The sequence below is a fragment of the Carcharodon carcharias genome, chromosome 15, assembly GCF_017639515.1.
Source record: "Carcharodon carcharias isolate sCarCar2 chromosome 15, sCarCar2.pri, whole genome shotgun sequence".
NCBI classification, from domain to species: domain Eukaryota; kingdom Metazoa; phylum Chordata; class Chondrichthyes; order Lamniformes; family Lamnidae; genus Carcharodon; species Carcharodon carcharias.
The window spans coordinates 11,367,913-11,423,899 of record NC_054481.1 but is presented as its reverse complement, the minus strand read 5'-3'; the positions used below and the strand labels follow the sequence as shown (position 1 = coordinate 11,423,899).

Genomic DNA, 55,987 nt, shown 5'->3' with positions numbered 1-55,987 from the left:
GGTCTGGGGCTGCAGATAGTGATGTTAGAGGCTCCAACATTCTTCTCATCACATGACTGAGCAGGAACGTCTCCCGCTCTTACCATCTACCACTGGCCTATGTTAGAAGGATTTGCAGATTGACATGCGGCCTGTTTGACCGCATTATGAATACATCTCCCTCGGCCATCAAGTCCTGGCGTGGGACCCAAACCCAGAGCTTCTGGCTTAGAGGTAGGGACTCTACCAACTGCACCACAAGACCTCCTAGTGAAAGGTGTAGCAAGGCAGTAGAGTTGGGACGGTGAAGATTTAATACGCACGGGTAAGAGATAAAGGCTCTACCTCCAATGACAGCACACAGTGAACCAATGTTTGAGAAATGGAGGATACAGACATGGATATAATATAGAGAAGATTACAATGGTTGGCAGCGCATTGTGTTGTTGAGGAAACTGAAGAACTAGTGGTCCAAATTCGAAGCAAGGGAATTGCAGGATATGATCCCAAAGCATCAGTAATAATCCTTCATCACATTTAGTGAAAATGGGATTTAACTTTTCCTGTCATAAAAACAATGATCCTGCTTATATCTCCCAGTGAGACAGCCACAGGCACTATTAAAATAATTGCTTTTAGTACTCGGAAAAGAATTAATTTGCTCATTCTCATTTGAAAAAGAAATAAGATGCAATGGATCGAGGGCAACTTTAAGGGCCATTGCCACCTGTGTGGTGTTGTTAATCAAGCATAAGACTCTGTTTGTAAGAATGCAGCACACTGATATCATGCTAAATGCATTATCATATCCATCAGCCCTTTCCTACCAAGTAATTCAATTTCTATAACCCTCTTGATGGCAATGATTTATCTTTAAAATCCTCATAGCTATCAGCTAGCATTGCCAACTGTAATTAACTATAGTTCTGGAGATTTCATCACATGACTTGCCCAAGGATCCAGCCATTAGTCGGCCAACACATCCATCCTTGTTAAGCAATGCCTTCCTACGCCAATTGGAAAACAAAAACACTCATTGCCCAATTAGATGATGCTTGATTGTCAGTCAAACAGCCTTTCTCCCATCTTCAATATTTTTATATCTGGTAAAGGGAAAAGTTCAAAGAAAATGACAAAGACAATCTTTTTACAATGTCCTGAGGATTTTTCTCCAGGGTCACGCACAGCAGTGTCCTGGAGACTGATCTTCAATTCCAGGAGACTCAGGGCCAATCCTGGAGGGTTGGCAACCCTACTACCAGCGTTTTTAAAAATTAATTTATGGGAATGGGCATCTCTGGGGGGGCCAGCATTTATTGCCCATCCCTAATTGCCCTTGAGAAGGTGGTGGTGAGCTGCCTTCTTGAACTGCTGCAGCCCATGTGGTGTAGGTACACCCACAGCGCTGTTAGGAAAGGAGTTCCAGGATTTTGACCCAGCGACAGTGAAGGAACAGTGATATATTTCCAAGTCAGGATGGTGAGTATCTCGGAGGGAACTTCCAGGTGATGGTGTTCCCATGTGTCTGCTGCCCTTGTCCTTCTAAGATGGTAGTGGTCATGGGTTTGGAAGGTGCTGTCTAAGGACCCTTGGTGAGGTGCTGCAGTGCATCTTGTAGACAGTACACACTGCTGCCACTCTGCATTGGTGGTGGAGGGAGTGAATGTTTGTGAATGTGGTGCCAATCAAGTGGGCTGCTTTGTCCTGGATGGTGTGTAGCTTCTTGAGTGTTGTGGGAGCTGCACTCATCCAGGCAAGTGGAGGGTATTCCATCACACTCCTGACTTGTGCCTTGTAGATGGTGGACAGGCTTTGGGGAGTCAGGAGGTGAGTTACGCGCTGCAGGATTCCCAGCCTCTGACCTGGCTCTTGTGGCCACAGTATTTATATGGCTAGTCCAGTTCAGTTTCTGGTCAATGGTAACCCCCAGGATGTTGATAGTGGGGGATTGAGTGATGGTAATGCCTTTGAACGTCAAGGGGCGATAGTTAGATTCTCTCTTGGTGGTGATGGTCATCGCCTGGCGCTTGTGTGACGCAAATGTTACTCGCCACTTGTCAGCTGTTATAACACAGCAGTTGGTAAAGCCTGAGTTATTTAAAATCCCAGAGGGAAACTTTAAACAACTGTCATAACCTATATTTTCAGTTGGTATGTTTCAGCTGCAGCTCTGAATTCAGGAATAAAACCACCAGCCAGGCCTCGGGAGGTTTTTTATATAAATTAATTTAAACATTTATTAATTTAACAACAAATTTAAATACATACACATGTCTACAAATTACTACTAAATAACTTTTAAACTAATCCCCTAATTAATCACTCCCAGGTAATCTTCTCCAAGGCAAGAATAACCCATAGACTTTAGACAGACACCAGGCAAAACACATTTTATCTTATGAATTCAAAATGAGGTTCCTTTCAATTTGGTTCCTTTGCACAGTTGTAGGCTTACAGACTGCTTAGATATTACATGCCTCTGACTACATACACACGACTCTTTTCTGTATATACCTAGCCTTCTCATTGAATGTAAATTCTCATTGTATCACCAGGCCCTTTGAACTCCACCGCTTCTAACAATAAAAGCCCTTTCATTGCTTCAATGTTATTAGTAATATAAACATATTGCTTGGAGTCTCCTAGCTAGGTGCAAGATTTCACCCCCAGTCTTTGAATGGTTTATTCAACAAAATGCCAATGTACCCTCTACCTTAATGTTTAACATCTCAAAGTAATATACATCAAAGCACCCAGACTAGCAGGCTTTAACCCAAATAACACACACACACTCACACAGACCCTACTATAAGTCCAATTTAAAATAATTTCCAATAACTATATACATTAATATCTTCATGACACAGCCAAACCTGGATAGTGCTGCATTTGGCTGCTTCAGTATCTGAGGAGTCACGAATGGTGCTGAACATTGTGCAATCATCAGTGAACATCCCCACTTCTGGCCTTATGATGAAAGAAAGGTCATTGATGAAGCAGCTGAAGATACTTGGGCCCAGGATACTACCCTGAGCAACTCCAGTGTTGGTTCAATTTCAATTTTAAAAGATGCAAAGGACAATGGTAGCACTGAGAGAACCAGTTTGTAGGCCTTGCTGAGCCTGGCACCATGAAGGAGCTGCAATAACATCCCACTGTACGGAGATACTAACCCAATGGGACATACACGTTGTGGCCATGAAACTCTGTCCCATGTCCATTGCAAATCAATTAGGGGTCAGTAGGTTCTTTCATTTCTTAGTTTTCAAGATTTTCTTTGAAGGGTCACAAATATAGATGGTACAGTCCCTTCATGATGAAACCAGGGAGCGTACTGCAGTGTAGACACTCCCTTTTTAAAAAAAGAACCTGGACACATTCAGTGTGCTACACTTTCAATTAAGCAATATAAAGCATATCCAAAGCAAGGAATGAGGTAAGAATACCTGCTTTGTTATCACTAGCGCTTGAGAGAGCTGATTGGAGATTAGGGTCTAGGAAAGGTGATCAGAGACTGGGGCCTTTGGGTGATCAGAGACTAGGGGCCCACAGGAGGGACCAGTTAAAGCGCAAAATAAATTAAATGATGTCTCTTTTGATTGGGCAACTGATCCAAGCTTCCGTTTGTGCTGAGGTGGATGGAGACTTCAATGTCTCGCCAGCCCTGCTGTGGAGGAACCTGCTACAGGGGGGGGGGCTGGAAAATCCTGGCTGTAAAGACTGGACCTCTCCAAGGCCTCAGTCTCTGATCACAAGACATGTTTCCCTTCAAGTGACGGCATGCTGCCCCCACCCCTCTTAACGGCAAGTTACAACAGAAATCACTGAGCTGATGTTGCCCTTTTACACTGTTATTCTCACTGTAAAAACCCTTTGAAAAGTTACACATTGTTGAATGAGGTGAAACTGGATTATTAATGGCATACTAAGTACAAAATTACAGCTGAAAAATCTCGCTGGCCTGGAAAACTATTTTTATATTTGTGGAATGTCAAATTTCTCTATTAAGATAAATCACATATTTTTCAAATTTTAATTCAAAAAACTGTTTTTGCTATTTCAGTTTCCACGTCAGTCACACCGGCATGTCCCAAACATTTATTTCACTCTCTGTAAAGTTTAAAGTGAAGGATAATCTGTGTTTTTTTATTCCTAGTTTTCTATCGGTGAGAATACTTCACTGTGATTGGCTGCTTAACCTAATGGATGACATCACTGTTGCTGGCTGCCTGGGAGGTCCCCCTGACATGGCATCTGATTCAAACTGAGGTCAGGAACATGGAAATCCACACCCCAGGGATTGCTACATCGTCATGGACTGCTTCCTTCAAGGTAAACAGTGAGCATCATCACTTTGCCAGTGATGATTAAATCCAAGCCATTATTCCGGGATAAGAACCAAAAATGCTGGAAATGCTCAATAGGCCAGAACTCTCTGTGGAGAAAAAAGAGAGTTAACCTTTCTCTCCACAGACACTGCCAGACCTGCTGAGCATTCCCAGCATTTTCTGTTTTTATTTCAGATTTCCCGCACCTGCAGTATTTTTCGTTTCCATTATTCCTGCACCTTTCTGCAATTTTTGAGTATGTGCTCTGGCTCAAGTTGCAAGCAACTAGCTCCCTACTCCCAAATTGAAAACTGATCAATCTAGTTCAAAAGCAATGTAGTTCTTACAGCCATTGGCTGTCCTCTGCGTTTCCTTTTTCTCTTGTTAATGCAGAACCTAAACAAAGTTGCAGCAGTGTTGTGGCCTCTCTTTCCCAGCTTTTCTGTCCAAATTTCCTCACCCTTTGCTTATCCAAAAACAGAGCCAATACAACCACTAGGTAAACTTATCCACCAATCACAGCTTCCCCCTCTCCTCTGTGCTCGCTGATCCACCAATCACAACCTCCCCCTCCCCACCATGCCAACTGATCCACCCAATCACAACCTCCCTTTCCCCTCCATACTCACTGATCCACCAGTTGCAGGCTCCCCTTCCCCTCTTGTACTCACTGATCCACCAATCGCAGCCTCCCCTTCCACTCCGCGCTTGCTGATCCACCAATCAAAATGCCCTCTCCCTCTCCATGCTCACTGATCCACCAATGATAGCTTCTGCCACCCCACCCCCCAACTCTGCACCAACCCCAGGTGCTCACTGATCTTCCAATCACAGCCACCTGTTTCCCTCTGCGCGCTCGCTGACCAACCATCCAATCACAGCTTTCCCTTTCCTTGCTCCCTCCTGCATGTGCTCACTGGTCCTCCAATCACAGTTTCTCCCCACACCCCACTCCTTTCCCGCGCTCTCCCACCAATCCTGCTGGTTAACTAAGAGTTCCGTGTTTTCGACCATATCAGAAAGCTGGTGGGTGACCACACGGTGATGTGGGTGTTGCAGTCTCGGGAGGAGCAGGAGCGTGTGAATCTGGTGGGCGATGCCATGGTAACATGGTGCAGGGGAACAATGGGAGGCTGAGATCAGACTGAGGGCAGGTCATAGGTAACAACTACTCGTGAGTTCCACAACCTTTAGTGGCTGCGTGAGAGTGGGACTGGCGGGGAACAAGTGCAGGTTCCATTTTACTGAATTCACTTTCAAAAGTTAATTGTTGCGGTGGCCGGGGGAGAAAAGCTGAAGGTTTGCCTCACGTACCTAATACTCTTGCACTGGCCCCGTCCATAAACAAATCTCTGTTTCCTGCGACCTTTCATTGTCTCCAAACGTAGGGAAAAGTTTGATGACATCTTCATTAGGCACAGGGCCAGCCTCCTCATCTCCACCATTTCTTTGCCCCTCAAACACTTCCAACCTGCTAGACTGCCTGTCAAACATCAACACGTAACTGAGTTCAAATTCCAACCAACTGAGCTCAGGGAAGACTGAACTCCATCGATTGTTTCTGACATGGTAAAGAGTACTTACTTGACATTAGCTTTACCCTCTTCAGCGATTTGTTCATGCAGACGGTGGAAAATCTTTAAACCAGCTTCAAATCTGACATCCTATTTATCACCATAACATTTATCCAGCTCTATATCATTACTTGTTTCCTTCAGCTTGTATCCTTCACCTAAACACTTATCCATGCTTTGGTCACTTCTACTTGTTCCTGGCCAGAATTTTACAGTCCCCTGTCGATGGTCTTCCCACCTGACCCAGGCCTGTCTTAAAATTTATGGGGAGGGGGCCAAGCAGGGCCTAGGGTGGCCCACTCATCCTTGCTCTAATTGAGGCCCTTAAGTGAGGCTGACTGGAGGAGTTCAGGGCCGGGGGGTAGAAGCCTTGGAGGGGAGTAGTGAGCGTCTCCTGCGATCATACCCTTTCCATATCGGGTGTGCCCCACACCCCCCACAAGGTCTGCCCAAAGCAGGTGCTCATTCCCACCCTGGCCTCTCCATCAAGACCCCCACACCCCTGGGCCTCACGACCCCTTCCTGCTTTGAGACCTCCCCCCCACCCCACCCCCAGACCGCCTCTTTGCCCTCCCCTTGCACTTACCTGGTCCTGCACTCCGGGACATTGAATCTGGGGGCTGCTTGTAGTCCCAGTCCTGGCCTCTGCTGTCACTGGTGCTGCTGGGACTACAGAGCTACCGGCTGATCAGATTGGCCAGCAGCTCTCTGAGACAGGACGTCCTGCCTCGAGGCAATGGCTGTGGGGCAAGTGTGATCGGTGGGGATGCATTCCCCGTCTGCTCTTCGGGTGCCGCCATCTGAAAAATTTGTCCCCGTTGTCCTCCTTGCTGACCTCGCACCCTACCCCTCCAAACCTCTGGAACCCACCTGTTGTCTTTCACTGAGTTCTGGCCACCAATCACTCCTGTCCTCACTGACCTACACTTGCTCCCTATCACGCTAGACGTTCAACCTAAAATCTTCATCCTCATATCCCTCCATGGTCTCGTCTCACCCTTTTTCCGTAATCTCCTTCACCTTTTGTTCCTCCAATTCTACCACATTCCCTTTGCTCTTCCATTGGTATCAAAGCCTACAGTCTTCAGAGGGATGGTGGTGTAGTGGTAACATTACTGAACTAGTGGTTCAGCGCTCACTGACTAAAGCTGTGGGGGTATGTGTTCAATTCCTGCCACAGCATCTAGTGGAATTTAAGATGAATTAATTAATCTGGAATTAAGAACTAGTTGTGACTATGATGACCATGAAACTACTAGATTGTTGTATAAAAACATCTGATTCATTAATGTCCTTCAGAGAAGGAAACCTGTCATCCTCACCTGGTCTGGCCTACATGTGACTCCAGACCCACAGCAATGTGGCTGACTCTTAACAGCCCCCTGAAACAGCCACTACAGGAAGGTTTAATGGCTGTGGTTCAAGGCAGAGGCTCACCACTACCTTCTTGAAGGCAATTAGGAATGGGCAACAAGTGCTGGCCTGAGCAGTGGCTCTCACATCCCATGAGGAAAAAAAAAAAATAGCCACATGGACCCTATTCTTTAGAACTCCCTCCCTTTCATTTGTCCACTTTGCACTGCACAATTAGAAAATGTTCTTAAAAACCCACATTTTTAACCAAGTTCAGTCATCCTTCCTGATTTCTTCTCGTGGCTTGATGTCCATTTTTTCCCATTGTCAATCCTTTCCCCACAGTCTGTAAAGCACATTAGCACCTTTCTATATTAAAGATGCTATAATGACTATGGATTCACCTGGATTTTGCCCTTACAATGGATATCCACTGGATTACAATGCACTATCCTCAAACCAGTCCCATTAAAAACAACCAGAATTTGTTCCAGGGATGGTGTTGGTAAAACTAATGCATGAGTAATCTTTCTGCTGAATCCAACATTTAAGAGTAGTAAAGATGACAGTAGACAGATCAAGTCCATACCAATAGGTTTATGAAGTTACAAGGTTTATTGTAAATTCTGCTCATTTCACACTGTTTTCCGTGTTGTTATGTAGTCACTAGCTTCCAGTAGATTGATGGCTTAGTCATGCAACATCTGTACTGTCTCTGGTCGTCTGGATATGAGGCTGATAGATGGCCTTTGGAAATGCAGCATCTGAATTATTCCTGCTAACTATTTGGTGGTTTGCTGGGTAATAGTATATTTATATGCTCCAGGCAATAATAATGAATAAGAACACAAGAGCAGAAGAAAACAGGGAACAAAATATACCAGTGGAATAATTGTACTTATTCAAAAACATGTAATGTGCTCGATGGTACACAGCTGTCTTCTAATAATATATGCGGTGATTTTTAAAAGCCAGGTTTTGGACTGATATCAGTTTGTCCTTCTTCGCACAAAGGGTAGATTTTGACTTCAATGGAAATAAAATTTGTGAGAGATGGAAATTCACTATCCCCTGTCAGACTTACAAAGTGTCTTACATTGAGAGACACACAAAGCTCATGCTTATGTCTGTTTTCTTAGCCTATTTTCCCAGAATAGATTACTAGCCTAAATGTATAGTTTGAGGGGGAACCACTTCACATCAAGTGCGCCTGACCAGGAGTCTCTCCTGCTCTTACCACCTGCCATAGGGAGGATTTGCTAGTTAATGATCAACTTGCTTGGCCATGCTCTGAATATATACCTTCTGTAGCCATCAAGTCCTGGAGTGGGACTTGAACCCAGAACATCTGGCTCAGAGATAGTAACACTACCAACTGCGCCACAAGACCTGCCCCCTACCATGCACTATTTCACAAAGTAAAAAACCTACTCCAAAGAGTGCTTGGTGGACTTTCAGACAGTGCAGAGCAAGTGAAAACCCTAGAATTATTTCAGAAACTGATGCTGCAATGGAGAAGATAGTAAGTTCTCACTAGCTGTTGGGTTGAAAAGAGTCAAATGCCTTTCATCTTCTACCTTCAATTCGTGAGACTTCTTTATACAAGTTAAAGATATCAATTTGGGATTCAAATTCATAAATACCAATATTTGGATTTTTGTAGCCAAACTCAAACCCAAAGATAAAATCAACACCACTGCTGTAAAAGGGGTTGAGAAAGATTGCGATCGTTCAGACAAAACACAAGCTATTTTCATAGCAATTAACAGCCTACTTATAAACAGTTCTGACTGGCAGCTTTCATTGAGCAAATTTGTTTGCTGTTATCTGGTTAATAAATAAGTGTTACATTTTCACTCACACTTCATGTTATCTTCCTCCTCTAGGTTTCCCTGCACTGTGATCAAAACATCGGCAGGCAGGTCTCTGACGACATTCTACAGCGTGTGCCAATTGTGGCTTGAGTGCACTTTCCAATTTTCCCTCTTGCTCTCTAGCATAATGCTTTGTCTCTTATTTCAAGCAACCCATGAGATTAAGAAATTAATACATGAAGGACATACAACTGCCTTAGTATATCAATATACTTCAAAATTGACCCGTGTATTCAAATCATTTTCTTTCAATTAATTTTAAGTGCTTTTATATACCTAGTTATCTAAACAATTCATACAAATGATGTACGATAGCACTGGAGTACTTTAATGTACTCGACTACTAGAGGGGAAAAAGAGAAAAACGTTCATTTATGTAGAACCTTTCATGTCCCCAGAACATCCCAAAGTACTCTAGAGCCAATTAACCATTTCTGAAGTATAGTCATTGTTGTTATATAGGAAATATAGCAACCAATTTGCACACAGCAAGCTCCGACAAACAGCAATGAGATAATCTGACAATATAACCTACTTTTTAGTAATGCTGGTTGAAACAAGGGGCAACTTAAGCTCGTTAGCATTTATTTAAGCAAATCATCAATGGAAGTCATTCTAACTGCAAGGTTGGAAGACGCCTATATAAGAACACCCTAACAGCAGTTAATGCACATGGGTTTAGAAAGGAAAGATCAGAGCTAATTTTCAGAAAGTTACCTCCTGGTGTGAAGCATTGCCTGCCCGCAGTGCATAACGGGAAACTGCAGAAACATACCCAACAATCTGCTATCAAAATACCCAACCAAGCTCCATGACTTCTCTGAGAATGTTACATATTTAAATAGTCAATAGAGCTTTCCATGATACAATAAACTCCAGTTTTCAGATGGTTTTGATAAGGTTCTACATGAACGATTTTGTTTAATCCAAAAGCTGAGGGAACCTGGGGTACAATGTTTTTTTTATTCATTCATGGGATGTGGGGGTCGCTGATTGGGCCAGCATTTATTGCCCATCCCTAAATGCCCTTGGGAAGGTGGCAGTGAGCTGCCATCTTGAACCGCTGCAGTCCTTGTGGCATTAGGTGCACCCACAGTGCTGTTAGGGAGGGAGTTCCAGGATTTTGACCCAGCGACAGTGAAGGAACTGGATACAAACAGTAACAGGGTCATTTGAGGTTTCTGGTGGTATTGTCCTGCTCTTTTGCAAGTTCTCTAGGCCCAGGTAAGGGTCACTTGCTCAAGATTCTGAGTCACAGCCAACGGAGGACCCAGCTAAATGTTGGACGATACAAAGAGTCTGCAAAGGGATATAGTTAGGTTAAGTAGATGGGCAAAAATTTGGCAATGGAGTATAATGCGGGAAAATGTGAAGTTGTCCACTTTGGTGGGAAGAATATTATTTAAATGGAGAGAGATTGCAGAATGCTGTGGTACAGAGGGATCTAGCTGGGTGTCTTGGTATATGAAGCACAAAAAGTTAGCATGCAGGTACAGCAAATAATTAGGAAGGCAAATGAAATGTTGGCCTTTACTGCAAGGGAGGTGGAGTATAAAAGTAGTGAAGTTTTACCACAACTTTACAGGGCGTCAGTGAGACCGCACTGTGTAGAGTACTGTGTACAGTTTTGGACTCCATACATAAGTAGGGACATACTTACATCAGAAGCAGTTCAGAGAAGGTTCAGTAGCTGATTCCTGGGATGAAGGGGTTGTCTCATGAGGAAAGGGTAAACAGGTTGGGCCCATATTCACTGGAGTTTAGAAGAATGAGAGGTTATCTTATTGAAACATAAAAGATTCTGAGGTGACATAACAGGGTAGATGCTGAAAGGATGTTTCCCCTTGTGGGGTAATCTAGAACTGGGGGCACAGTTTAAAAATTAGGTGTCTTCTTTTTGAGGTGGAGATGAGAAGGAATTTGAGTATTGCTGAAAAAGGAGATTTTTTTGTCGAAGCTTTTCATCTTGCACTCATCAGGACATTTTGCAAGAATACCAAATGTAAAGGCAACAACAATTTTGCTGCATGAGAAAAGAGTGCTGACTGGTTGGCAAGTGGAGAATGTACCAGTTGAGAAGGAATTTCTTCTCTCAGAAGGTTGTTATTCATCACAATTCTCCACCCCTGAGGGCAGTGAAGGCTGGGTTAATGAATATGTTCAAGACTGAGTTAAACAGATTTTTGATCTACAAGTGTGCCAAGGGATATGGGGAACAGACAGGAAAGCCGAGTTAAGGCCATAATCAGATCAGTCATGATCTTATTGGATGGAGGGATAGGTTCAAGGGGTCAAATGGCCTACTCCTGATTCTATTTCTTACGGGGCTGAATTTTATTGGGGGGGGGGGCGGGCTCTGTATTGTTTGCCACCCCACCTCACGCCCCATTGCAAGAGTCAGCCGGCAGTCGATGGGCCTAAAAGAAGCCCGCCCTGCAGCAATAGTGCGCAGCTGGTGGGCTAAACAGGCTGAGAATGGGACTTCAGCCCTTCAGCGGAAGGAAGTCCTGTCCTCAAGAGCTGCCGATCAATCTGATTGGCTGACAGCTCTAGCAGTCCCAGCACTGGCAGAACCGAGCAGTGGGCACTGCTGGGGCTGCAAACAGGCCCACGGAAAACTCCGAAGGGCCCAGGAATCAGCTAAGTGCCGGGCTTTTAGGGCAGGGAGGGATGGAGGAACCTAGGGAGGGTGGTGGGGATGGCAGGTTTTGGAGGCCAGGTGTGGAGGTAGCGTTACATCTTGTTGGGGGGGGGGGCAGACGCCCCCGATGTGCAAAGGCCTCCCTCCCCCTCACCGCGCCCCCCACCCCGAATGCCTTTCCCCCCTCTTCCTTCCCACCTTCCCAAAACTTTTCTTCAAAAATGGACTCCCCACTTCCACCTGCCTGCGCATGCCAACCATTTAACACATGAGCAGTGTGATGTGTGAGTGAATTGGCTTGGTAACAAGCTCCATTGCCCATTAAGCATTTTAATAAAATGGCAGGCAGGCTGGCGATTTCGGCACCCACCCACCCACCATGTTATGAGGACCAGGTCGGGGGGTGGGCATGAAGGTAGTGGGCTTGCCCCCCCCACCCCCCCGCAAAAAATATTTTACTCCCCCCCAGCCACATCCCCCTCCCCCCACCCCCCCCAACCCCAAACGAAAACACACCCGTAAAATCCAGCCCACAATCTTATGATGGCGGAAGAATTAGAACCTTGAGGGATAATAAAAACAGAAAGTTCCGGGAAAACTCAGCAGGTCTGGTAGCATCTGTGGAGGGAGGAACAGAGTCAACGTTTCACGTCCGTATAATTCAGAGCTTTGAAGAAGGGTCATACGGATTCGAAACGTTAACCCTGTTTCTCTCTCCACAGACGCTGACAGACCTGCTGAGTTTTTCCGGAACTCTCTGTTTTTATTTCAGACTTCCAGCATCTCCCCCCAGGATTTTGCTTTCGTCTTGGGGGATAATGGCTGCTTAAAGGCAGAGGATCCCCCAGGATGAGGACCCGTGTTTCCTTCCAAGCGCACAGCAGGAAGGCAATGGGAAACCACTTCCGCTTCGTGCATTCTGTCCCCAGTCACATTGCTCGTTATTCACTGAGGCTGACAAAAGGAGGCGCTCCTGAGTGTCTGAAGGAAAAGGCACAAGGCGTGAAGAAGTGAGCAGAAGACCTGTGTCAGCTACATAAGGATAAAGGCAAAATACTGCTGATGCTGGAAATCTGAAACAAGAACAGACAACGCTGGGAAAAAAAGCATCTGCAGGTCTGACAGCACCTGCGGAGAGAGAAACAGAGTTAACGTTGCAGGTCCAAATGACTCTTCTTCATGGCTAAAGAGAAGTAGAAATGTGATGAAATTTATACTGTTTAAGGTGGACGTAGAGCAGATGAAGCCGGGTAGAAGGCCAGCGATAGGTGGGGGCTAAGGGGACATTGACAAAGATGTCATGCAGAAAATGAGAAAGGGAGCATTAATGGCGGCAGTAAGGACTAAAGAAGGTGCTAATGGTGGCGTAAAGGTAAGAAAGCAGAATGTGATAACAAGGGAAAACACTCTGAAAGGAACATGAACAAGTAGCAGATGGCCCTTGTGGGGGTGGGGTGGGGAGAGGGGGCGGTGGTTGGGGAAGAAAGGATAGAAAATGAGATAAAAAGGGGGGATTGAAAAAGGGTTAAAACAATGAAGAAAACAATGAGGATAAAACAAGGCCTGTGTGTTGCTTCATACAACTCGAACTAATAGCCTGCGATAAATTTAATCTGTTTCAAATGCTGTCTTCACCAGCCTTTGTGTGGTTTTCACACGTTCGTTTAGCGAATCTTTCAGCAGCAAGACAGTGAAACTAAAAGATGAGACAGCTCCCAAGACAGAAACTATCAGTGGTGTGAAGTCAAACTTCACCTCGGCTATCGTACAGGCAATAGCAGTGATGCAGAGCAGTATTCGCACTAGTGCTCGGGATATTTTACCTGGTGACTGAATTTCAGTTCGCAGAACTGTCAAGGGCTTACCGGCTGTGGCAGCCAGCGCTTGCAAACACTTCTCCCGTGGATCCAAGTGATGCCAGAGGTACACCAGCCCTGCAACGAGCAGCCCAGTGCCAGTGGCAAAGGACAAGCCAGGAACTGGTACTGCTCCGACCGCCCCAGCAAGTGCCGCCGTCATCCAAATCCTTTTCTCCAACATCTTCTTCTTCTCTTCTATAACCCGGGAGGTTATGTTCGGGAGGGAGAGCAGGAAGGCGACCTTCTTTATATTTCGCAGGCCGTTGCCGAGGGTGACCTTTAGAGCAGGGAAATCAAACTTGTCTTGGTGGAAACCTGAAATGAGGAAAACAGAGGGGCCTGTTATCCCCCTCTCCTCTAAGTTGGTGACACAGTCCGCCCTGAGCTTTTGCAATTCTTCGTTAAAAGCCGCACTCTCCAATCCCCCGGTGGGGAGCTGTCTGTCAGTTTTAGACTGGACCAACAAGAACGGTTTGCCCTCCTGCTGAATGGCTTCAGCAAGCTCCCCGTCATCTCCTTTGAACCAACAGTCTGACACGACGATAAACATGTCGTACCCTTCAGCATCTGCCATTTTTAGGTAATCGCTTAGTTGCAGGTCAGAAGAGTCCATTCCTGGAAGTTCCCAGAATTTAACATTAGGCAGAATAGGGTGCGGATATACAATCGCCTCTCTATTGGCTTCATCATTGCTGACTCTTCCCTCCTCACTTGCCTCCAAGCCTAGCAGAGCGGTGATAAAGGTAGATTTCCCTGAGCCCACTTCACCTGTAATGGCAATATTAACTGGAGCATTATCCAGGTCATCTAATTTATACTTTATCACTGGGATAACTGCTTCCAGCCCCCCAGTGTTATAACTGGTCTTAAGTTGTTCAATTTCTTCCATGCTGAAGAATGTAGAGGACACAATCATTGGATCTCTAAGGAGAAAAGAAACATTTATATAACACACGGAGCATCAAATTCCACAAGCTGTCTTACTGACTCTTCAGTAAATCTTGTTGAAGATGGCATTAACATAAATGAAACATATTTCGCTATGTAACATGCAGGGAATGAACGCTCAGCAAAGGTCTATTAACATGGCCAAGTCTGCACAAATGGATAAGTTCCCTGTCTTACCATTCAACATTGTAGTACATGGAATACTAACTTGGATGGAGGGGACATGCAATACTAACTCGGATGGAGGGGACTAGCGTTATGAGCCGGCATCTAACAGGTTCAGGGAGTAGCTCAGCAGTCCTGGGTGCTGAGTGAAAAGATGTTCAACTGGCACAGAAAATGGGCTGAAGTGGAAGAACATGAGGCGTTCCAGTTTCATAGAATCTAGAATCTTACAGCACAGAAGGAGGCCATTTGGCCCATCACACCTGTGCTGGACCTTTGAAAAAGTTGTCCAATTTAGCCCCACCTCTCTTTTCTCCCCCCACAGCCCTGCAAATTGGTCCTCTTCACACACACATGAGAGAGGATCTCATAGAAACCTATAAAATTCTAACAGGACCAGACAGGGTAGATGCAGGAAGGATGTTCCCGATGGTTGGGGAGTCCAGAACCAGGGGTCACAGTCTGAGGATATGGGGTAGGCCATTTAGGACTGAGATGAGGAGAAGTTTCTTCACCCAGAGAGTGGTGAGCCTGTGGAATTCACTACCACAGAAAGTAGTTGAGGCCAAAACATTGTATGTTTTCAAGAAGGAATTAGATATAGCTCTTGGGGCGAAAGGGATATGGGGAGAAAGTGGCTATTGAGTTGGATGATCAGCCAAGGCCATAATGAATGGCAGAGCAGACTCGAAGGGCCAATGGCCTACTCCTGCTCCTACTTTCTATGTTTCTATGTCCGATTGCCTTTTAAAAGTTCCTATGGAATCTGCTTCCATCACCCTTTCAGACAGTGTGTACCAGATCCTAACAACCCTCTGTGTGAAGACAATTCTCCTCACTTTCCCATTCTTATGCCAATTATTTTAAATCTATCTGGTTATCAACCTATTTACTAGAGAGAATAGTTTCTCCTTGTTTGCTAGCTGTCCCTCTTAATTTTGAATATTTCTGTGAGGTCTCTCCTTAACTTTCTCGGCTCTAATGAGAACAATCTCAACTTCTCCAATCTTTCCACACAGCAACAGAAATCCCTGTTCCTGGGATCATCCTGACAAAGTTCCTCTGTGCTTTCTCCAGGCCCTTGATATCCTTCCTGTAGTGTGTAAACAGTATTCCAGGTGAGGCCTATATGGGATTTATAAAGGTCGAGCATAATTCCTTGTCTTGTGTTCAATATGCCCCAATTTACAAAGTTAAACATCCTATATACTTGCTTAACGGCCTCCTCAACTTGTCTTGCCACCTTCAAAGGTTTGAGAACATGTGCCCCCAGGTCTCTTTGTTCTTGCGCCATTTAGATAATCCCGCCTCTCCATGTTGTTTCTCCCAATGCTTTTCTAACTTTAGTGAGCTAATTTGCCCGCTCCCATTTTATGCATGAAAGATGCCAGGTTTAATGCACAAGGATAAATGAACACTTTCCACAATTCCACTGTATTTCAGTCGAGTTTACCTCCACCCCGCTCTGTGCTAACGTGCAATGGAAGCCAGGAAAGTTCTTTGGGTGCATGAGCCCTTCCTTAACTTTCTTTTGACAAAGTTTACAGTACAGTTTTAGTACAGTACGAACATACAAACACACAAATTAGGAGCAGGAATATGCCACTCGGCCCCTCGAACCTGCCCCACCCTTCAATAAGATCATGGCTGATCCGATTGTAACCTCAACCCCACATTCCTGCCTGCCCCCGATAACGTTTCGCCCCCCTTGCTTACCAAGAATCTATTTAGCCCCACTTTATAAATATTCAAAGTCTCTGCTTCCACCGCCTTTTGAGGAAGAGAGTTCCAAAGACTCGCGGCCCTCTGAGAGAAAAATATTCTCCTCACTTCTGTCTTAAACGGGCGACCCCTTATTTTTAAACATTATTTAACACTGACTCGAGTTTTGGGAAGCCGTTTTAACTCTTTAAACTTGATTTTTAAAGCACCTCCAATATATTCTTACATGAGCTACTGCACAGTGGGACAATGCATGTCAGGGAGATTAGAGTGCTCCAGGTCACTCTGCGGAAGTTGTCACAGCCATCTCACAATAATTTGAGAATAGTCACCCACAAGACAGCAGTGCACCAACCATTCGAATGAGAAGAAATTTCTTCACACAGAGGGTTGTTAGGATCTGGAACGCACTGTCTGAAAGGCTAATGGAAGCAGATATTCCATAGGAGCTTTTAAAAGACAATTGGACATGTACGTGAAGAGGACCAGTTTGCAAGCTTATGTGGGAAAAAAAGAGGCGTGGGACTAAATTGGACAACTCTTTCAAACGTCCAGCAGAGGTGTGATGGGCCAAATGGCCTCCCTCTGTGTTCAGTCTACCGTACGTCAGCAGGATGAAAATTTCCCATCTGCGGCAAGGACACCTGCAGCCCACTTGTAACATAGGGACAGCAGCACCTTTGATCAGCACAGTCACCACTGCCTTGTATTGTTATATCTATAGCTCAACCCCAGCAGCACTTCAATATCTATTCTCATATGGACCAGAAAGCTAACTGCTGCATTGGTGAGAATGGTCAGTGTGTCCTTCATCATTTTCACTAAACAGTGTGACTTGGTTGTCCAATATTAACGTGCTCATATGCTTCCCAAAGTACAGGAGATCACTATTGATTGCAAAACACTTCAAGCACTTAAAAGATGCAAATGTAGTAATGTTTTGCATCTTGACATTGTGATCTGCCAAGGTGTCCCTCACACATGAGATGCAATAAGGGAGGTGTAAAGATACATGATGGCTTGGCATGGGTGAGCAGTAAGTATAGAACAAATCACCAGGCTACACTTTGCAGCATACACCATGGTAACATTGGACAATGTTTCCTTTCCAGATTTGCAATTCCCTCTCACAACTGTTTCCATGTTCTGCAGTGTTCAGGTTGATCCTCACCCTGCCCACCTCCTTCTGCTGCTGCTGTCTTATGGGGAGTGGGCCACTGAATTCCAAATATGGCAGTCCTCCATTTCGCCAGCCAAAGACAGATTCTACTAATGCCACAGTCATGGGTTCGATTCCCATCAGAAGTTTATTCTCCAATGCTCCTATCTAGCACAAGAGGGCATTGTCTAAAAATAGAGTCAGCAGTGAAATTAGGGAAAACTCTACACACAAAGAGTGGTTTAGAAGTTTAGAATTCTCTTCTGCAAATGGCAATTGATGCAACATCAATTGTTAATTTAAAATCTGAGGTTCCTAGTTTTTTGTTAACCAAAGATATAAAAGGATACGGGTCAAAGGTGGTTTTACAGAGTTAGGTCACAGATCTGCCATGATCTCAATGAATAGCTGAATAGGCCTGAAGGTTAACTGACCTCCTTCTGTTCCTGTTTCACTTTCCTTTGGCCTTAATTGGTCATTTCCACACCCCACCCCCACCTCACCATAAAGGATCACTGCAAAGATTGAAAACATGAGTGAACCATCTCTAAACTTCTAAAAAGAGACCAATAGTTTTATTCCCATACATGAGACTACTTACCTGTAAGCAGGTGGAGAGCAGCATTCTCCTGATATTTTGTTAGTAACCATGACAATGCACATGAAATGGAAGTGATGGGGAACCCAGCAGGAGATCTGTGAGGCACTAACAATAATTACAGGTTTATGACACTGGAAGGTACCAGTGCATTGGAACCAGGCTAATGTGGTGCCCATGTTCAAAAAGGGTGATGAAACATATAGAGGCAACAGCATGACCAACAGTCTTACATCCATTCCATGTAAAGTAATTGGAATCAATTATCAGGAGTAAATCTGATGGTCATATGTCTAACAATAACCAAGTTAAAACATTCAGCATGAATTCACAAGAACCTCCCTACCAAATTCCTTAATGTAATTGTGGACTTGGTGTTATAGGACTTCCAAATGATTTTAAAAAGGCTATTAAGCAAACTCAGAAATGTGGGGATTCAGGGCAAACGTTGGGAATGGGTAAGAAGTTGTGTGAGGGGTAGAAAACAATGAATACTCCTTCAAGGAGTCATGTCAGAGTAGAGAAGGGAAGCAAGAACTTACTGGGGTTCCTCAGGGTTGGAACTGTGACAATTTCATCTTTACTCAAATGATCTGGATTGAGATTTGTAGGCGAAAGCAAACTAGAAGTGGCAGGACGATCAGAAGAGGCAGTTGACAGGCCACACTCTATTAAAGCTAGATTAATCAAAATGGGGTGCTTGCTGTATTAATGCAGCAATACATGCCTAATTAATCCAGATATTATGTGTTATACTATAGTTCACTTGAATCAGTGATGAGGGCCAGTGTTACACAGTTGCTCACTGAATCACAGAATTGTTACAGTGCAGGAGGCCATTCAGCCCATTTTGTCTGCACCAGCTCTCCGAACGAGCAATTCGCTTAGTGCCATTCTCTCAGCTTTTCCCTGTAACTCTGCACATTCTTCCTTTTCAGATAACAGTCTAAATCCCTTTTGAATGCTTCAATTGAACCTGCCTCCACCACACCCTCAGGCAGTGCATCCCAGACGTTAACCACTCGCTGCATGGCAAATTGCATGTTGGCTTTTATTGCCATGGGACTGGAGTACAAGAATACATAAGTCTTGCTACAGTTGTACAGGGTTTTGGTGAGACTGCATCTGGTCTCCACATTTAAGGAAGGATATACTTATGTTTGAGGCAGTACAGTGAAGGTTCACTAAATTGGTCCCTGGGATGAGGGGGTTGTCCTATGATGAGAGACTGAGTAAATTGGTTCTATTTTCTCTGGAGTTTAGAAGACTGAGAGGCAATCTCATTGAAACCTACAGTATTCTGAAGGGGCTTGATAGGGTGGATGCTGAGAGATTGTTTCTATTGGTTGGGGAATCTAAAACATGGGAGCACAGTCTCAGGATAAGGGGGTGATCATTTAGGACTGAAATGAAGAGAAGTTACTTCATTCAAAGGGTTGTGAATCTTTGGAATTCTCTACCTCAGAGGGTTGTGGATGCCCCATTGTTGAAGACATTTAAGGCTGGGATAGTCAGGTTTTTGATCTCTCAGGGAATCATGGGATTTGGGGAGCGGGTGGAAAAATAGAGTTAAAGCCCAAGATCAGCCATATTGAATGGCAGAGCAACCTTTATGGGCCCATGTGCTCTACTCCTTCTCCGATTTCTTATGTTTTTATGCATGACAATTTGTTTCCTCATATCACTTTTGCTCCTTTTACCAATTACTTTAAATCTGTGTCGTTCTCTAACCTCGATCCTTTCAGTAGTGGGAACACTTTCTCTCTAACTACTCTGTCCAGATCCCTCATGATTTTGAATACCTTTATCAGATCTCCTCTCAACCTTCTTTTCTCCAAGGAAAACAGTCCTGACTTCTCCAATCTACCTTCGCAGAATCACACAGCGCAGAAGAGGCCCTTCGGCCTATCAAGTCTGCGCCGACACATGAGAAACACCTGGCCTACCTACCTAATCCCATTTACCAGCACTTGGCCCATAGCCTTGAATGTTATGACAGAACCAAACTGAAGTTCCTCATCCTAGGAACCACTGGAATCTTTTCTGCACTCTCTCCATTAGCTTCACATCTTTCCCAAAGTGCGGCACCCAGAACTCTACACAATACTCCAGTTGAGGCCAAACTAAGTGTCTTATACAAGTTGAACATAACCTCCTTGCTCATGTACTCTATGTCCCTATTAATAAAGTCTAGGATGCTGCAGCATTTATTAACTGCGCTCTCAACCTGTCCTGCCGTCTTCAATGGCTTATGCACAGATACACCCAGGTCCCCTCTGCTCCGGCACCTCCGTTAGAATTGTGCCCTGTATTTCATATCGTCTCTCCATGTTCTTCCCACCAAAATGAGCGTATATACAAGCGACATAAGTTGATCAAAATGAATTGACTGCAGAACATGAATTGGCTGCAAACATGCTGTAATCTGCACCAGCGCTTTAACTGAGATCTATTAACCGACTGGTTTCAAAAACATTGTATTTCCCCAATGTTGTTCCTCTGCCTCCCGCAACCCCCCCCCCTCAAACCACATAGTTTATTTTAAAGATTCACGATTAATTCCCATCCTCACCCCGATTGCATAAGACGACATTGCAGCATTCTGACGAGCTTGTGCTAACCCCCAGTGCTCGAGTCTCAGCTCCAGACTGCGGCTGTGGCAACCGCTCCAGAATCAACGTGAAAACTGGTGTGCAAAATACTAACAAGGGGGGGAAAAAAAACCTCTATTTGCAGGTTTGCTGATAACACTGAAAGCTGCAGGTGCTGTTATTTTAATTCTAGTTCCAAGTCCTGAGCGACCCGGACCATTTCCTAAACGCCTGAGCTCACCAGCCCGCAGAGATAGTGGTGGTGGTGGGGTGGGGGTGGAGAACTCGTGTTCAACATTCGGCAAATGCCCAAAATGAACCCGCAAGGGCAGCCTTGGAGGAGAGACAAAGGCAATTACCCCGGGTGTCGTCCTTAGCTGCACAATCCCTCCTTCCTGATTCTAAATGTTTCGGTGCGCACAATTCTCTCTATAAAGAGACAGGGCTCCGGGAAACCAGGCTGACAGAAACCGGGGTTCAGAGCAAAAGGGAAACTTTCAAGCATCAACTGGACAGATCTGCGTTTAAGATGGGAAATTGCCGACTGTACCGTGTTTAGAGGCAGGAGGGGTGGGGGTGGGGGGCGGTCGGGTGCATGTCCAGCACAGACTGAAGATGAAAAAATGTAATTATCGACATTTAGAGCAGGCTAGCGTTGTAAGACAGACTCTGTAATAACGACGGGAATGTTATATGGTGAGTAACACATTTTTGACGAAGGGGAAACCCCCGTTTCTCTCTTCACAGATGCTGCCTGACCTGCTCTCTCTCTCTCTCTCTCCAGCATTTTCCGGCACCCTTCTGCTGCAATGAGCCGTGTTGACTTTAAAGTGGCCAGCCGCTTTAAGGGCAAAAAGTTTGCAGTACGTTTTGAGACCAAGGAGAGAGGCTGGTTGCTGCTGGTGGAAGGGATTTGCAGGTTGGCCTGTGCATCTATATTTCTGTATCCAGATCAGAACAAACACGCTTTCTACTTCACAAAAAACAGGACCTGCTGGAAAAACCTCAGCAGGTCTAACAGCACATGTGGAGAGAAAGACGAGAGTTTTTCCTTTCTGTTATCTCTCTCCACAGATGCTGTCAGACCTGCTGAGTTTTTCCAGCATTTTCCTGTTTTTGTTTCAGATTTCCAGCACCCGCAGTATTTGGCTTTTACGCTTTCTCGTTCTTAAATGCCATTCCTTAATTGTGATGAATGAATGTTAACTGAAAGACCCGGGGGTTAATGCGGACTTTGTTTGACAACGCCCCAGTCTTAAAATCTTCATTCTTGCTTTGCAAATCGCTCCATGGTTTCGTCCATCTATATCTCCACCACCTTGTCTCCAGACCCACAAGCCTTCAGAATATCTGCGCTCCTCCAATTCAGGCATCTTGCCCGGCCCAAATTTTAATCACTCAACCATTTATTTGGTGGCGTGCTTTCAGCTGACTTGGTCCAAAGCTCTGAAATTTCTCACACCTCTACCTCATTATTCTGCTAATACGCTGCTTAAAAAACTCCACTTTGACCAAGCTTCTGACCATCTGTCCTGATATCTCTCCCTGTGGCACAGTGTCAAGTCTTGTTGGATAACGCTCTAGTTAAGCACCTTGGGGTGTTTTGTTATGTTAAAGGTGTTGTATAAATGCAAATTGTTGTTGTTTGTGCAACGATGTAAAATGGGTGATAGGCCATTAAAATCACCCCCATTTACACCAACCAAAGGTCAGATAGGCATTCTATGAGGTCAAGTGTGCTATAAGGCTTATTTTGTAACATTGTTAATTAAAGCTGCATATTATGAAGCCATGCTTTATAAAAGAAAAACGACTCTATGACCATACTGTCCGGAAACAACAAATTGAACTTTCAAAAAGACTTAAACCATATTCTAGTGATTTGGAATCACAGTCAAAGATGGCTGAACATTTGCATCACTGTACCTTCAACATTCCAAAGCCATTGAAATGGAGACACCATGTTAGCAAAGCCTCATCAGGAACAATTGCCTTGAAGGAGTCTGAATGGGGGCCATCTCCTACCCCATTAACAAAGCATGTAGACAATCACTTGGAGAAAGGGTTAAAAGATTTTAGTTAGAAGTGTCTTCTGTAAAAATAAAATATAAGCAGAAAACAGCAGAACTGAAGATTAGCAGATGTACTCTAAACACGTTAAAAAAAAAGGGAGAAAATAAACTTTGAGGGTAAACTAGCAAGAAATATAAAATGGACAGTAAGGGCTTCTTTAAATATATAAAAAGGAAGAGAGAGGCCAAAGTCAATATTTGCCCCGTAGAGAATGAGGCTGGGGGAATAATAATGGGGAACTAGGAAATGGCAGAGTTGAATAAATACTTTGCATCAGTCATCACGGTAGAAAACACTAATAGCATTCCAAAAAATACTAAATAATCATGGGGCACAAGTCGGGGAGGAAATAAATACAATAACTATCACTAGAGAAAAAGTACTAGGGAAACTAATGGGGCTAAATGCTGATAAATCACATGGACCTGATGGATTGCATCCTAGGATATTAAAGGAAATAGCTGCAGAGATAATGGATGCACTGGTAGTAATCTTCAAAAAATCCTTAGGTTCTGGAAAACTCCCTGAGGATTGGAAAATTGCCAATGTAACACTCATTCAAAAAGAGAGGGAGGCAAAAAACAGGTAACCATAGGCCAGTTAGCTTAACAACTGTCATTGGGAAAATGTTGGAGTCTATTATAAAGGATGTAATAGCAGAGCATTTAGAAATGCATAATATAATCAAGCAGAGTCAGCAAGGCTTCATGAAGGGGAAATCATGCCTGATAAATTTATTAGAATTCTTTGCGGAGATAACAAGTAGGATAGATAAAGGGGAACCAATAGATGTAATATATTTGGATTTCCAAAAGGCATTCAATAAGGTACCACATATAAACTACTTAATAAGATAAATGCCCACGATGTTGGGGGTAGTATATTAGCATGGATAGAGGACTGGCTAACTAATATAAGACAGGGAGTTGGGATATGCGGGGAATTTTCAGGATGGCCACCTGTGGAGTGCCACAGGGATCAGTGCTGGGGTCACAATTATTTATAATATAGGTTAATGACTTGGATGAGGAAAATGAGTGTACTATTGCCAAGTTTGTGGATGACACAAAAATAGGTTGGAAGGCAAACGGTGAGGATGACCTAAGGAGTCTACAGAGGGATATAGACAGGTTAAATGAGTGGGCAAAAACATAGCAGATGGAATATAATGTGGGAAACTGTGAGGTTATGCACTTTTGCAGGAAGAATAGAGGACCTGAATGTTACTTAAATGGAGAAAGACTGAAGAAAGCTGCAACACAGAGGGATTTAGGGGTCTTCATGCATGAATCCCAAAAAGCTAGCATACAAGGTCAGCAGGTAATAGGGAAGGCAAATGGAATGTTGGCTTTTATTTCAAAAGGAATGAAGTGTAAAAATAGGGAAGTCTTGCTAAAACTATACAAGGCACTAGTTAGGCCAGATTTAGAATACTGTGAACAGTTTTGGTCCCTTATCTAAGGAAAGATATACTGCCATTGGAGGCAGTCCAGAGAAGATTCACTAGGTTGATCCCGGGTCTGGAGGGGTTTTCTTATGAGGAGAGGTTGAGTAGGTTGGGCCTGTACTCATTGGAGTTTAGAAGAATGAGAGGCGATCTTATTGAAACATATAAGATTCTTTGGGGGTATTCGGGGGTAATTAAAAATGCTAAAAGAGAATACAATAAGAATTTACTGAAAAACCCCTAAAATCTCCAGACAGACATGGCTGCTAAACTTATTAAGAGTTGAAGATTACCAGATGAACATTGCATGTCAGACTGGAGACTAAAGTATGACATAAATTAGATTAAGTACACTACCCTCTCACATAAGGAAGGAGCAGATGGTTTTAGCTTAGATATGGGAAGATGAACAATGGACAAAGAGGGGGCTTTGATGAAACACAAACAGTCTTGAGTTGTAAGAACCAAGGTCTTTGCGTACATGTTTTAATTTTGATTGGATAATATAATTATGTATACATCCTTTAGAATAATTGGTTAGTAAAATCACATGTTTATGTACTCAATAGGATAGAGATAATGGAACCAGTGTGTCGGTTACCGATTGGATGTATTCAAATGTACTCAAATGTTTTATGATAAGAAAAAGTACAAAAGTAGTGAAATGTAATCAATCAGGGAGCTGGGACTTCATTCTTAGGAATGATTGCAGCTCCCTTGCATATGCTTGAATAAAACCAGTTAAAACGAAGCCTGAGTCTCGTGTAGTCGTTGTGGGATCGGAGAGTGTAACATCTCTTCTTCAGGGGGCTTGACAGGGTAGATGCTGAGAGGTTGTTTCCCCTTGTGGGAGAGTCTAGGACCAGAGGGTATAATCTCAGAGTAAGGGGTCACCACTTAAAACAGTGATGGGGAGGAACCTCTTCTCTCAGAGGGTAGTCAATCTGTGGAATTCTCTACTGCAGAGAGCTGTAGAGGCTGGGTCGTTAAGTATATTCAAGACTGAGATAGACAGATTTTTAATCAGTAAGGGAATCAAAGATTTTGGAGAAATGGCAGGAAAGTGGAGTTGAGGATTATCGGATCAGCCATGATCTCGTTGAATGGCGGAGCAGACTCGATGAGCCATATGGCCTACTTCTGCTCCTATGTCTTATGGTCTTATGTCTAAGGAATGAACAAACAAGCTGCTTAGGACAAAGGGCAAGGCCAGAGAGTGGGTGTTGAGTCCAGGATGCGACCCTAGACTGCACATTCAGCAAGATATGGGAGGCCTTGCATGGATGAGAACAATGCCTAGTATATGTATGCATGGAAAAGGGACATCTGTTTAGCATGTGATTGTATGCATACATGATTAACTGTTTGTAAAAAAGGTGATTTCGCTGTAATCTGTAGAGTTCAGCCTTGGACTGCCCAAGACTGACTCTCCCTGTGTATGCTTGAATAAATGATCAAAGCCTGTTCCTGAGTCTCCTTGCATTTATTGAGTAGCATCACAACATCTGGGTACTCAACTGGGTGGTGTAAACCATTAGACACAATCACTTGGACAATGGGACTCTGGCTATGAAAGGAATATGCCTTTCATAGCTACAATCTAATCATGTAAGATGGACAACTGGAATCCACTAGCCGTGACCATATTTGGGTCACTGGGCAATTGGAGAGAGGGTCATGTGAGGAGCCGACTAACCCTTTGTGTGTTTAAGCACTTGTTTTCTCTCTAGACAAGAGCACAAACAAATGAGATGTTGAGGAAGCAAGGCCCTAAGTGGGCTCCCTCTCTTTGTCGCCATCTAACTTGCAAGTTTTGAACCCTGTCTGTTGATTTTGACTATCCATGCACCACAGGTAGAGATCTTATGAAAGAACTCAACCCAACAGCTGCTGTCTCGAGAAAAACAGATAAATTGTCCATCTACATCTTTAAACTGCCTCAATGCTAAACCCAGAAGGACCACTGAGTTCAGCCTGAAACCAGCCAAGTCACCAACCTTCAAGAGCCATATACCCTTTAACTTTACTCGACTTTAAATTGCTTAATTTATTCTACTCTGTAATCTATTTGTGTGTGTGTGTGTGTGTGAAAGTTGGAGCATTGTATTATTTTTCTCAGACTGGGTTAAGTACAATAAAAATGATTCTCTTTCTTTTAAAACATTCTCAAGGAAATCTGTCAGTTTGTTTCTTTTCTTGTCACAGCATGTAAACAGTTTCTCAATTGAATTGACAAGCACATCCTTTTTAACCAAAAAACCTGTTGCGGTCAAACAAGGAGTGGGATATATTTATTGTCCCTTCAGAGCAAATTGATCTAATATTTACATTTCATTAATCAAACAGCATGTCCGTTTGGCTGTTTGCATTAGGCGGAGTACTGACCGTACTCAACCAGGCTATGCTTGCAAAACTTGGAACATATTGTGATGAAGAGTAATATGGACTTGAAACATTAACTGTATTCCTCTCTGCAGATGCTGTCAGACCTGCTGAGATTTTCCAGGTATTAATATTTTTATTTTTGTTTCCGATTTCCAGCATCCACCATATATTGCTTTTATCAGAACATATTGTCTCCTATTAGATGTGATTCCACAAGTGGGCAGCATTTGTTGAAAAATCCCAAGTGTTCTAAGAATTACACTTAACAGCCAATTTAAGATTATTAGTCAGGCTCGCAATGTGACTCACTTGTACTTGCCAGAAGCTACTTATGTTCACACGGACTGTCCTTTCCCATCATTGCACCTTTTTTGAATTAAACTAAAGTCTGAGGGACAATAGTTCCCTGTGCATTTTCCATGGCAACACCTCAACCAATCAGAGTCAACTTGCCAACCAAGCATCAGCTTTTTCTCATGCAGTATAAATCACTGTTCCCTCTGAAATTTGATATTCTTGCATCTGTCCTGTTGAATGCAAGAGGAAAGCCTCGATAGTATGTCATCTTTCTCAGCAGTTTCATTCATGGTTTAGGTGTAGGCAAAGTGGAGGGTGCTACCAAGATGTATTAGAACTGTAGAGGATGCACAACTACTGCAAACAAATCTTTACTTGTTGGCAGAAAAGGCCAATAATGCTTAACTTAGAAATGTGTAGCACAGTGCACGTGGGCAGATCAAATGCTGAATAATCCTACATCCTACATAGACCCAAATTAAAGCCAGTGATGAATGAAAGAAACCTGGGTCTTTTATTGAATAATTAAAGGTTCATGACTAATGCTGTGAAGCGACAGTTAAAGCAAACAGAGTTCAAAGTTGCATCCACCAGGCAATTCACCATAAAACACAACAAGCCATTTTGCCCTTGGTAAGGCCTCAGTTAGAATCCAGTGAGTTTTGGTCTTGTCACATATTGAGGCTCTGAAAAGAGTTCAGAGGAGAGCTACAAGATTAATTAAATGTTGAAAACATCATAATAACCCACGGAGTCTTAAAGAACTGGAGCTGTATTCTTCAGCGGATCATAGGTTCTAGGGTGATTTGATCAACTTTTATACAATTGTGAAGTGAACAGATTAGATTCATGTGGGCCAATAATTTCAACTGAACAGGAGGAACAACATAGCACAGAAGGAGACCATTCAAAGGAGCAGTGAACAGGCTTAAAAATTATATAACGGCAAAACTAAGTTGGGTGTCAAGCTGTGAATCTACATAGATTTGCTACATTCCTTCAAGCAGGAGCTGGTCATCTTTCAGGCTGGGGCGGAGATCAGCTCATACCTGCAATAGAAATCCCGGTCTGGACTGGTTTTGATTGCCTTAAGGGGTCAGAGCAGAACTTTTCAGATTTTATTCCCCTGGGCCACAATTTTTATCTGGTTTATTGCCTCTGCCAGGAGATCATAGCTCTAGGCAGGTGGGAAGTGGTTATATCGTGGAACTGTACAGAACAGGATAGATGGGACAGTCTGACAATTTTGTATGCATGTGGATTCCAGCTCTTTAACCAGCATTAAAATTCACCATTAACTCTGGGACAGAGGCTTGTAGGCAGCTGCTAGCTCAGCAACCACACCGTACAGAACTCGATTAAAAAATCTCAGTATATTAATGGCTATTTCTAGCTAAGGAGAGATTATCAGGAATAGAAGTGAGCTGATAAAGATTTGCAAACATTCACTCCATCCACCACCGACACACAGTAGCAGCAGTGTGTACCATCAACAAGATGCACTGCAGGAACTCACCAAGGCTCCTTGGACAGCATCTTCCAATCCCACACTGTTACCACCTAGAAGGTCAGGGGCAGCAGATGTGTGGGCACACCACCACCTGGAAGTTCCTCTCCACGCCACTCACCATCCTGACTTGGAATATATCACTGTTCCTTTGCTGTTGCTGGGTCAAAATCATGGAACTCCCTCCCTAACAGCACCTACACCACATGGACTGCAGCAGTTCAAGAAGGCAGCTCACCACTACCCTCTCAAGGGCAATTAGGGGTAAGCAATAAATGCTGGCCTAGCCAGCAATGCCCACATCCCATGAATGAAGAAAAAGAGCAACAGAGAAATATGAATCTACGTAAAATAAATGGTCATATGGTACTGCAGAACTTGAGTATTGTTGGCAAAAGAGACTTTTGTTGTCGAAGATTTTTGTCTTGCGCTCACCAAGAAATATCAATGTCAGGGGAAACAATATATTTATACTACATAAGAAGACACTGTTGATTAGTTGGCAAGTGGACTCTGATTGGTAGAGGTATTGCATGGAGAATGCACCAGTGGATGGTGACTGACAGTTAACTGCCAAGCATTGTTTGAAATTTAAATCAGGCAGCTTGACTCTGATTGGGCAAGACATTGCCCTGGGGAATGAACCAGTGAATGGCTGTCACTTGTTTTGTTTAGCTGAAACAGGCACAATGTGTGTCCAGGCAGATGAATTGAGGGGGTGTTGATTAACATGGGAATATAATATTGTTGCTGTCACAGAGACATGATTGAGGGAAGGGCAAGGCTGGCAGCTCAAGGTATAGAATCTTCAGGTGTGGCAGGGGGGTGTATGAAAGAAGTGGGATTGCACTATTGATCAAGGAGTCAATTATTGCAGTAAGAAGGGATGGAATCTTAGAAGGTTCCTCAAATGAAGCCATATGGGTAGAACGTAAAAACAAGAAGGGGACAATCACTTTGCTGAGAGTGTACTATGGGCCGCCAAACAGTCAGGAGGAGCAGGTATGTAGGCAAATCTCAGAAAAGTGTATAAATAATAAGGTAATAATAGTAGGGGATTTCAACTTCCCCAATATTAACTGGGATAGTCTTAGTGTGAAAGGCTTCGAGGGGGCAGAATTCTTAATGTGCGCTCAGGAGAGCTTTTTGAGCCAGCACGTAGAATCCTACAGGAGAAGGGGTGGTACTGGACTTAATCTTTGGGAATGAAGCCAGGCAAGTGGTAGAAGTGTCAGTGAGGGGAGCAAATTGGGGATAGTGACCATAACTCTGTGAGATTTAACGTAGTTATGGAAAAGGACAACGATGGGTTCTGTTGAAGGGTCATGAGGACTCGAAACGTCAACTCTTTTCTTCTCCGCCAATGCTGCCAGACCTGCTGAGTTTTTCCAGGTAATTCTGTTTTTGTTTTGGAAATATAGGTCCTGAATTGGGGGAAGGCCAATTTCAGTATGATAAGACAGGATCTGGCCAAAGTGGATTGGGAGCAGCTACTTTGGTAAAATCTACATCAGACCAGTGGGAGTCATTCAAAAAGGAAATAGTGAGAGTTCAGGGCCGACATGTTCCCAAAAAGGTGATGGGTAAGACCAACAAGTCCAGGGAACCCTGGATGTCAAGGGGTACAGAGGGTTGGATAAGCAAAAAAAAAGGAGGCTTATGGCAGATACAGAGGGCTGAAAAGAGCGGAAGCCCTAGAGGAGTATAGAAAGTGTAGGGGGTACTTAAAGAAGTAATTAGGAGAGCGAAGAGGGGGTATGAAAAGTCAATAGCGGGCAAAATAAAGGAAAATCCTAAGGCATTTTATAAATCTATTAAGGGCAAGAGAATAACCAGGGAAAGAGTGGGGTCCATTAGGAACCAAAGTGGCAATCCGTGCGTGGAGCTGAAGGACGTAGGTGAGGTTTTAAATGATTACTTTTCATCTGCGTTCACTATGGAGAAGGACAATGTAGGTATATAAATCATGGAGGGGGACTGTACATACTTGAACAAATTAGCATTGAAAGGGAGGAGTTATTAGTGGTTTTAGTAGGCTTAAAAGTGGATAAATCCCCAGGCCCAGATGAGATGTATCCCAGGCTGCTATGTGAGGTAAGGGAGGAAATTGCAGGGACTCTTCAAATCCTCTCTGGCCACAGGAGAGGTGCCAGAGGACTGGAGGACAAAGGATGTGGTACCGTTATTCAAGATAGGTCATAGGGATAAACCAGGTAATTACAGGCCAGTGAGTCTAACATTAGTGGTAGGGTCAGTTCCTTCACCTCCTTTGCATCTATTCTGATGATGCCACTTTCAAACACAGTTCCTCTGACATGTCCTCCTTCTTCCTTAACCGAGGTTTTCCACCCACAGTGGTTGACAGGGCCCTCAACCGTGTCTGGCCCATTTCCCGCGCATCAGCCCTCACACCTTCCTCTCCCTCCCAGAAACTTGATAGGGTCCCCCTTGTCCTCACTTATCACCCCACCAGCCTCTGCATTCAAAGGATCATCCTCCACTATTTCTGCCAACTCCAGCATGATGCAACCACCAAACACATCTTCCCTTCACCCCCCCAGTGGCATTCAACAGGGATCGTTCCCTCCGGGACACCCTGGTCCACTCTCCCATCACCCCCTACACCTCAACCCTCTCCCACGGCACCTTCCCATGCAACCGTAGAATGTGCAACACCTGCCCCTTCCCTTCCTCTCTCCTCACCGTCCAAGGGCCCAAACACTCCTTTCAAGTGAAGCAGCATTTCACTTGCACTTCCCTCAATTTAGTCTACTGCATTCGTTGCTCCCAATGCGGTTTCCTCTACAGTGGAAAGACCAAATGCAGACTGGGTGACCGCTTTGCAGAACACCTTTAGTCTGTCCACAAGCATTACCCAGACATCCCTGTCGCTTGCCATTTCAACACTCCACCCTGCTCTCATGCCCACATGTCTGTCCTTAGCTTTCTGCATTTTCCAGTGAAGCTCAACGCAAACTGGAGGAACAGCACCTCATCTTCCGACTAGGCACTTTACAGCCTTCCGGACTGAATATTGAGTTCAACAATTTTAGATCATGAACTCTGTCCTCCATCCCCACCCCCTTTCCGATTACCCCCCCCCACCCACTTTTTTTTCCAATAATTTATATAGATTTTTCTTTTCCCACCTACTTCCTTTATTTTATCCATTGTTTTATCTCTACCTTTTAGCCTTTTTTGATTCCTTCACCCCACCCCACCCTCACTAGGGCTATCTGTACCTTGCTTGTCCTGCTTTCTACCCTTAATTAGCACATTCCTTAGATAATATCACCACCTTCAACACCTCTTTGTCCTTTTGTCTGTGACATCTTTTGGTTATCCCCACCTATCACTGGTCCTCTATCCAGCTCTACTTGCCCCCCTCCCCACCCCCTTAAATCAGCTTATATTTCACCTCTCTTCTATTTTTACTTAGTTCTGTTGAAGGGTCATTCAGACTTGAAACGTTAACTGTGTTCCTCTCCGCAGATGCTGCCAGACCTGCTGAGTTTTTCCAGGTATTTTTGTTTTTGTTTTGGATTTCCAGCATCTGCAGTTTTTTGCTTTTATCTTAACATTTTCTTAGAGCTCTGGCACCTCAAAATTTGGCACTACAACCTTGGATAAAGCAAACACAGCCTTTTGTCAATAGATTTTGTTTCTTAAAGCTTCAAAGGGTCTGGATTATATTCTGTGAGGAAGTTGCTTAGATATCAATCACTTGCCAGATGATCAGTTTACTGATTACAGGCAGTTTTTAGCTACTCAAGAGCAGCTAGTAGCCAGATGCAGCCAGTTCAAGACTTGCAGCCAACAACTAGAGAACTGTATGTTTTAAAATTCATTGCCAATCCACAACAGTTTGCAATTTATATTGCTTCAATTTCCCAAGGCATTTGACAGGATTATTATCAAACAAAATGTGACACTGAGCCCTGTAAGGAAATATTAGGACAGGTAATCAAAAGCTTGGTCAAAGAGGTAGGCTTTAATTAACCTTTTAAAGGAGGAGAGATAGAGATGAAGAGAGGTTATGGGAGCGAATTGAAGGGCTTAGGGCCTAGGCATGGCTGACAATGGTGCAGCACCAAAATGGATGCACAAGAATGTACATCCATGCACAAGAGACCAGAATTGGAGCAGAGATCTCAGGGTGCTGGAAAAAGTTGCAGAGGGTGGGGTAAAATCATGTAGAGATTTGAAAACAAGAATGAGTATTTTAAAATGGAGGCATTGTCAGACCAGGAGCCAATATAGGTCAATAGCGCAGGGGAGATGGGTGAACAGAACTTGGTGCAAATGAGCAAAAGAAACTCAACCGGATTGAAACTATGGCAAGTAAATCTCTGTTTATAAGTGTGAGTGACTTTTTTTTGTATTGATGGCAGTGACATATATTTAATTGTGGTTATAGTGTTTGCTGTTAATTCATGTGACTTCCTATAAGAGATATTCCAGTATATCACACAAGGGTTTTTTGTTAAACGATCCCCATGTTTGCTACCATTCACCTAGATACTGAACAGGAAATAGTGCACTTCAGATTATAGAGAATGCAAGTTCTGCTTATGTGAGTACTTGATGCTAAACCTGCAAATATATCTAATGCCAAATAAGTCAAATTACGTTCTTGTGTTCTGAAGTACATTTGTCTCCTAATACAACAGTAGGTGATTCCTCTCTTGAACATTTTCTGTTCATTATTTTCTACTGTACATTCACCCTGTGACCTTTGATTTACTATTTCCTACATTATAACAAGGGGCACTTTGACCGTGGGACCAGGTGAGGGGCTACTCATGACCAATTTAGCAAAGAGGGGTGAGTGGGTGTTTGCTTGTGGTGGTGGGGCAGGGGGTTGTTAAACAACCAAAACTTATCTCTCGGCTGGTCCAACTCACAGACTTACAGTCTCACTCAAATCACTCAACTGAGAATCCCAGGCTCCCACGAACTGTCCTAGAAAGTACAGGACAAAAGGCATCCTTTAAGGGATGGAGGGCAGTCAAAAAAGGGACAATCCCTTAAAACAGGGGACTGTGAGTCACGCCGTGATGACTTGGAGGGCTACAGATCTGCTGCAGAAAGGTGGGATTAAGCTGTATAGTTCTTCATCGACCAGCAGGGACACAATAAACCCAATGGCCACTTTGTGTTGCAATATTTTGCTATGATTTTAGTAACTAGATGAATGAGTGAGCTCCCTGCAACCATAATAAGCTGTATATTGCAACCTCTTGCTCTCTGTAAACTCATTACTTTGAGTAAACGTGTTACTCCCAACATTGTCTCCACCACCAAACTGTACCTAAAGCCCATTGTAACTAGCTGCAGCTCTAACGCATGCGCACTCCCCACCCTGCCCATTGTCGACGTCACGGACCCTGGAACACCGTGCTGGGCGCGGATTGGCTGCGCCGTTTCCATAGTTACCGAAGCCGGGGCTTCGGGGGGGGTGGGTGGTGAGGGGGCTGTTCATGTGACCCGTGTTTATATCACGTGGGCCAACCTGCCGCGGGGCCTCACGGGAGTTGTAGTTTCGACTGAAACCGAAGCGGTTTTATCCTCGGGGTGAGGGGAATCTTTCTTCTTCTCGCACGGGGCGCGAATCGCCGGGATTTTGCGGCTTGAGCCTCCCGACCTGGGTGAGGGAAGCCCGGCGAAGGAAGACGTCTTTTACCGGGGCGTTAGGCTGGGAACGGCGCACCTCAGGGCGGAACGTTTGTGCGGGTTGTTGGCGGCCGGGGGGGGGGGGGGGGGGGTCGGAAGCGGTAAAGGTGACGGTTTCCGGTGCATGGCGGCGAGGAGAAGGTGAGGGTGGTTGTTCTCTCTGGAGTTTGAGTTTTGGGGCTGAAAGGGGAAAGTTTTTCGGGTAAAGAGTGAGGGGATCGGCGAAGCGGGGGGGTTTGAAACGGCCCCGTGGCGTTGCAGGATTGTGAGATTTTATTTTCTCTCTGTGGTAATTCTGGGGCTTGAAGCTGTTGCCAGGGGGGGGGGGAGAGGCAATGAGTTCTGCTCCTCGTGATATTGTATTGTTCTGTTGGAGTTCCAAGTGACACTTGGAGCTGGTTCTGGACCCGGCAGCTAACCTGCTTTGACCTGGCTGGGTGGGGCAAGATACTTGGCACGAAAGGTCACACAAACACTTCTTTCCTGGGCTTACCAGCCCCCCCCCCCCCTCCCCTCCCCTCAGTAGACTTGCAAGATAACTAATCCAGTTCTGAAGAAGAGTCATATGCGAAACGTTAACTCTGTTTAGACCTGCTGAGCTTTTCCAGCGCTTTTCTTTCCACAGGATCTCAGAATTTTTACAGCCCGGAAGGAGGTCATTCGACCCATCATGTCAGCACCAGCTCTCTGAATGATTAATTCATCCAGTGTGATTCTCCTGGCTTCTCCACGTAACCCTGCACATTCTTCCCTTTCGGACAGCATCCAATCTCGTTCTGAATGCTTCAGTTGAACCTGCTTCCACCACACTCCCAGGCAGTGCATTCCCAACCTTAACCGCTCGCTGCATGAAAAAGCTTTTCCTCATGTTGCCTTTGCTGCTTTTGTCAGTTACTTTAAACTTGTGGCCTCTCGTTCTTGATCCTTTCACAAGTGGGAACTATTTCTCTCTGTCCAGACCCTCATAATTTTGAATACCTCTATCAAATCCCCCCTTCTCCAAGGAAAACAGTTTTTATTTCAGATTTTCAACATCTGCAGCGTTTTGCATTTATTTCAAATAACTAATGTACTAAATGAGGCATTAAATGGGCCCCATTTTAACTCACTGTGAATGAATTTTAGATGGGATTAAATATCACCTGTTACACTGTACAATTACAGAATTAATCTTGGCAATGCTTTCGAAACATAATTAATATTGACTTACGCCATTTTTTTGAAATATTTTAAAACCAAGATTTTAAAACAAAACAAATCTCGTAAAAATATTCAAGGTTGTTTGTCTCAATTCAACTAATCTTACTTTCCCACTGATTTCACAGTACTGAGGTGTAAAAATAAAGTTGAGTTTTCCCAGTATATATTCTGATCAGAATTTTTCTGTCTTCTGCTTTGGTGCCTTGTGTTATGACACCTGAAGAGTTCAATAACTTTTAAAAATAAATTTAACTTCCAGTTAATAGCTGAAAGAATGACGCAACAAGATTTTGTATTTTAAGACTTTTACTGTAACCATCAGACTAAAAACACTATTAGCTAAAAAGTATTGTTTTAAGCAAATCATACATTAAACGTCAGAACAGAACTTTTCCCTTTCAGTTTTAACACAGCTAAAGAAGTCACTTCACAGATATACTTACACTGTCCCTTAAGTAGTCGTTTGATTTTCCTGGATCTACTCCAAAGGTATTCTTAGCTCCCAATTGTTTACTTCCGATCTTTTCCTTTCTCAGTCTGGTGACTTTTAACCCCAGAACTGTCTTTCATGGTGAGAATTTTTTCTTGCGATTCTCCCTGTAGCACAAGCTAGAGGAATCTTCTGGCCTTTTTTCAAATCCTTTTATCTGAATGCGACTCCTATCTGCATTCCTGTGTGGTGAACCCCTTCCTGAATCCTGGCAGACTAACTTGTCTGAGAGTTTTTGGGATATCTTAGGCTACGAGTGGGGAATAGTTTCTATCTCCATGACAACATGAATCACATGGGCCTTATATCCAGGTACAAATGCTGATTAGCAATTCTTTAGACCCCAATTCTATTCTATGTTGGAATTAAATGGCCAATTTAAAGCATAACTGTTTGCAACCTGACATTCTCAACACCTTCCTGGGACTTTGGAGACTACCAATCCAGCAATGTAAACACAGATGCTGCTGCCATTATCTCCATGAGTGAACACCTTGTATGTTCTTTCTAACAAAATAACCTGGGCCTCCCTTAAATCTTTAACAGTCTCCATCCCCACCCAGGCCTGTTGTCAAGCAGACTTCAGAACAGTCACATGCCTCCCTTCATTTTACCCTCAACTAAAGAGACAGTCCCAAAGCATAATAGTTTTCTGAACCTCATAATTGTAACGCATGTTGTTGCAACCAATAACTAACTTTTAAAATTTGGATTTACCATGAAGTGATAGTATTCACTTTTATAATTGCAGTTATAGTCTGGAGAATTCTTAATGTAAAATTGCCTCAATTCTTCACACTAGATTCAGTGTAAATTTCTCTACATCAATACCCATCCATTTCAACTCTGTCCCTTTCTGCATTTGAATCGCGAACAAACATCTGAGTAGTTTGGAAAGTGCAGTCATATTTCTTTCATCAAACTTGTGTAATTTTTGTTTACAAGGTCCCTGTTTTTTCATGTGTTGAAGTTATTATCACAGGATTTCCACAATTACTTGATCTTTGATGTGACCCCAGTCCTGTGGGAGGAAGCGTGACCTGCGAGCATACATTGTTTAACCATGTTTGTTCCAAGTTGTTTTTGTGGATCGGAAAAGGGTTATGTAATTGTGAATTGGCTGATTTTTACATCATGTGATGGCAATAAAATTGTGGCTTATTGTATAAGAAATTATGATCTCAAATTAGTGTTGTGTATCTCTGCACAATAACCATCAGTATATCTTACATTATACAGTGTGCTTTATTTTTCAATGTACATCTGTCTGTTCGGGAGAGGTGCTGCAGGTGCATAGTTAGTATATAATAGTAATAAAACATTGTTAACTACACGTGTCAAAATAATAGGTAGCAGTATTGCCTTTTTAAAAGGAAATTTTCAGTTATGACGAACTAAATCATGTTGGCGTTGTAAACTTGTATAGATTTTCACTTTCTTTATGGCTGCTCTTTCAGCCTAATTGACAATTGCTCTCATAAAGATTTTTCACCAAGTGGCGAGATAAGATCATATAGCGTTAAAATGTATCTAAAGAATATTTTGAATTTTGTTTTAGATTATGTGCATTTTTATAAGAATGACAGAGAAAATAAATAATATAGCCTTTTGACATTATCCACCTACCCACCCAAGAAAATTTGGAAGCCTGCAATATGTCTTTAGGTGATTAAAGAGGTCAAATTATTTTTATTTCAAGCGGATTTACTAATTGATGATTAAATCTTAATTTCTGTCCTCTTTAATTCCAGATTTTTAACCAAACTGATGTGAATTTTGGGTTTTGCCAGTCCTGTACACTGGCACTATCACTCATTTCATACATTCCATTGACAGGTGATGAACAAAAACTGTATTTGAGTGAAATGCCTTAAATTTAAGGAGTATAGTCCAATGTGACTGTTCGTATCACGAGAACAATGCCAGTTCGCATTCAAGATCTGTCAGCATCTGCACTGATGTATATTACCAGATAAGCTGACTTGTGAAAAAAGGACCAATTGGAAACTGTTTAAAACGTGAAACTACGATATTCTTTTCAGACTGGCAAGACTGAAGTAATTGATAACGGCTGCTCTCATTTCCTAACTGGCAGCTTTGCCAGAAATTCCTTATGGAGAAGATGGCCCGAGTGACTACAGCCTTGAGTGGCACAACCATCACAGGGCGAACCATGTTCTGCCACCTTGATGCACCTGCCAACGCCATTAGCGTATGTAGGGATGCTGCCCAGGTGGCAGTGGTTGGTCGCAACATCTTTAAAATCTACTCCATAGAGGAGGAACAATTTGTGGAAAAGTTAAACCTGCGGGTAGGGCGCAAGGTCTCTCTGAACTTAAGCTGTGCTGATGTGGTGTGGCATCAGATGGATGATAACCTGATGGCGACAGCAGCCACAAACGGAGCCGTGATTACATGGAATCTTGGCAAACCATCTCGGAACAAACAGGATCAGCTTTTCACCGAGCACAAACGCACAGTCAATAAGGTGTGCTTCCATCCCAATGAAGTGCACATGCTGCTGAGTGGCTCCCAGGATGGCTACATGAAGTGCTTTGATCTCCGGAAGAGACATTCTGTGAGCACCTTCTCCGGTAAAGGATATTTTTATTTATGTTCCTGTAAAGTCAAAAGTGATTGGTTCATTTGTGAAACTGTATTCCTTTATTAGCAATTCATATTAAAATTTTAGTTGCACAGTTTCTCATGCACGGTTACTCGTGTTTTAGAAAACTTTCCGCTATAATGAAAATATTTTACAAATGAATTTCCTGTCTGTTAATGAGTTTTAGAAATATTAGCAGTGATGGCTAACAGGTTAAAAGCTTCCCCAGTGTTTACTTCATTAATGGCGTGTCTCTCTGAAATAATATAGCTAATATGGATAAGCCTAAAGTTGGCCCATTCTCTGTTTGAATACTACCTGCTTCGCCATCTAAATGGTGAAGAACAGCATTAGTTGTCTGATGAAGTACTAACATTAAGGCCTGCGTTTCCTCAGCTTGAGGCAGCCATCATCCTGTGGGCAGTGCCAAAGTTAATTAAAGCAGCCGCTACCATTTATGGTAACTGTTTATGAGCTAATTATGTGTGAGAGAGGTGATTCAAAGCATTGTGCTTATCCATTCAGAAAGGCTTCCACTGTTCTATCCAGGAGTCCATGCCACGCATCGATCACTTTTACATGAAGAGATCTCCTGGTACCAGTCCATATTTGCCTTTTATCGGTTAGGAATTGTCTGACTGTTGTGTTTGAGACTTTAAAATATTTAATTTTTACTGTTGAGGAATTTGGGACTTTGGATGTCATGATGGTTGTGTGGGAAGGAGTGGAGCTTTAATTGACTAGTATCTTGGTTTCTATTAAGTGTTACCTAGTTAACTGCTCTATGGATTAGATGCCTCCTGACCCCCTCACACTGCTCCAACAGTGAGCCTTAACCCACTCTGAAAAGCATTAAATTGCTACTTTCTGTATGTTGCACCAGCTGTCCTCATGATGTTTCTGACTAAGATTGATACTTAACTGCAGGTAGCTCTAGGTCATTGGGCTAGCAGTAGGAACTATTCAAAATTATGTAATGCAGGATACTTAGATGTCATACAGAGAAGATATTCATCTCATTAACTTTAGATTTGTGTTCCGATACATCCTGCCTGATGTTAACTGCCATTACTATTTTGGTAATCTTGCAAGTGGAACTTTATCTTCTGTAGGTCAGTCAGAAAGTGTCCGGGATGTCCAGTTCAGTGTAAGAGACTATTTCACATTTGCTGCTTCTTTTGAAAATGGTAATGTTCAGCTCTGGGACATAAGACGGCCAGATAGATATGAGCGCATGTTTACAGCACATAATGGACCTGTCTTCTGCTGTGATTGGCACCCAGATGATAGGTGAGTACAGTGAGGCTCTTGCAACCTTCAGTAATTACATTTAGAGTCTTGATAAGACTTTTTTTTCACTACTTTTGCCAAACTGAAGTATGTTAAGATCTTTGGGTGAGCTTCAGTATAACTTGGCTCATGCAAAATGGTAAACAGACATCAATGGGTATTTAGTAATCTACATACTAGAGGGAGCATCACGCTCAAAGGTCCAGTTACTAGTCTGAACACTCACATTTAATTCAAGGGCATTGAGCCACTCCTCGTGAAGACTTGATGCCAAATTATTGCCTTGCCAAACTTAACCAATGTCATTTTTGCATCAGACAAAAATTGGGATATAGCAATTTACTGTCAAAATTTTACAAAAGCTGCAATATTAAGTAATAAATTTTATTTTTGAAAATTGCCAGCTAATTGTGGAATATTTTAACTTGAGCCCTGATTTCAGTCAAATTTCCAACAAATAAATAAAACCCAAGCCTTTTTGTTGGAACTGACATGAATAACCCACACCGTTGAAATTATTTCTGCTTTTTCTTACTGTTTTCTTCTGTCTTATGCAGTGCTCTGCCTTGGCTGAGCTTCTGGCCAGGCAGCCTGCTCAAGCTTTTGACAAGGTTACTGCAGTGTGTCTGATCGCTTCCTGCCTTCATTCATATTTGCTTTCTGTGGAAAGTTGCCCAGCCTATACTCAACACCTGCTTAACTTGCAGTTAAGATTGAGAACTCACCATATGGGGAAATCACAGGCAACAGCCAGCGGGACAGCTTCATACCCAGTTTCTGCCTGTCTAATCTGTTAGGACCTAAAGGGAAGGAGAGAAGAAGCTGCATCCATAAAGAGCCGGTGGGGAAATTGGCACACACGACACTTCAATGGGGTCTGGCAGCAATTTGCAGCTTCTCACAAAACAGGGGAGTCTCTGAGTCGAGGAAAGTTTGAAGAAGATTGGGGCTATCGGATGGAATAAATAAATGGGCAAAAGGAGGAGAAATTGTGATAATATTTAGCTGCAACATTGTGACAGTGCCCTACTAGGTAGCAGCATATTGGAGCTTCAACACTCTGTGCCAGCTTGTAGTACACAACTTTTAGAGCTGAACTAACAGACTGTAGAGGATCCACAGAAATCAAACTGGTGCTCTTCAGATGGGCTGAATTAGGTGCTACACCAGAGTTCAATGCTCTTGAACTGCACCATTAAAGTGTAGTGAAATATACTTAGTTATAACTAAGGCTTAGGTGATAGCTCAAGCTGTTTTGAATGAGCATTTTATATTGTTTTTGCACCTAATTTGACTGCAAATCATGATGCAGTTTTTTAATTTTAGTTTTTGTTGTTTACCTCGAGCTTTTTCAAAAAATTAGGGAACACCTGTATGTGTACTTTAAATAGTTGTTTATAAAGGAACAGAAATGAGAGCTCAGCAGGCTAGTTTGTTCCATCTTACTAGTACTGGTGTCTGTTCTCTAGCTGGAGAGGCTATTCCAAATCCTATTTCCCTGTGTTTTCTCCATCTGCCTTTTTATCTAATTTCAAAAACATATCCAGCTCCTTTATAAATTGTTATTGTTTCTGCCTCAGTAGCCATTGTGGTAAGGCATTCCATGTTATAACCTCTGTGCCAAAACCTCATCTTAAGTGTAAACAGAATTAGATCAGAGGTCTACAGCACAGAAAAAGGCCTTTCGGCCCATCGAGTCTGCGCCAGTCAAACAAGTACCTAACTATTCTAATCCCATTTTCCAGCACTAGGCCCACAGCCTTGTATGCCATGGCATCGCAAGTGCACATCCAAATACTACTTAAATGTTATGAGGGTTTCCGCCTCTACCTCCCTTTCAGGCAGAGGTCCAGATTCCCACCACCCTCTGGGTGAAAAAATTCATCCTCGCATCCCCGCTAAATCTTCTGCCCTTTACCTTAAATCTTTGCCCCCTAGTTATTGATCCCTCTACCAAGGGGAAAAGTTCCTTCCTGTCTATCCTATCTATGCTCCTCATAATTTTATACACCTCAATCATGTCCCCCCCTCAATCTCCTCTGCTCCAGGGAAAATAGCCTCAGTCTATCCAATCTCTCCTCATAACTAAAACGCTCCAGCCCAGGCAATAGCCTGGTAAATCTCCTCTGCACACTCTCTAGTGCATCACATCCTTCCTATAATGCGGATTCCAGAACTGCACACAATACTCTAGCTGTGGCCTAACCAGCGTTTTATACAGTTCCAGCATAACCTCCCTGCTCGTATATTCTATGCCTCAGCTAATAAAGGCAAGTATCCCATATGCCTTCTTAACCACCTTATCTACCTGTCCCGCTACCTTAAGGGACCAGTTGACACGCACACCAAGGTCCCTCTGATCCTCGGTACTTCCCAGGGTCCTATCATTCATCATGTATCCCCGTGCCTTGTTTGTCCTGCCCAAGTGCATCATCTCACACTTATCTGGATTAAATTGCGTTTGCCACTAATCAGCCCATCTGACCAGCCTGTCTATATCCTCCTGTAATCTAAGGCTACCCTCCTTCCTATTTACCACCTCATCAGTTATCATGTCATCCGCACACTTACTGATCAACCCTCCTACATTCAAGTCCAAATCGTTTATATATACCACAAACAGCAAGGGACCCAACACCAATGCCTGTGAAACCCCACTGGACACAGCATCCAGTCACAAAAACACCCCTTGACTATCACCCTCTGCTTCCTGCCACTCAGCCAATTCTGGATCCAATTTGCCAAATTGCCTTGGATCCCATGGGCTCATACGTCCGTTATTAGTCTCCCATGTGGAACATTAGCAAAAGCTTTGCTGCAGTCCAAGTAGACTACGTCAAATGCATTGCCCTCATCTACACACCTGGTCACCTCTTCGAAAAATTCAATCAAATTGGTCTGACATGACCTCCCATTAACAAAACCATGCTGACTGTCCTTGATTAATCCCTGCCTCTCCAAGTGTAGATTAATTCTGTCCCTCAGAATTGCTTCCAATAGTTTCCACTGGTTGCTGGTATTTCCAAGCAGTGGAATAAATTTTTACCAACTATCCTCTCAAAATCCTTTATGATTTTGAGCACCTCTTGAATTCTGGGGGAATCACTTACCCACTGTAAACAGCACCAATTGTTCAAGCCTATCCTTATAATTATCATCAGTGGCAACTGTAATGAACCATTTTTGTATTCTTTATCCCTTTTATATAACTGGATGTTCAGAACTGCACGCACTACAGTGTGGCACACGCAGTGTCTTTACAAATTTAACATTATCGCAGTGACGCTATATATAAAAATCATTCCATTTAGCATTTTTTCATGCTTTTTCCACTATATGCCCTCTTTTATTATCACTTTGTTCTTCAACTCTAGTAAGGTATTCTGCTGTTCGCTTTTCTGACTCTCTCTCTTTTACATCTGCCAGCTATCCACCCAACTTGCTAACCTGTCCATAATCCTCAAATCCCCAGAATTGTTCCTCATAATTGTCCATGCCCTCCTAGCATGAGTGGCATAAGTAAACTTCATCCCTCTTGTGCCTCGGTGGGAAACGTTCGCGTAAGTTGAAAAAGAGATTCTAGCACAGCTTCTCCTACGCTGCTTTCTGTTTCCCAGCCACCTTGTCCTTTGTATCTTTGCATTCCCTTTGATGTAATGTCCGTTGATTTAAAAAAAAGGGTCATGTAACACACTGCTCACATGGAATGTGCATTGCTCCAGTCTTTTTGTTGAACTAATCTGGTCTGTGCATTTGATTTGATTTTTTTTTGTTTTGTAGAGGAAATTTCCTCACGGGTTGAACAGTGGTATGTAGATCTTAATAGTCGCCAAGAGTGAGTAATAAATGCAATATAATGCGTGCTTTTTTTTTTTTGTTCCTTTTTCAGAGGATGGTTAGCAACCGGAGGACGGGATAAAATGGTGAAAGTATGGGACATTTCGGCAACCAGGACCAAGGAGATCTATTGTGTCCAGAATATTGCCTCGGTAGCACGTGTGAAGTGGCGGCCAGAAATGAAATACCATCTAGCAACCTGCTCCATGATGGTAGATCACAACATTTATGTCTGGGACATTCGGCGTCCATATATTCCATTTGGAATATTTGAGGAGCACAAGGATGTTGCTACGGGAATTGCGTGGCGTCATATTCATGACCCTTATTACCTCCTTTCTGGATCAAAAGACAGCACTTTGTACCAGCACATGTTTAAAGATGCCAGCCGACCTGTCGACCGTGCCAATCCTGAAGGATTGTGCTACGGGCTTTTTGGAGACTTGGCTTTTGCAGGAAAAGACAGCATGTTTGCTGGTGACTCAAATCGGAAAACCTATGGTGGAGAAAGACGTTATCCCATTTTTTTCTTCAAGAAGCCGGATTTACCGGAGCAATTTTCAAACGTATCCAGCGCTCTTAATGTGTTTGAAACTGAGCTGGGCAGCAACTCCATGGACTGGTTTGTCACCATGGCGCAACAGTACATTCTGACTGGCCGGTCGCTGGCTGAGCTCTGTGATCACAATGCCAAAATTGCTAAAGAATTATATCGTTTTCAGGTACTGTGATTACTTGGGTCAAAAATGGAAAAAGTAGCTCTTCACACTCCTCCCTTCAATCGACAGAAATGTAAGGGAATGGTGTTTCCTCTGTTCTCTTGCCATGACTTCAGTAGGAATCTAGGAGAATTGGTGTAAACAGTAGTTTAATGACACCTTACTAGAAAGTACATGTGCCACCAGTTGAGGCAAGAGTGGGGTCAGCTGTGGTTTCCACCACAGTAAGTTCACCTGCTGGTCCGTCATTGGTTACCCCTGAAGAATAATCCCTTGGGCACCATATCAGGGAGCTGCTGGCAGATATAAAATTACACCCCAAAATAAATGCTCATTTTTCAGAGGGGATAGGGGGAAAGTTTTGTTCACCTGATAATGCTTAGATTTTGCAGCTTTCTGGAAAGTAAGCGTGCCCCGATTGCAGTCACGACTGAAAGATGCCATGTGACACATGAATGGTAAATACAACTTGTCCTCCCCTTCCTAGGTGGTGCTTTGATAACTAATGAATGACAGGGCTCAAGTGAATTGTTGTCAGCCCATAGGAATGGGAATTTAAATGGTTTTATTACAGTTCCTAGCCATGTATTCTAATCTTATGAACACCAAGCACAAATATTGAAATTTGTTCTCTATTTAAATGCACAGTGAATAAGGAGCAGATAACATTACTGCGGACCTTGTCATCACTGCTTGATAGAGTCTGTCCTTAATTACATTTTACATTGACTGTTGTAAACATTGGGTTAGAAAAATGTAGCTGAAATTGGGGGTGGATTGAATCTGTGGATTGAATGCTTTCAGCATCCCTGATGCACTACACCTCTGGTATAATCAAGATTTAACTTTGCTCCACTCTGTCTCTAGGTGGCTCAGACATGGACAATGCTGAGGATTGTCTACTGCAACCCAGGTGCTATTTCATCTGTGAACTTGAATCAAAGTATAGGCAAGAGTGGAGGCTTGCCTCTTATGAACAGGTAAGAGAAGCAGAGTCAATTTAACTTTTTTAAAAAAAAAAAAGTCTTAGAATACTGTGGTAAGACTACATTTATGGCTTAGGACTTATAAGTTGGCCTAACAGCAGTAAACCATATGGTCTTGGCTTTCTATCCTTTTGTTTTGTACTCATTTGGCATAACTCATTTGTACTTAAGTTGAAAATATGTTTGCTTACCTACTGTGTGTATGGGCTTTTCTTAATTTATTACAGCTTCCATGTTCAAAACTCCCCTCCCTTCAATTTTTGTCTGATTTGGTGAAATTTTTAAGGAGTGCAGTTTCTTTCTATTTAATACAGTGGATAATGTAATGGATTCATGTTTAATTTTTCTTCCCAGTCTCAAGGAGCTCTCTGCAGCACTAGGCAATGAGACTAGGTTGGAGCGAGGAAAGGCTGAAAATCGGCCAGAGATTAATCATTTAGATTCCTCAAATCCTTTGATCTCTGCAAATGAAGGTACGGTATTTGATTTTTGCCATGTTACTGTATCAGTATTTTTGTACATGTACTGGGAACTCCAGTTAAACTGCTTAAAGTTTATCCAATTAAACTTATTAATGAGACATGATACTACAGTGTCAAAGCTAGTGCTACATGGCTAATGATTTATCAGAGTGGTAAAGGCTCTGACACTGTTAATCATTTTTAAAATTCAATGCTGTAAGTGGATTATACACTTATAAAAGAACAAAGCATATCCATCAGTACACCACCCATTTTTCAACGATTGTGGTAGATAACAAAATAATTTAAGGAAGAAGTCTGTCTTTGTCACCAAACTCCACTGTTACAAAAATGTTATTTTTCAGTAGTAGTTTTCTTTCTCCTTGTACAGTGTGTTAGTGCTACGATAATTGTGAATTTTTTTAAGTGATAGTTTAAATGATTTCATTGTGAGTAAAATGCTCATCTGTTAGTGTACAATCTAATCTGACTGATATTTTTCTCTGCCCTGTCACAGAGAACGAGGAAACAGAAGGTAGTGATGTGCCTGCTGATTATTTATTTGGGGATGTGGAAGGAGATGAAGACGACCTTTACATGGTGGACCATGAAAATGCTCCAGGTGAGCATTTTAGTCATATTATTGTTAAGAAAAATTGCTGCTGTCATCAATTGCATAGTGAAAACTGACTGTGTTCAAGTCTCCTAACCACATGGGAGTTCTTTTGGTGTAGATGGAAATCCATCATTCAGCAACTGTGCAGTGTTTTGGCGCATTCAAGATGCTCTAAGGTGATTGAAGAAAACTGATCGTAGCTAAAACTAGGCGCTGATGAGGGATTTGAACTAAGTCTCTGACTTGACCTAAGTTTTATTTATCTTGGGAATCTTGAGACAGATGTTCAGAAAATGGTGTTTTTCTTGACCTGTTACAGTGAGCATTATCTACTGGATTTGTCAGGAGCTGTTCTCTGCCAAGGAGACATCCTCAGTAGCAACATAATACTGACCAGTGTTAAACCTAATGCTTTTTCTCATTGATGTAGGATTTTATTTTAAGCTGGGTGTGGAGTGTATACTACCCTAGAAGCGCTCCCACACAAGCCCCTACTATCTCCCTTCTGATAATTTCTGATAAAATGAATGATGGAAATAGTGACTCATGGAATTTGCATATTGCGATACTTTTGCATAGTCCCTCGCATTATTTATTTGCATAAAAAACTCAAGAGTTTGTGTATGACCTTGTATCCAAGTCAGTAATGCTGTGTATGTAAATTTGTGCATTGAGCTTCCAGCTCTTACTGTACACTGGTCAGAATGACACTGTACCCATGTTCCACATGCCACTGAATGGCCTCCTTTAGGTTCATCTGAGTAAGCATGGCCATCATTTGATCTCTATGCATGAGATTACATGTAGCCAACTTTTGAAAACTGTTCTGGAAATCCTTTCCCTCTTTACATTACTGCTACATGTTTGAGACCTTTTTTAATTGACAGTTCTCACCCCTGACATCCTTTCTTGAAGGTGTTTACTACTTACTGGAGTAGGGTTCCACTGTCAGTCACAAGTGATTGTGAATGTTCGGGGACTATAAAATCATGCAAATCTCACAACCATGTCTAACTCTGTCCTTTCCAGTTTACACAAAAAAACTTCCATCAGGGATTGTTGCGCAGCAACCAGGAATGAGAATCTTATAGTTACCCTAAGGCCCTGAGGCCAATTACACTACCTCTATCATGATGTCACCCCACTGCCATCGTCTTGTTCCCTGCTGGTGGGCATCAGAATTTGGGGTGCCATTTTCAGACTGTTAAAATGAATGGTCATAAGATCACAACAAGTGCACATCCATATATGATTTGTGCTGCTGGTGAGTTGGTGTGGAATTATGTAATTACAGATAGTATGTCTGTACATGTAAAAGTGCTGTTCTAGAACAGGATCCATGTTCAATTGTCTTGTTTCTTTTAAGTGGCAAAGTCAGTAAATTCCTTTACATATATATTGCCTTCCTATTTGTTAGCAGAGGAACATGAATACATTTTGCCTCAAGAAGCGTTTCAACTGCGTCACGAAATTATAGATAACCCTTCTGCTCCTGACCATCTTCAGGACAAAATGGAATCTCCACACGTCAGTGGAAATGAAGCGGAGACTGTATGTTTGACTCCAATTGAATCCTTTTCCCTCATGTCGATCTCTCAGCCTCTCTATGATGCCTACCTGCCTGCTGATTACTTCAATTCCCTTGTTAAAGACATGCTCCACTACTATGCAGAGCAGGGAGATGTGCAGATGGCCGTATCAGTCCTCATTGTATTGGGGGACCGTATACGGAAAGAAATAGATGAACAAACACAGGTTAGAGTATGTTCTAATAAACTGTATTTTCTGCCAATTTCAAAGTTAAGCAACAAGGGAGGATGAAGGGGAAAATGATCTCGGACCATGGGGGTGTCTGAGTTTGTACTTAAATATGTTAAGATTTGGGAAAAGAGTCCACATTAGTCACTTCATTTCTGATTGGCCTGTGACAGCCATCAGGGAGTATATTTGTCTCATTTTATCAGGAGTATTGAAGCTAGATTTGTGTTGCCCCTGTCAAATAAAAAATTGGAATTGCTTCAATGAAGTGATTTCCATTTCCTCCTCTTAACATTTCATACAAAAACATTTGTATGCAATTGTTTTGCTTTTTGTTGTGAAATCTGTGGATTTCTGAAGAATATCCAAATTCCTGAAAGTATAATTACTGAACTTTTAAAGGGCAGGTTAAATCTTCTTTCTTTAACAAAGATTACACAAATAGTATGAATCTATTGGGAGGATGTTTCATTTGCATTCTTGATTAAATCAAATCCAGAAGATAAAGTAACAAAATATTGGTTTCCACTGTTCAAATATTGGATATTCTTCTCTGAAAGAGGCCCAAACACTGGATAATTTTATTACTTCAGTGATGATCTTTACCATGGGGACAACTTATAATATTTAAAATATCCAACATCCTGAATTGCACTTTGTGCCATCTCTCTCTGCCATTGGTCATTCAAGGATTTTTAAGATGAGCAGTAGACCATTTGGCTCTGCCATTCGATTATCATCCACTTTCCTGCCTGTCTCCCATTATCCTTGACTCCCTTGTCAATCAAAAATCTGTCTAACTCAGCTTCCACTGCTCACTCGAAGAGAATTTCAAAGACGAACGGCCCTCAGAGGAGAAATCCCTCTTCATCTTCAGATGGGAGATCCACCCTACATATACTCCATTCCTCCCAAAATCTCCCACTTGCACAATACAATCTTATCCTCTCTGGCTCCGTATCCTATGATGCATTCAGTTCAGAACCTTTACTTTAGCTCATATAACTGTGGCCTTACCACACCCTACTATCATCTCCTCTAGCTCATTGGAAGAACATTGTCTTAAGACAACTGTCCAACTCTGACCTTATCACATTCTTGTCCCTACTTTGGTGACAGCCTTTAGCCATATTGACCTTACTCTTTGAAACTCCTTCCTGAACCTTTGTCGTCAACTTTTAAAATACTCAACCTATCCTTTCTACCATGCTTTTGATTCTCTCTCCAAACTGTCATTGCTCAGTGTTGCTCTATTCTATGTAGTATTTTTTTGGGGGATATTTTTTAAAATAAAAAGATGTTGATTAAACCTCTCTAGGAAATATTTGACCATTACATTGAACATTTAAAGTTTTACTTTTATCTTTTGTTGTCAGGAGCACTGGTACATGTCGTACATTGACCTGCTGCAGCGTTTCAAACTGTGGAATGTCTCTAATGAGGTGATCAAGCTGAGCACGTGCAGCTCCATCAATTGCTATAACCAGGCATCAACTACGCTTCACATCAACTGCACCAAATGTTTACGACCAATGTGCAGCAAGGGCTGGATCTGTGATAGGTGGGCTGTGTTTGTAATAACTGCTATTGGAGGGAAAGCTAGAAGAGTGCAGCATCTCTCTCTCTGTTATATGGATAAAACCCTAATGGTAAAATCTAGTGGGGGCAAGCTGAAAATATTTGAACTTATACAGAATTCCTTTTTGACTGAAACCTATTTCTGTTGCTGAAACGGAAAAGTTACTTTTTGTCCATTCTTCAACTTTGCTATTCTTTGTCCTGTTCCAGCATCTTGAGGCCTACTGCAATTCTTTTTACAAGATGCAAGTCACTGATGCAGTTTATTGAGAAGCCTTGATTAAAGGTTCAGACTGTGAAACACCAGTAACCTTGGTCGGGTGGGTGGGAAGAAAATAGACAAAAACGAGAAAAGTTGAGCACCTTCAACAGGGTTGAAAGTAGTGTTGAATCCTCTATTCTTATTTATGATTTGTTCAAATAGTACAGCACAGGCAACCAGTGACTGTCCTAATATATCAAAAATCACTCGAGACTAACTCTGCATGCCACCTTGCAGGGAGGGCCTGATCATGTGATCCCTCTCCCTTCACTTTGGGCAACTAGGAAAAGTTGGAATATACCATGTAACAAGATCCCAAGTCCAGAATTGATGAGGTAGCAGGACAACAACAATGGCTTCTAGGTCATCATTTGAAAATCCAACTCATTCCCTGCTCAACCTGGTCTCCATGACTCCAGTCTCACGCTATATTGGGGATTAATTTCCTCTGAAATGATCCAGTAAGTCGTAAGCAAATGTTACGAAGTGGCCCACCTCCACCTTCTTGGGGTAACTAGCAATTGCCCATAAATGCAATTTTGCTGCTGTCACCCATGTCCTGAGCAATGATCAAAATAATAGCCCTTAAAAGGTAAATTATTCCTTGACCCTAAATTACATGAATTAGGTACATACAGACTGAAATATTAGAATCAGGAGGTGGATCCACACATTGCCCAATTAAGCTCCTTGTGCTAAAGATAAGTAGAGATCTATCTTAGGTGAGAACAGAGCTCTGCAAATAGGTCATATGGATCTATTTAAGATGACATTGCTTTTGCTTGAATGAACAAGATGCATTTGATTTTACTTTTTCGGGCTGCATATCAACCTTTTCTAATGTGGAGTTAAGTACATTACATTAAATAGTAAAAGAAATACATTTAAGATCTGGAAACGTTGTTACAGTAAACATTGGCCTTGAAATTCTTTATGCATCTTTTGGAGTTCCACTGCTATCTTGCCAGTTACAGTGGGAGAATGGGACCATATCTGAAATTTCATGGAAAAGTAATGTAACTGCCAGTATTATTTACTCTCTAACCTGTTGCATGTTTTTGTGTTTCAGATGCCACCAGACTCCTAGCCTGTGTGCTGTGTGCCACCAAGTTGTTAAAGGGCTGTTTGTTTGGTGCCAGGGATGTAGTCACGGTGGGCACTTGCAGCACATCATGAACTGGCTAAGGACCAGTTCGCATTGCCCAGCTGGATGTGGCCACCTCTGTGAATATACCTGAAAGCAGCACTGAAAAACTCAATGCGGCATCCGATTTGCAGCAGTGGACTTTCTAATTAACTGTAGTTCATTCGGCTGTGGACACCACTAACTTCTTAAAACCATTTTAAAACGTATGCTGCAGATACAAAGAAATCGACTCATTCACCGTGAAACACTCCAGCTGATTTCAAACTGGGAAAAACGTTAACTGAAGTAATTAGCTGTGAAGTTTTTTTTTCCATGTTACGCTTATATTTTTGAAGTGGTACTAGCAAGAACAAATTTCTAAATGGGATTTGCTGTGAATACATCTTATTGCATAAAGCATGCAATGTTGGCTTGCTTTCCAGTTAAGTACTGAAATGTGTCTTGCAAAGCAACAAACCAATGTAGGAAGATGCTTTGTAAAGCAATTGGAACAGTTCCCATATTGGTTATCAGTGAGTGGGTGTGATACCAAGTTATCACAGGAAAACATTTTTGTACTTCATGACTAACACATTCAGGCAGCTGGATATTTGCGTACACATGGATTATTAGCACAACTGAAGCTGTTCCAAACTTACACCAAAGCTTAAGCAAAATGCTTACTTTTTTGGTAGGTCTGTTTGGATAGTCAGCATCATTGATGAAAGAATACCCATTTAGTTACTAGTCCAGAATGGGTTATTCACTGCCTTCTGTATAGCATGTTAATCTGTCAGTAGGTTAACACTTGGGAATTTTTTTTTTTGGTCAAAGGGGCTAGAGCAGCTAGGAAATTTATTTAGGATGACTCTAATTCATATTGAGATGTTTAGGACATAGAGTGGATCACGTGATAAGGTAATAGATATCAATCAACACTCTGGAAGCTTGCAAAGAATGCTGTGAATTTAAGAATGCTCTGCTCTCCAGTTAATATACAATGTGAAGATCAGACATACAGTACACTATGGAGCTGTAAAGCACCCATCAGTTAATTTTCTGAAAGGTGCATTCCAGTAACCCACTTCAACCAATGGAATATCCTAGACCTAATGTGGGGGTAAATATGCAAAATGAATTCAGCAATATTTTACCCATCCTCAAATGAGACATTTGCAGTATACCTCCCCAAACTGCCTCATTTATTTTTGAGTTTATTGCATTCAAGTTAAGTTTGCAATGTAGACAAAGTATGTCTCATTTTTGTTCATTATCTGCGATTGAACTGGGATGAAATGGATTTTTTTCACAAAAGGAAACTCATTTCTGGCCACATCGACATTTAGCAGAAAAAATATTCTAACCTCAGTTACATAAAACCTTGATGGTTTTCCACTAATTTTGTTTTAAGTTTTGTTAAGAATGTTTCATAGAACATTGCTGTGTTTGAGTTACATTCCACATGTAAGGAAGATCCTCATGATCCATGGCTGGATGTACATTTTTTGATAAATTGTAATAAAGACCTTATTTAACGTTAAACTCTCCTGCATGTTATTGGATGGAGTTTGAAATATTAACTGACTAAAGGTTCATAAAATGAATTTAGTCTTCCTTTACACTTGTATTATAAAAATTTATATTTGTTATATATCTTAAGCCTAGAGTACTTTTTAAACTGAGTTTATTTTACATTAAATTCTGAATCCTTCTATAAGTAACTATTAGCATACTGCTGCAAAAATGCTTTAAATAAATAGTGGTTGCCGTAATTTCTCATTGCATTTAATTCATTCTCCAGCAAATCAAAAGCTGATTTTCCTCTAATATATTGCAATAGCTGAGCATTTTGTTATCGCCCTCTCGGCTGCAGATTTGTAAATAAAGTTGTTCAGTAGTGGTTGCCTGCTGACAGTCCACATGCTAATCTCTGTAATATAGAACAGAAAGATGACTAGGCTGGGGTAGAAGTTTGTTTTTACATTTAATTTGAGAAATTGAGGACTGAAGAACATTGTGACATCTTTGGAACTTAATTGATTTTGAGGAAGTTTGAGCGATTCACAATGTGTGCACGCGCCCATTATATTCAGGTACATGGGGACATTTTTCCAATTACATATTACGCTTGACTCAAAGTAAGACTTCAGTGCCAATGGGTGAATTCGACCCTAACACAGGTGTAGGGGAATTACAAGTGAAGGTTATGCATTTAGCTGAAAGCAAATTTGGAGATGCAGATAAAATAAATGTTTTCCCCATCATGATAGGGTGTGTTGCCTGTGACATCCAGCAGTATGTACTATTTTTAAATTACTGAGATTCTGGACTCATTATGACACATCTAGTAATGAGAGTTGCATTCTGTGAAGGGAAGCAGTTGCCAATTGAGATTATTGTAGATTGCATAATCAAATAAAAAAACTCTCATCACTGTGGGTATGGCATGAACTTAGAAATCAACCTGGGAGACATGTTCATGGGAGACTGAAAGAATAAAAGCTTTTGAACAAAAGCAATAAGCTGATGTGGAAGCAGGCCTGACATAAGGCCACAGCCATGGAAATGGCAGGGATAGTTGCAGATTGTAAAGGAGGTCTCCTGACCATGGCACCAAGATCATAGGCAACAGTAGCATCTAAATTTCTGACTTGAGACTGTGTGACTCCAGACCCACAGCAATGTGGTTGACTCTTAATTGTCCTCTGACATGACACGGCCCTTCAAGCCATTCAATTGCCAACAGTTTCTCTAAGGAAATTAGGGATGGTCAAATGCTGACCTTATCTCATCAGGCCAAACTACCAGCATCCACTCTAGAGTTGGCTGCATCAGGTTGGGTATGTTGTAATCTTAACACGCGTGTAAAGATTAGCCCCTGATAGATACATGTCCACCTTTCTCCATTTTCAAGTTTTCTCCACATGCGTTAGCTCAACCTTACAAATGGCAAACAGCTCTAACCAACTGCAGCTCAACAATGATCTATCCACAATGACAGCAGCACAGGGACTGTTACACTGCTCTATTATAACCTGGCCCTTCTTCACCCATTACTGTTCTGTATTTCAGTCACTTCAAAAGGAACGAGTACATTTCTACTTGTCCAAAATTGGCCCAACTTTGAGATCATTTTTAAAGGTCACTGGCAAATCAATTAGGCTGCATACAACATGATTCTTGGGCACCATGAAACCTCCTAAGACCTCAAAATGGTAGGGGATGCACACATCTGCCACACTGGGTAAGGACACAAAAAAAGGTGGCTTTTATCCAGGCCTGGAGTAGGCGTTCGACAATATCTGTATGCAAACATGGGGCCAATATCTTTCTCTGGTCCCCACTACAACACTAGGCAGTAATGCCAGCTGCCTCAAGAGAAAACCAATGCAAAAATTACATAAAGAAATAAAAAGAAACATTACTTGGCACAATCACCATTCCATTCACACCCCTGATTTCCCCAGACCCTGGATCTCGCCCCATTCCAATCTCTGATTTCAGCCTTCTGACCCGATGACTTTCTTTAAGAACCACAATGTCAAACCCCTGATCATTACCTCTCCTAATCACCAGATCCCTCCGCCTGACAGCCAGTTGCCTGTGAACTGCTGTTTCAAATTGGAGCACTTACCAGTGTGGCCTCCACCAGCAGTGCCATCTTTGTTGTAATCAGGTCTGAAACCAAACATATGGGACTCCTTGGGCCTCGTCATTTGTACGCAGGGTATTGACTGTGTGTGGGGGAAGTGGGAGCCCAAAATAGGTGTTCCTGAATTCAACCCCCAATATACCTACTTCCCAAATGGAAAAACAGATGGAACAATGTCGCTTTCGCTGTATTTAAAATGTGTTTATCAGCAAGAATAAAAAAACAGCTCTACAGGTTAAACAAAGAACCCAACATGGAAGTTTAACAGCTTTGCATATTAAATAACCACAAAAACTCTTAAAATCATACAGAATAAATAGTCAAAAATAATTTACACATTTGGTACAAAGATCAGGGAAGGGCAGTTTATGATCTGTTTTTTAAAAGTTTTCACATCTCAAAAGGGGATGAAAACCTTTACAACTGATATGGCTTTTTATCGAAACAACTCTATGAACAATCTTTTTCTGCTTCTGTACAACATTTACATCATAAAAGCCATTCAGAACCTGCTCCAAAGCCAAAGAAAAACCTTCTGTTGTAGTGCATCAATCAGAACTTCATAGAGTCTCCCCATCAGCACCTTTTCTAAAACCATTATACAGAATTAGGATCAGTGTTTTCTTCTGTACTACTTCTGCTTTTGTTTAAACAATGGATGCTAATGACATAATCTAACCATCCGTAAGTGCAGAGGATTGCTGTAGGTTGGGTTGGAATTACTGAGCTCAATAATGCAAGGAGAGTGAATATACATGACTTAAATACAATTGTGGATGCACACAGTCTGTCTGCTAACGTTAATTCAGTTCTGTCATGTTGCCATGTTCAGTAATTCCTTCTAGTCAGTTCCTCGAATTAGGTCTCAGCACCCAATGTTTAAAAAAAAATCTCCCAACAAGGATTTTAAAAAGATGTTAAGGATTAATGATAATTTTTAATTTATCCACTTCTTTTTGAAAAGCTCTGATGGGGAATTCTCTCTCTAATACATAACACTCACCCAACATTTTCAAAATGATCTGAAACAAAAAAAGGATGTCAAGATTCAAAGCTTCAGTCACAAAGCAGACTCTCTCCAGAGGCATAGGTTGAGGACTGGTCACTTATACCGGGACAGCAGGATGACAGCTGTAAAAGTACAACAACTGAATGGCCTACTCCTGTTCCTATGAACACAAAGTAATACTGCTAGATGTATACTGTAAAGAATTCAACTGCAATTGATTGCACC

General features: G+C 42.4%; 2 protein-coding genes across 4 annotated transcripts; one reads left to right on the top strand and one right to left on the bottom strand.

The window, feature by feature from the left end:
• Positions 1 to 13,357: 13,357 nt before the first annotated feature.
• LOC121288000 (interferon-inducible GTPase 5-like) lies at positions 13,358 to 14,524 on the bottom strand. The gene has a single exon (XM_041206205.1). The coding sequence runs from the start codon at positions 14,522 to 14,524 to the stop codon at positions 13,358 to 13,360; it is 1,167 nt and encodes a 388-aa protein (XP_041062139.1).
• Positions 14,525 to 34,267: 19,743 nt separating this feature from the next.
• wdr24 (WD repeat domain 24) lies at positions 34,268 to 52,873 on the top strand. Of its 3 annotated transcripts, none has more exons than XM_041207093.1 (10): positions 34,268 to 34,314; positions 37,615 to 38,457; positions 39,581 to 39,758; positions 43,648 to 44,317; positions 45,182 to 45,294; positions 45,655 to 45,773; positions 46,279 to 46,383; positions 47,798 to 48,132; positions 49,512 to 49,696; positions 51,045 to 52,873. In XM_041207093.1, the coding sequence occupies exons 2-10, from the start codon at positions 37,977 to 37,979 to the stop codon at positions 51,211 to 51,213; spliced, it is 2,355 nt and encodes a 784-aa protein (XP_041063027.1). In that variant the 5' UTR covers positions 34,268 to 34,314; positions 37,615 to 37,976; the 3' UTR covers positions 51,214 to 52,873. The 3 variants fall into 3 exon arrangements, with proteins under 3 accessions (XP_041063027.1, XP_041063025.1, XP_041063026.1); XM_041207091.1 differs by having other exon boundaries at positions 47,795 to 48,132; XM_041207092.1 differs by lacking the exon at positions 34,268 to 34,314 and adding an exon at positions 37,465 to 37,528 and having other exon boundaries at positions 47,795 to 48,132.
• The last annotated feature ends 3,114 nt before the right edge of the window (positions 52,874 to 55,987 follow it).

What these genes read in the sequence shown, in the direction of transcription:
- LOC121288000 (XM_041206205.1), bottom strand. Translation starts at nt 14,524, where the DNA reads ATGATTGTGTCCTCTACATTCTTCAGCATGGAAGAAATTGAACAACTT.
- wdr24 (XM_041207091.1), top strand. Translation starts at nt 37,977, where the DNA reads ATGGAGAAGATGGCCCGAGTGACTACAGCCTTGAGTGGCACAACCATC. An exon ending in GGACCATGAAAATGCTCCAG is followed by an intron (nt 46,384 to 47,794) that starts GTGAGCATTTTA and finishes CCTATTTGTTAG; the next exon opens with CAGAGGAACATGAATACATT. An exon ending in AAATAGATGAACAAACACAG is followed by an intron (nt 48,133 to 49,511) that starts GTTAGAGTATGT and finishes TTTTGTTGTCAG; the next exon opens with GAGCACTGGTACATGTCGTA.